The sequence below is a fragment of the Cupressus sempervirens genome, chromosome 5 (assembly GCF_028749045.1).
Source record: "Cupressus sempervirens isolate cs-2001-9-10 chromosome 5, ASM2874904v1, whole genome shotgun sequence".
Lineage (NCBI taxonomy): Eukaryota > Viridiplantae > Streptophyta > Pinopsida > Cupressales > Cupressaceae > Cupressus > Cupressus sempervirens.
The window spans coordinates 980,721,003-980,793,091 of NC_143122.1; the positions used below are offsets into that span (position 1 = coordinate 980,721,003).

Genomic DNA, 72,089 nt, shown 5'->3' on the forward strand with positions numbered 1-72,089 from the left:
GTTTTACAAAAAGTTGCGTTTTGGGGCCCAACCAATCGAAAAAAGTTCAAAAATATAACTCTAGGTGTCCGATATTGTCATCTGAATGGGGAGCATCATTCATTGAAAGGATAAACGCAAAAGGAAGATATCCAATGAAGACATTGCGACATATAGGGAAAGGGACAAAATGGAACACCGAAGAAAAAGATAAGGTATACTAAATATTAGTCAAGTTGATGATGAATTAGTCGAAGGTGAAATCATAGATTCAGATAATGAATATGTACAATTGGGAAATGAAAATGTACTTATTGAAAATGATAATGTTGAAATTGAAAAAGCAGAGAATGAAAATTTTGAAGACAAAATGCTACCAAGTCATAATCCAAATTGCATAATTGACCATGTCTAACATAACAATGCATAGGAACCTAACACACAAGAACCTTACATATCTCCTAATTATAATTGACATGAAGGTTTTAAAACACCAAAATGGATAATTGAAATTGATGAAATTATTATTACTAGTTTGGAAGGGAAAAAACGAGAAAGAACCATTCAGTTATGGGCTTCAAGACTATATAAGATGTTTTTTGGCAACAAGACAGTGGTAGAGCAATGTCAGCTTTTTATGTACTTATTCAAGATGCAAAAGATGAGACCTATGCTTTCCAAATTGAAGATTTGTGTCAATAAAAAGTTGGAAAGAAATACCATTATTGTAAAGAATATTTTTAGTGCTCTCAATAGCATTCGAAAAAATAGTAGGGAGAAGGATAACAGATCTTCTTGAAGGGTTATTACAACCTCTTTGGTAAGTCGTCATTTGAGAAAGGGTAGATATATGAGACAAACTTGTATTGATTTGAATTTAAATCATACTACTTTGAGAAGAGCACTTAGTCAACGAGAGAAAATTGATGATCCTCTTCAAAATGAAACATGGGCATTTGGTGGGAGAATTCCACGTTTTGATAAGAAGCTATCTGATGATGTGAATGAAGAAATCACACAATTTTGGCACTCTAACTCACAAGTATCACCCAATGCTAAAGATGTTTTATAGTTGAGAATTGGCATCAGAGATCGCATGCCACATCGTACACACTATTTGGAGGTAAGTCAAACTATGTTGTTTGAACAATTTAGAGAGAGTCATCCAAGTCTTCATATATCACAAAGGGCTTTTGAATCTTTGAAGCCATTTTATTGTGTGCCACTCAAAATTTGAAATACATGTTGTTGCAAATATCATGTTGAGTTTTCTATGCACTATGAACTATTACGCTTCATCCGTTCTACTTTGCATAGTAAATAAATGTTGGAGGATTGTGGTGCTAGTGGGCTTCCAAAATCATCAAGAGACTTGCTAGATCAACTTTTATGTCGTAGAGTTGATGGTTGTTTCTTTTATAGAAATGCTTGCTTAAATGAGAAGTGTTCAGAATGCGGTGGCTTATCCAAGTTTGACACATGTTCCCATGAGGGGTGCGAACAAGATCTTGGAAAGACAATAGTGAAAAAAAAGGTAAATGAAATGGTGAAATACACATTGAAGAGTGGAGGTGAGAGCTCTAGATGTGAATTGGTTAGAAAAGATATCAGTGTGGCTAGTTTTATTTCAGATTTCAAGGCAAATCTTTTTTACAAGTATGCAAGACATAGTCATAGGTCTCAGTGGCTGGATGGATAATTTAGAATGTGCAAGGAGACTTTTCCCATTGGCACTATTATATCAGTTGTTGATTTTGCTGAGAACTACACATTGCAACCTCAAAATGAGACACAATCTTAGTATTACAACTCTATTTAGATTGCTATTTTTGTTCACATAACATATAGACATGCCCCTAATAGTGCAGAAGATAATCGAAATATTATTAGAGAGTATCATTTTTATATGAGTGATGATAGATCTCACTCTCACGAGTTTGTGCAACATTGTTTCAAGAATTATTTTGATTTCTTACATGAGCATGCAATTGCTATGGATAGACATATCATTTGGTCAAATAACTGTACAAGTCAATTCAAGAATGACTACATGTTTTATTGGTTGTGTAGGATGCACGTAGAGAGAGGGGTGCCTCATATTTGGAGTTTTCTGAGTCCCGCCATGGAAAAGGGGAACATGATGGAGCAGGGGCATGTGTGAAGAGAGCTCTAGTTAAGGAGCAACTAAAGGTTTCAGCAGTAGAGCTTCTTGATGCTCATAGCATTGTTGATTGGTGTAGTTTAGCATTATCACAAAGGGGGACTCTTGATTTAGTGGTACGTAGGTTCTTTTGGTTGGTTGAGGAAGGGTCCGTAGTTGATAGATCAGATTGTGCTACAGTGAGAGACTCATAAAAAAATGCATTCATTCTGGAGCTCTAATTCTAGTACATGGACCATTTGGACACAACAACTAGCTTTCTTTTGTCCTAGTTGTTTTCAGTGTGATTGGGATCACTGTGAGTCAAGTGAGTGGGTGGACACATGGGCTCCACATTATCTTACTCTATTGTCTATCATACCCTCTATTAGAAATGATGACATGGAAAGTTCACTTGAGCATAACCATCTATCGGATCTACTTCAGCTAAGACATATCTTTGCATTGGTTGCACCATAGGGGAATGATGAGAAATCTTATTATTGGTTAGCACGTTGTGTAAGAGGTAAACAAAAACTTGCACAATCAATCACAGATGATGATGGATTCACGTATCGTATTGGTTCAGTGGTTGTCATTGGAACATGGCTATGGACATACATGCTTAGAAGGAATGAAATTCTTGCATTCGAAGACTATCAGAAGCACAAAATAATTCTCATATATTCGCATCTTATTATAGCAACAAATGTAAAGTTGTTGAAGCATCAAGGAAGACCAAAAGTAAAAGAAATTTTTACTATTGCTAATGCTGATCATGAAGCCCTGTTGGAGACCCTAAAATAGAGAGAGGACCCTATTGGAACACTCAACTAGGTATATTTACTTCTTATGTTATTTTCTTCATAATGATTCAATGAAATGATGATTATCTTGTTTAATACAATAAGTTACTAATTTTTTTATGATATTGGAATGTAGGTACATCATGAAGAGTTGGTGGGGGGGGGGGGGGGGGTGTGGGTGGGGGTGGTTGGTATTGGGGAGAATTCCTAAGATTTATGATGTATTATGATGTAAAATGTGAACTTTTTTTGTATATGATTTTTGTAATAATGAAAAAGATAGGTTAAATTAGTTGCACATTCTAATTTTTATTTTGGTAGGTTCTTTGTAAGGAATTATAAGAGGAAGATATTGAACAAGTTCTTGCAAATCATATTTGCATGTGATACAAGGCTATACAGACAATTTTAAGAGCATTTATAACTATAGGAAAGATAATTGCTTGCAGATATCTTATTACAAGTTTGGTTTTTTCCTTATTTGACATAAAGCTGACATTATGATTATTAAAACTATTTTTTATCAAACTAATCAAATAAGAAAAATCTAATATGGTGATTTAACATCATTCTATTATGTTGAACTCTTAGGCCCACCCCTTGAAACAAGAGTAAAATAGATAAGAATTTCTTTGCATGCAATCTCAAGCCTCCCCAAATGAACTAGTCATTACCAAGGTGGTTCAACATCACCCATTAGTGTTGAAACCTTAGGCCCACCCTTCCAACTGAGAGGAAAACTAGTTCTTAGTCCAATAACATTAATGAAATACAAGGAACACTAGTGCAAAGTACCTAATAATTTTTCTTTTCTTGATATAATAAGGTATAGGGATAGATTTAATGATCTCCCTGTGACCATCCACATTTGTAATGGACACAAGACCCCATGTTACAACTATAAGCCTTGGCCATCAATTGGTCCAATAAAGTGGATTTTTGGTAAATTTTGTGTTTTTTAGGTAAGTCTAGATGTTTAGAACATTATTAGGGTCCCTAGGAGTTTGTAGAGTCCATTTGCAATCAAATTTGCAATTAAACTCAAGTCTTAGCGCAAAAATTGCAAAAAGTTTCTTAGCAACTTTTACAATTTTCTTGACAACTTTTCAAAATCTAACTTCTAATGGCTAAAACTATTTGAATTTTCAGTGCCATTAGTTCTAGGTGGGTGAGTGAACCCTAGTGACACCCTTGTTCGGGCCATGCAGAGCATCCATCATCCGCGGCCACCTCATACCGAGGAGTCCCAAAAAATCTCTAAGTGCATTTTGAGGTTGATCTTTTGAGGGTCATAACTCAGAGCTCGTGAGGGCTATCAATGAACTATCAAATGTCACAAGACGATGATTTTGAGGCCTAAAATAGCCTATCTCATTTTTGAGAGAACAAATTCCATTTGGATTCGGCACAACGATCTCGCTCGATGCCAAAACTCGCAGTGTGCCTCAGTTCATAGGTGCACCATAGCATAACTTTGAAACCGCTAATCTTGGCATTGAATCATCAACACCATTAGCTCTGGATGGGTGGGTGAACCCTAGTCACACCCTTGTTCCAGCCATAGAGGCCATCCATCATTTGCGGCCACCCCATACCGAGGAGTCTCCAAGGTGCTCTAAGTGCATTTTGAGGTTGATCTTTCGAGGGTCATAACTCGAAGCTTGTGAGGGATATTGATGAAATGTCAAATTCTATAGGATAGTGATGCTAAGGCCTAGAATAACCTATCTCATTTTTGAGAGATCACATTTCATTTGGATTTGGTACAGCGATCTCGCTCGATGCCAAAACTTGCAGTGTGCCTCAGTTCATAGGTGCACCATAGCATAACTTTGAAACCATTGATCTTGGCATCGAATCATCAGTGCCATTAGCTCCAGATGGGCGGGTGAACTATAGTCACACCCTTGTTCCGGCCACAGAGACAATCCATCATTTGCGGCCACCCCGTACCCAGGAGTCTCCAAGGTGCTCTAAGTGCATTTCGAGGTTGATCTTTTGACGGTCATAACTCAGACCTCGTGAGGGCTATCGATGAACTATTGAATGCTACAGGATAGTGATGTTGAAACCTAAAATAACCTATCTCATTTTTGAGAGATCACATTCTGTTTGGATTTAGTACAACGATCTTGCTCGATGACAAAACTCGCAGTGTGCCTCAGTTCATAGGTGCACCACAACATAACTTTGAAACCGCTAATCTTGGCATCAAATTGTCAATACCATTAGCTTTGGGTGGGTAGGTGAACCCTAGTCACACCCTTGTTCCGATGATAGAGACCATCCATCATCCGTGGCCTTTCTGTACTGAGGAGTCTCCAAGGTGCTCTAAGTGCCTTTCGAGGTTGATATTCTTAAGGTCATAACTCGAAGCTCGTGATGGCTATTGATGAAATATTAAATGCTATAGGACGGTGATGCTGAGACCTAAAATAACCTATCTCATTTTTGAGAGATCACATTCCATTTGGATTCGGCACAACGATCTCTCTCGATGCCAAAAGTCGCAATGTGCCTCAGTTCATAGGTGCACCACAGCGTAACTTTGAAATCGCTGATCTTGGCATCAAATCATAAGTGCCATTAGCTCTGGGTGGGCGGGTGAACCCTAGTCACACCCTTGTTTCAGCCACAGAGACCATCCATTATCCATGTCCACCCCATACTGAGGAGTCTCCAAGGTGCTCTAAGTGCCTTTCGAGGTCAATATTCTGAGGGTCATAACTTGGAGCTTGTGACAGCTATCGATGAACTATTGAGTGCTACAGGATGGTGATACTGAGGCCTAAAATAATCTATCTCATTTTTGAGAGATCACATTCCATTTGCATTCGGCACAACGATCTCACTCAATGCCAAAACTCGCAGTGTGCCTTAGTTCATAGGTGCACCACAGCGTAACTTTGAAATTGCTAATCTTGGCTTTGAATTGTCAGCGCCATTAGCTCCAGATGGGTGGGTGAACCCTAGTCACACCCTTTTTCTAGCCACAGAGACCATCCATCATTTGCGGCCACCCCGTACCGAGGAGTCTCCAAGGTGCTCTAAGTGCATTTCGAGGTTGATCTTTCGATGGTCATAGCTCAGACCTTGTGAGGGCTATTGATCAATTGTCAAATGCTATAGGACAGTGATGCTGAGGCCTAAAATAACCTATCTCATTTTTAAAAGATCACATTCCATTTGGATTTGGCGCAACGATCTCGCTCGATGCCAAAACTCGCAATGTGCCTCAGTTCATAGGTGCACCACAGCGTAACTTTGAAACCACTGATCTTGGCATCAAATTTTCAGCACCATTAGCTCCAGATGGGTGGGTGAACCCTAGTCAAACCCTTGTTTTGGTCACGGAGAGCATCCATCATTTGCGGCCACCCCATACCAAGGAGTCTCCAAGGTTCTCTAAGTGCATTTCGAGGTCGATCTTTCAACGGTCATAACTCGAACCTCATGAGGGCTATCAATGAACTATCAAATGCTATAGGATGATGATACTGAGGCCTAAAATAACCTATCTCATTTTTGAGATATCACATTCCATTTGCATTCAACACAATGATCTCGCTCGATGCCAAAACTCGTAGTGTGCCTCAGTTCATAGGTGCACCACAGTGTAACTTTGAAACTGCTGATCTTGGCATTGAATCGTCAGCACCATTAGCTCCAAGTGGGTAAGTGAACCCTTGGCACACCCTTGTTCTAGCCACAGAGACCATCCATCCTCCACAGCCACTCCGTACCGAGGAGTCTCCAAGGTGCTCTAAGTGTCTTTCGAGGTCGATCTTTCGAGGGTCATAACTCGGACCTCGTGAGGGCTATCAATGAACTATAAAATGCTACAAGATAGTGATACTAAGGCCTAAAATAAACTATCTCATTTTTTAGAGATCACATTCCATTTTCATTCGGCACAACGATCTCACTTGATGCCAAAACTTGCAGTGTGCCTCAGTTCATAGGTGCACCACAACGTAACTTTGAAACCACTAATCTTGGCATCAAATTGTCAATGCCATCAGCTCTGGGTGGGCGGGTGAACCTTAGTGACATGCTTGTTCTGGCCACAGAGACCATCCATCATTTGCGACCACCCCATACCGAGGAGTCTCCAAGGTGCTCTAAGTGCATTTTGAGGTCAATATTTCGAGGGTCATAACTCAGAGCTCGTGAGGGCTATCAATGAACCGTTGAATGCTATAGGACGGTGATGCTGAGGCCTAAAATAACTCGAAGCTTATGAGGGCTATCGATGAACTATCCAATCAAGTCTCTTAAGTTGAGATATTTTGAAGTTATTTTGAAATTAAAAAGTTGTAGTATGAGGATGGTAACAAAGTGAAATGCTAGTTATCAAAGATTATGAATCTATCAATGACTTGGTGGTTGGGAATAGAATCCATGGTTGAGGAGTGGAGTCCTTAACTATGTTGAGATTATATTTGAAGCCAAGAGTTAGTTTCAAGGTTGAAGGTGGAGTTTAAAATCAGATTTGGGGTTATCTGAACCTTGTGTAGGAGATTAACAAGTGTGTTTATGTCATGATAGCACTTCAAATTATAAATTGCATCCAAATTTGATAATAAAGGTTGTTAAAATGTTATTCAAAAATTATTGCATTTGAATTGAATATAAATAACATAATCAAAATTAATGATATTCCATAAACATGAACAATACACATGATCCAAGATAAATTGAACAATACTAGATACTAAATTAATAGGTATATCATTGTGCACATAAATGACAAAAATATATATCAAAATACATGTATCCATAGACAAAATTTTACACAAATATATATCAAAGATCATGTATCCATAGACAAAGTACTCAAATATATATCAAAATACATAGATCCATATACAAAATGTGGTTGATCATGCCATCAGAATGTGTATAATATCAATGTTTTTGTATACAATATGGCATATGCCATCTCAAAATATCTCATGATGCATCCTATGAAAACTATACTATCCTAGGGTGTTGGTGGATGATCAAAATGCAGCCTCTTCACTACACTAGGTGGATCAGATGCCTCCTACATAAACAAAAAAGAAAAACCCAAAGTCAAACTACTAAATTTATATGATTCTACGTATCTAACATTGAATTACTCAAATGCATAATGATCTTTTTTCTAATGGAGATTCATACTATCAAAATTTCATAATAAATACCTCTCTCATCAACCTCCTGCACCAATCAGGAGTCCTCTCGTATGCCCTCGACAATGCTGGTACCTCTCTGATTGTGGGCTGTATATGTTCAAATACCTTTGTCAGATGAATCTAAAATTTAAACTATAAAATTATAATTAATAGCATGCTAAATTTATAACATATTTAATCATGAATTCAAGCTACAACTTACTATTGTAGGCTCCTCCTTAGGAGTGAGTGGTCGCATCATCAAATCTACATAACTCTCTCGTTGGACCTCATGTGCACTATGAGTCTCTAATGAGATACAAAATAGTAGTTGTTAATATCACGGAAAACAATTTTGAATTTATTTATGAAGATAAGGATAATAAAAAATAAATGATACTTATACATACAATGGGGCTCTCAGTGCAAATGGAAATCTTTGATGGTCTACGACGTGGAATCTGTACAGGCTCATTGCCAATAGCCACACCCTATATACAATAAAGAATGTAATTAAATGGGATTACCACAAACATTTTACAAGAATGCATTGATATTTAATCAAATAGAAAGTGCCTAATTGCCTTTCCTTTGTCAATGTGTGCTAGCTCACCCCCCGCACTTTGTCCCCCTAGGACAGGTGCTACCTGCAAGATAAAAGAAAGATTAGCAACCATGTATGCTATAATATCAAATAGAAAATAAAATGTGAACACAACATAATGTACTGTAGATGTCTCAAGGCCAAATGAAATGGCCGAGAGCATAACATCATCAATTTGTCTAAGCTCCTCCTCAGTCATCAACTAAACATGAATGAAGATCACATACATATAAAAGTCAATATGGCTTAAAAATTAAAATTACTCTATTATAAAAATTAACTTTAAATCATATATGTCATAAAAAAAAATATATACATGTACTGACACCGAAGGAGTCCATGCCTCTACATTCCCCTCCTCTCTCGCATCAGGGTCTGTAGCCTCTACATGCGTGTCTATTGTATCCTCGTCTAATACAAAATGGTACTTAGGAAGATCACCTATGGGACCCAGGAAAATATTCTTGCACATAATGCAAGTGTGAGGCACACAAACGTGTGATGAGCTAGCTAATGATGAACTAGCACTAGCATCATCAACACGAGGAGGTAGGACTAACCTAGCCTAAGATATCATTAGGCTACTCAGCCCATGAATGGCTCTGATGGTCTGAGAGCTATCCTCTCTCATAATATCTGGATGTTGCACTCAAGGAGGAGGGGAGATATCAGTGGGGGGGACAAAAGTGTCAGCTTTCTTCCGCTAGGAAGAGGGTCTATCCTAAGGAGCTCCTAGTTCTAAGCCCATGTTGAGCTTTATGCTCCAATAGTTCACTTTAAGTTTCAACACAAATTATGCATATAATTTTCTAAGGAAATAAAATGGTATGTCTAAATTTCCATGTGGAGGGATATCAAAGATCATCCACCAACGATCCCAAAAGTTTGCACGTATGACATCATTTGTGCACCATTTAATTGATAGTTTGGATTTTTTTGGGTCCACTAGTAAACCCATTTTCAGGTTCACAAAAAGGCTGGCCAAATCGTCTTTGCTTATGTTGAGGGCCGCAACCTCATCATAATCCAAACCATCATCAAACATCTCATGCATTTCATCACGCCAATGAAGAGCAACATTTTGTTGGTTTGTAAGGGTTTCAATGTGATCCACTATGGTGTTTAACATGGATAACATAGGAGCCAATGCAAGTACATTATTATATGTTCTATGCAAACCTCTCAACTCGGTGAGATTTTCATTTATCAAATCCTTGATTCGAGGAGGGTTTTGAGGGGGTAGAGGATCATTTGGTGGACGGTTTTGTGGGGGTACTGGATCGTTTGGTTGGGGGTTACGAGGAATATTATTCCCTACCTCAATGTCATCATTCTGATCAGCCATTTCTATTGAATTGTAAAACATAATATATATTTTTAAAAAAACCTTAATTTTAACCTTTTTTTGTCAAAAAAACCCCATATTCAACTAAAACAAACAAAATCATGCTAAAATCTATTGAATTTAGATTAAAAATGAGTTAAAAAAATAAAAAAACATACTTTAATATCCGACATCCGATCGTATATTTGATATCCGATTGCGTGCAAATACTGGGCCCCAAAATATGCGAAATAAGGGCCTGTGGGTCTGGTTTTTTTTTAATATGTAATGTCACAGATATCGGATATCCGATTCAATATTGGATATCCGATATGGCACATGTCTTATATTTTATATATAAGATATAACATATATAACATATCACATATATCTTATATTTTATATGATATTTTATATATAAGATATTACATTATATTATATTTTATATTATATTATATTTTATATATTTTTATATTATATTTTATATATACTATATTGCATTAATATATATTATAATATAAAATATTATACTATATTATTATAATGTATTATATTATATTATATTATTATAATTTATGATATATTATACTTTTTCATTATATATTACATTATAATATATTACTTTTTTATTATTATATTATATTATATATATATATATATACATAATATTACATTACTATATATTATAATATTAAATATTATATTATATTATTATAATATAGTACATTATAATATAATATTATTATATTATAGTATAATTGTTATTATTATTATAATATTATATTATATAATATTAAATAATATATTATACTTTTATAATATAATATTTTTATATTATTATAATATAATAATAATAATGTTATAAGATTATCGGATATCCGATAATATCAGATATTCGATATCAAATCGGATATCTGATAATATCGGATATTCAATATCAAATCGGATATCCAATGCCAAATCGGATATCCAATAAGGCTCGGCCTTTCCTTCCAGGTTTGGTACTTGGATAGGTGGAAAAAAGTCAGAGTGGATTTTGAAGCGCTTTTAGACGTGTTCAAACTCTATTTTTTTCACATCACCACTTTTTAGCACACCATGATCCTGCACATACCCCTAGGATTTTGGTCATGGTGGCATTTTACCCTAAAATTAATTACCTTGTTAATGAGTAAGTAAACCCACTTGACAAGGGGTAGGATGGGTCACAATCAAAGGAAATTCGAAATTGGACTTGGCTAGGGTTTTGAGGGGTCATTAGGTGGTCCCAAAGTGTCTTTTATGTGAAAATGATCTACCAATATGATAGTTTAACATGTTAGGGACCTAATTTTGACCATGTTAATGCCTAGATAGTCTAGGGGGCCTCTTTACCAATGCCTTCTTCCACCAATTTGAAAATGGAGTTGTCACATGTGTTCTCTTCCATGTTTCCACTAAATCAAAAATAACAAACTTAGGGGGAGACAAGTTTGTAAGAGGAAGTGGCTTGGTGTCTTTGCTAAAATAGTTAGTGGGAAAGCCTTTTTAAGGAGTCTTGGACAAACTAGTGGGTTGTTGAGAAGTCTTGGGTGAAGGGGTTAGTTGGGCTCAACATTGTAGTTGAGAAAAATTTACCTCATGATGAGGAGTTGTTCTTTCTTTCATGGAGCATGGGTTCCATTGGAGCCATATGCCTTTGTTATTTTGGGAGATACAAGGAGTTTTGTGTGTAAGGAGGAGATTTTTATGATAGCTTTGAGAGGAGAAAAGAAATTACAATATGATGTTTGTATTATGGATATGCCATCTCCTCTTTGAAGAGTCCACCTGTACCCAATGTTTTTGTGATTCCAATGGTGAATCAATGTTCAAGCCACGAGAGGGATTTTTTTGTGTTATGTGATGTGTTCCATGCATTGACAAGTGATGTGTGTGTGTGTGTGTGTGTATCCCATTTGGAATTTGTTTCCCTTGCTCGGTGGGTGGCTTCAAAGAAGCCTAGGATGGGAGGTGAGCCTCCATGGTTCCAAGTTTTGTGTTGGTTGTAAGTTTTGAGAAGATGGTTCCTGTGAAGAGATTAGGGTTTCCCTCTTGGAAATGTTGAAAAATAAAGCGTGTAGAGAGACAAATCTACCCATGTTATCTCAAAATGTGTTGTGATGTTAAGTCTCTATTTTTTTTTCAATGTGATGTGAAAAGGAAATTTTCTTATTATTGCATATTGTTGAAATTGTGAAGTTGAGAAATTGTACAAAGTGGCCTTCATAAGGAAACATTTATTGTGAGTTTCACATTATGTGATTTGATGTATTATGGAGAAGTTATGTAATGAGACCCTTCTTCTTATGTTTATTGTAAATGATTTGGTAGAAATATTTCATAGTTGTTGTGTGAAAGATTATTATGGATATAGCTGACTCAATTCAAAACATAGCTGATTGATTTGTAAAATCATGTGTTAAGAAATGGAAGAAAGTTATCATATTTTGATAGTTCATTTTATGTGTATAAAAATTAGTTCATTTGGGTCTCAAGTTCTAATAAATCCCTAGGTTAGATAACACCATCACATCATCAAACATGTTCACTAAAATTCCATGGGAGGATTAAAAGAAAATTAGCTTGAGAAAAATAAATAGTCTAAATCTATGAGGAAAAGCATGTTGTAGGTGTACATCTTACCCCTCTGGAAATTGTATGAGGATGAGAAAATAAGAGATTGTCTATTACAGATCAATAGTTTATTCAGAAAGAATATACTATGATTCTTGTGCTTAGAATGTTAATAAAATAATGCACGTGCTAAGAAAAAGACTCAAAACAATAATAAACACCTAGTTCCTAAATTATTGTAAGAAATGACTCTTATAAATCATGTGACCCTTGTGTCACTATTTTAGAAAAAAATACTATATGTATGTATGTATATATATATGTATGTATATATGTATGTATGTATATATGTATGTATATATATGTATATATATATATATATGTATAGATATATATATACATATATATACATACATATATACATACATACATATATACATATACATATATATACATACATACATACATACATATATATATATATACATATACATACATACATATATATATATATATATATATACACACATAAATACATATACATACATACATACATATATATATATATATATACATACATATATATATATACATACATATATATATACATACATACATATACATATATATACATACATATACATACATACATACATACATACATACATACATACATACATACATACATATAAAGACTATGTCAAATCAAGGACATCTATCCATTAGACCTAGGTAATACTCAAAGGAAATCACCATCAATTAATAATAAAATAATAAAATTCAAACAAAGAAAAATCTAAAATTAACAGAACTAAGCACATGGATTAAGACAACATTACATGGGGAAAGGGATAGTGGTCCCCACCCTCCTAAGCTCTTCCCCAAGTGGAAGTCATTAGGCACTGGACATGGGGAACTCCTAGCTGACATATGTTAGTTCACAACCATAGGCCACCTCACCTCAAACGGAATTCTCTTAAAACTTGTTGCCCAATTCCCTTTAGGTGCTAGAAAAAAGGATGATGGGAACAAGTCCATATCACCTTGGAAGGGGTGAAGGTGAGCACGTGACCCCTTTTTGTTCTGATAAGTCAGAACCTCCCCTCCCCACTACCTAGGCGGCCATCATTTGAAAATAAGGAAAAAACTTAGGCTCTAACACTCCACCAACCACCCCACGCCTTGGAAGAGTAGTCAAGCACATGTACCAAGACTTAGTTGCCTAGGGAAAGAGGAGATAGTGTAGACATTAAGGGAGTAAGGGTGTTAGGAAACCATGTTGGGAGATTATTGCATTTAATACTTTAGCATGGGTAAAAGTTGTTAGGGGAAGTGGGTGGAAAGTGAGGGAAGGATGGGTAGGTTAGGTTATAAAAAGTGTAGTTAGGTTTAGTTTGGGATAGATTAACATATATTGAATCATGTGTTAAGGGGGGGTTAGGGTGGTCAAATTAGATGTTAGCTTTTAACACCTAAGTATGTGTATTAGGTAGATTATTTTGAGAAGCACATTAGACTTGAATTTATTATTAAGATCCATGGAAGTCTTAAATTAGTAGGAATATAATTAAATTTTGGGTTTAGGGAATGTAATGCACATCATCCTTATGTTTTAATTATTTAAATTATTTTCTTTTATATAAATAGTATACTCAACTTTAAAAGACAATGAGAGCTTTTATACATCTATATGTTAAATATTGTATTATACTTAATCATTCCCACAAGTTATAACCAATGAACATAGTATACTCTGATTATATGAGAAAGTAAAATATGACACAAAAAAAAAAGGGTCAGCTAAGACATGTAAAAATATTAGCTAATATGTACATCACTTTGTGGATGTATATAATGGTATATACATATATAATTTGAGTATGGCTCTTAGATGAAACATGGGGATTGTTAGGGCATCTTTAGTTATCGATTATTCAGGAATTATCAAAATTTAGAAATTAAAAACAAAATGGGAATAACAATTATGGATAAATGGGTTATGAGAAGGTAGCACATTAAAGAAACCTGGAGAATGAATAATTAAATACCTAGGTGTAAGATGCCAACTTAGTTAGAAACTAATAAAGAATAAAATGTAAGTATTTCATTAAAATAGTAATAACCATACCCTATTAGTATTGAACATAGAACATATCGAGCAAGGTTTTATAACTTAAGGTCAAACATCTAGGACAATTATAAACAAAGTCACATTCTCAATGATATACAATTTGTACTTCATATCTATACATGAAATGTCTTATTTCGAGGATTGGATGTAGAATCAAAATGATAACCTAACCCACTTCTTATGTTATAACCTAGATCTTCAATAAATGTTAGGAAATAAACTGGCACCTCGGTGAAAACTTGAAGTACATGATTTCAAATGAAAAAAAATTCCTTTACACCAACTTTATCATCTCCAAACTCAATGATCGAATTAGTAATTTTCTAACATCCTCAAGGAAATATAAATTGTTATATGAACACCTCATAGTTCAATAGAACATTCATAACAAGTATAGTTCTATACACATTATCTTTAGTTCAGCTTTCAAAAAAATTGGTTGGTTGTGTTTTGCCTTGTTAAATTTAAGGCATGACACTTAGTTCAGATCCCTTCTATTTCCTTCACGAGCGATCATACAGAATACAGGTAATATAAGATTCACATGGAACGTCAGTTATCATAGGCAGATATTTTGATTAACAAGCATGATTTTTCCTCAGATTTGCTGGAGGTTTTTCGCTTCTCCAGGTTTCTTCCCTTGCTTCCCAATGTTGCCCCCCATTAATATCCCTCTCTTCCATTTCCCCCCTTCCGTAAATGCTTCATCAAAACCTTGAATTCCCTCCTCAATCTTCTCCCCTCTCCGCTTGTGATAATTCCATGTCCTTCAAAAATATATGAGAGTAATGGGTGAGATAATCATGATATAAACACGGAAAGTTAGAAAATTTACTACCAACAAGTATTAATTGATCATCCAATCAATTAAATAAGATGCATTTTATTTTTTAATACCTTTGCATAATTAACTATTGAACATTGTCTATTATAATTTTTTTCCATATTGTGAGTGGGAGTGTTACAAATAGGACGATGCTTTATATGGTCTGTATTTTCATTTCAAGAAGTATGTATTCACAGCATCATAGTTTTGGACACTAGTTTAAAGAAAACAAATGAGTAGTTGAACATAAGACTAGCAAGAATAAAGGACTAAAGCTTTTGGTTAAACTTGTAAACATCTAATATGTAGAGCTTTGACTGCCAGATGCCAATGCTTCTGTGGGGTTTGTATTGCGCAGGAGATCTGATATGGTACCTGTCAAATTGGAAGTAGCTGTATCTCCCATCAAAGACTTCTTCAGGCTCTCAAAGGCATTTGCCACATCTCTCATGGAAGGTCGCTCTCTTGCTGATTCAGCACTGCAAAGCAAACCAACTTGAATGAATGAAACAAGACATGTATTGTCATCCATCTTCTCACGCACATCTTTCAACAGCTCGCTATTAACAACATCTGCCATTCTCTCTGGAAAAGCCAACCTCACCCACTTATGCAGGTTCATGTCTCCCACAAACATCTCGTCACTTGGCCTCTTCCTTGTAACCATCTCCAGTATCAGAATCCCAAAGCTATAAACATGTCCCTTGGTAGAAACATTCCCACCCAATCCATACTCTGCAATCAATTTTATAAATTATATTATTAAAAGACTTTGATAAAACAAATATGACAATTTTAAACAAAGACAACTGAAAAATGTTACCTGGAGCAATATAGCCAATGGATCCTCTGAGCCCAAATGTTGTTGTACTCAACAAATCTGCAGTATTTGCCGTAGTTAAACGGGAGATGCCAAAATCAGTGACAAGGGCTGTCATGTCGCCATCCAAGAGCACGTTGTTTGGTTTCAAATCACAGTGCACAATTTGTAAAGGACAATCATGATGTAGATATTCCATACCATGCGCTACATCTACAGCAATGCTCAAACCCTCACTGAATCCCAACATACAACAGCCTTCACCATCTCTGGCTGGGTGCAAATGTTTTTCCAAGCTACCATTAGAGGCGAACTGAAGAACTAAACCTTTGATGTCAGGGTAGAAAAATGCACTAACGATCCTGATAAGATTACGATGCCGAATCCTCCCTAATAATTTGCACTCACTTTTGAAACTCTTGAGAGCTTCTTCAGTTTGAATAACAAGAGTCTTGATGGCAATGATTCTACCATCCGTCAATATGCCTCTGTAGACAGATCCAAAGTTACCCACACCAACCAAGTTTGAGTCGTCAAATCCAGATGTTGCAATGACTAGATCTTGATAAGAAAATTTTGGGTAACTGAGCCTTTGAAAAATGAAGCTGGAAGGACTGACTAACCTTCTTGAAAATTTATGCCACCACAGAATTCCTATAATGAAGAAAAATAAAAGAAATCCAATGGTTCCAACCACTGATGAGACTATTTTCTTAAGCAAGGAACGCTTTTAATGGGTGTGATTTGGGCATGGAGGCAAGGAATAATTTTTGGGGCCACATAGGCCAGGGTTTCCTCTTAACAATATTATAATGCTCCTATTTGGAAACAACCCAGCTTCTGGAATCTCACCTGAGAAATTATTGAAAGAAAGATCTATCTCTTGGAGATTTTGTAATTTCGACACTGAATTTGGTATTGGACCTACAAAGGCATTGTGCGACAGATTGAGATGCTCTAATGCTGTGCAGTCTTCCACAGAAATTGGAATGACCCCTGTAAGTCGATTTCCAGATATATCTATGGCTTGAGCCATCACAATTTTGCTCACCTCCATTGGCAACGACCCTTCCAGAAAATTCCATGAGAGATTGAGATAGAACTGCAGGTTTTTGAGGGTTGCAATGACCTCACCTGGTATCCTTCCGGCTAACCTATTGTGAGATAAGTCAAGGAGCTCTAACTTTTGACATCCCTCCAAATTAGCAGGGATCTTCCCTGATAAGTAGTTGTGATGAAGAAGAAGACGTCTTAGCTGGTGCGAGTTACACAGAGAGTCTGGAATTTTTCCAGATAGCTGGTTGTGACTAAGATTTAAAAGTCCTAGATGTTGCATTTGACCTATATCGCCAGGAATGCTTCCTTTTAAATCGTTCCCATTCAAATATAGTTCCTCCATCCTAGAGAAACTTTGAAGTCCGTAGGGAATAAGGCCACTGAAATGATTAATATCTAAAGCTAAAACAGTTAAATTTGTCAGATTGAAAATCTGTTGTGGTATGCTTCCGCTTATCATGTTGTCTTCTAAACCAAAGTAATAGAGATCGGGAGACAGTTGGCCTATGGATGTAGGCAACATACCCGTGAACTTGTTACCTCCAATATTTATTATTTGCAAGTGGGAGCAATTTGTGAGAGCGGTGAGAAAGGCCAATGTGTTGCTGGTGTCACTCACAAGGTGATTGCGGTGAAGGATAAGACGGGTAAGGAGGCTCAACTTACCCAGCTCTATTGGAACTGTTCCCCCGAGTTGATTTCTCTCTAAATAGAGTTCTTGAAGACGGGAGCAATTTACCAAGGAGTTTGGTATGCTTCCAGTAAACCGATTTCCCCATAAACTAAGGTGTTTCAAATTGGAGAGCCGGGTGCCAATTTCCGATGGAATTTGTCCAGTTAGCCGGTTTCTAGATAAACTTAATTCATACAATTTTCGAAGATTTGTTAAAGAGCTGGGAATGGTGCCTGATAAATGATTCTTAAAAAGGAAAAGACTCTGTAGGTTATTAAGCATTCCTAACTGAGGAGGAATTGTGCCATTTAATTGATTTTCGCTCAGATCCAATTCAACTAGGGTTGAGATATTGTTTGAAGAGGGCGGAATGGTACCCGTAAGATTGTTGACACCCAAGTAAAGGAAATTCGAACTTGTGAGAAGACTGAGCTCGGGCGGGATGCTGCCATGCAGGTGGTTGAAGGAGAGTGCCAGATAATACAAACTCCGACAAGCGGAGAGAGCGGGCGGAATGGTTCCTTGCAATTGATTGTTGTCCAGGCTGAGACTCCACAGATTTGGCAGTTGGCCGAGTTGAGGCGGAATAGCGCCGGTGAGGTAGTTGAGAGATAGATCAATGGAGCGAAGAGAGGAGAGGTTCCCCAGCACAGGAGAAATGGTGCCGCGCAAACTCATATTGAACAAATCGATAGATTTGACGGAGTGAGAAGAGTAGTGACAAGTAACACCAGTCCAGTTACACAAATGGTGAAGAGGAGTCCAGTCAGACAGAGAATCGCTGTTTCTGGTCACGGCAGATTTGAACTGCAGCAACAACTCCTGTTGTTGTTGACGGTGATGAGAGATATTATTCACAGAATGACCTGGAAAACCGGAGATCAGAAAAATGCGAAGTATTAAAACTAGTAACAAAAGAACAGCCATGGTAGACCGAGGCATGGCAGGGAAGACACACAAACCAAGCTATAGGGAAAAAAGGAGAAAGGAAATGAAAGGGCTTTAGTTTTTGGGATTGAATGTAAGAGATAAATAAACAAGTAGTGGTCTGTATTCGGTGGTATAGTTATAGAATATATATATATATATATAGTTTGGTCTTTGGATACGGCTACCACTGTTCATTCCAGATCTGTGTGACTTGGTAGGGCTTGTTTTCATCTTCATTTTCATCTTCATTAGCGTCACTCACTAGCAGATCTCAAAGATGGCTACATGCTCTCCTTCACCTGAATCAGTATTTGAAAGAACCTATCTGATTTTCTTTTCTCTTTTGTTTACTTTTCCGACCACTGTTTGGTGGTCGGTATAAAACTTAAACTAATCTAATTAGTAAATATAACTTTTGAGTTTTGAAGATTCATGAAATGTCAAATTATTTGTTTTTATATTAACTAACACAGCTGAGGAGGCATAGTTTTTCCAATTATTATATCATTAAATGTTAATACAAATAAAACTTGTCCATATTTAAAAACTGATTGGTTGTTCAAACTCATCTAAATTAACGGTATGACGGAGATGGCGCAATGACACCTAATATTTTTAAAGAATCCACGTGAACGTGGGCCATAGCAACTGAGTCACTACCCTAAGCTGCAATATTTTAACCGTTACTATTTTTTTAGTAAATAAGTTAAAAAAATTATCGTTGGAATGGGAGTGCTTCATTACTATAGTCAATATAGTATAATCTTCAGATACTCTTGTTACAATATTTTCATCAGCTACCTCAAAATTCAAACCCCTCTAATCATATAATGTGAGGGAGCCAACCTTTATCAAGAGTTCTTAAGTAAACAAACCACCTTCTTAACTTTTGAGTTCAGTTGATCCCTAGACCATGTCACTAGTATTTGAAACCGCAAAACTCTTGACCCTCCAGCTTGAAACTTGCAAGAAATGGAAATCATTCGCCCACTGGTCTATTTGATTCTTGAAGACATTATTAAATTTGAAGATGGCAAGTTCAAAATGAACAATCCAAAATTATGTCCCAAACAAATTATCCAATCTGAATAATCTTTGCAAAATAAGAAATACAGTTTAGTTTAGGTAACTTCTCATTCATTACTCTCAGAAATTACTATTTCATAAACATTGATTTAAAGTGAGGACATGCTTAATTATTTAACATCATGAGATTTCCAAAATCATTTGTTAATGCAAATTGTTTTATGAATTTGAATGTGTATGTTTTTTTAACATTAATATTTTGAAAGTTTTTATGTTGGATTAAAAAAATATTGTACATTTAATTATTGACTTTCTTATATATGTATTTTATCATTACAATCAATTGAAATAAATTTGAAATAAATTTTTTTTTTGAACCATATTTATTTGCATTTTTAAAAGCTTTTTATTTCTTTAAAACTGATTATATTGCATTTCAATTTTATTTCTAATGAATCTTAAGTTTTTTCAAATATTACTTTTAATTTTTCAAAGGATATGCCTTTCCTAATCCAATTTATTTTAGCAGTATTTAACAATTATTGAAAAAAGGGATGTAATTCATTTTCATTGCATGTCTGCTTAGTAATCGTAGATGAAAGTCCTTTGCGATTGTCAATTAATATCAATAGGAAAACTCCTGAACATATGATATTACTAATTTCTAATGCTTTGGTATCTTTTTCTCGGCTTTCAAACTCGAGAATAAGTCTGATGGACAACCGAAATGTTTCATCTTTACTGAATTTGTAAAGATATATAAAGCTTTTCTGTTTCATCCGCAAACCCCAAAGTTATATCACATCTTCTGAACCAGCTGCTGCATTATATCTGCCCCAGGCCACACATATTAGACGACAGCAGTTACAGTCCAGCTTTTGCTGATTTCGTATATTCTTAACAAGTGAAAGTAATGCATTAAAATTAGCTCATGTTGGACTCATGTTTAGTCCTTGGAGACTGCTCATTAGCGGATGCTGACCGTGATTAGATTTGAAGGACATATATATGCAGACAATATAGAGAGAGATTAGATTCCTATGGCATCTAATTAAAATTAAAATTGGAATGTCAAATATGCTTATCTCATATGGAATGACACACAGATATAAATATAAATTTAATTTAATAAAGGATACAAATCTATAAAAAAATTAATTGTCAATTATAATGCAAGATAGATATATATTCAATTTAGTTTAATAAGACAGTATAAATATCATTTTTATAGATATGATTTTTTAATATATGTTTAATTCATGTTCTTCTATATGTATTTTATTTTGAGGCATAAAATTATAGACAATCAATTTTTTTACTCATTATTCTATAAAAATTACATGGTTGGCTAAACTGTTTTAGTGTTATAGGAGTTCTTTTTTTGAAAGACTCTATATTCCAATTTTTTTTTGACTAAATTTATTTCTTATTTACAAGTTATATTATTTAAACACATTTCATAATATGATTATTTTAATATAATTATGTTTTAAATTTATTTAATTTAATTTTCAATTAATACACATCAAAGTTCTCTAAAAGTGAGACATATTATAGTTTTTACATTATAGCAAATTTTTTTTGTAAAACTCTTTTATTTATATAGTTATTATTATTATAGTTGACAACTACACATTCAAGTTTACAAAAAAAAAAACATAATTATTTATTAAGATAATATTTGAATCATATTATATTACATTTATTAAAAATACATAATTAACAATTATTTATATTCAATAAGGTCAATACAATTACAATTGCATGCCACAAAGTGGCATTTGTTAAATATTTCAGTTATAATCAACTCCAAATTAGAATTTTTTTATGCTTTAGAAATATTTATGTTAAGTAAATTATAAATGCAACATCAAAAAATTTAATTGATTGAATGAGAAATGGATAAATATATTGGATGAATATGGAAATTTTTTTTTTTTTTAATAATGTCACTTTATATTTATTTTTAGTTTCTATTTTTGTTTTAAGGCTTGTATTTTCAACAAACTAATATAAAAAATTTAAATTTAATGGAATTTTTTATTTTTTATTGAATCATTGATTGGTAAGTTAAATTTTTTTTTTTATTATTATTATTCTATATATTTATTTTTCTAAATAAAAAATGGATGGAGTCATTGAATAATTTATTTATATCTAACTAGTTCGATAACTCCATAGGGAAAGAACTAGAAAGAAAACCCTACTTCCTCATTGTTGTACAAATAAGGAAAAGGAGAAGAAAGAAGAGAAGGGGCATTAACCCATTTGTCAACAAGGTGACACTTGGTAGAACTACACATGTCTAGATACCAAACCATGAGATTCATGATGCATAAGGTCAATAATGGCCTTCATCATGTTAATAACATTGTCTACAAAAGAAACAATAGACTAAAAAACAAACCCCTCAAGATTTGAGTTCATGCTCTAAACAACAACAATAATGCTCTAGTAACTTACTGATCAAATATTGAGTCATTTTTTATGATGTTACTTAACTCCAAATGACTATTCAAAATAGGTGATAATGAATCAACCAAACCTCCGTCACACCTCAAATCTGCTAGCTAGTCTGCCACCCAATTACCTTCACAAAGAATATGTGATATACACACTTCTGAGGAAAGATCTAATAATTTCCAAGATTACTCCATAATATACTTTATATGCCAATTATGAATATGTCTATCAATGCATGCCCTGATAATAACAAAAGAGTCACCTTTCATATAAATATATTGATATCCATCTCTCTTGGCTAGAACAAAGCCATGAAGTAAAGCAATTGCTTCAACAATGTTAGCAGTGCCTGGCAAAATAGAGGAGGCTTTGAAATCACAAGGGTTACCCAAATGATCACGAATAACCACTCCAATAATAGATAAATCCAAATTTTCCCTCACAACAACATCAAAATTAATTTTAACAAAATTTAGCTCTAAAGGGAACCAATTAGCCTTTGACCTATCAACATGTTTAACAATGTTCCTCTAGGGTATTAAACCAATGGGAATAGAGATTCCCTTCCAAGCCTTGACCACCTTAGCATCCCATGTTGAAAAGGATAAATTACATTGACATGAAGTAACTTAGTATCAACGACTTTTGAAATAGACTTCTCAATACTTGATAGCACCCCAATAATATGGTTAGACTCCTTCCTAAAAATTTACTTCAAATAGCCCCACCACTAAGGTAGGAATACATTTCCAAATGCAGCCGAATAAAGAATCAGAGTAGAGAAGAGGCAAGGATTGAAATAAGTCCCACAAATTGGATGGTAAGGGCATATGGCACTTCAATTAAGACAAAACAAAGATCTAATATTCATATGCAAACTTACATTTTAAAAGGAGATGGTCAATCGATTCCAATTCTTTATTACAATAACACACAAAAATGGATCATCTAAAGCAAGTCTACTAAGTCTATCAGTAGCGAGAATTCTATTTTTCAAGGCCAACAAAGCAAAACAATCATCTTTGGGTGAACAACATGGTTCCAAAATGATTTTTAAATCTGTAGTTTTGTGTTATTATACCTCCATTTCAAATCTAATTGTCACTCATCCTTGTTTAAAAACTTTGTAACATAATCTAAACTTTACATGAGATTTGAAATTTGTTTGGAAAAACTAGTAATCTTATTGTAATATTGTGATCTAAAGATTTAACCATGTTGGTTTTTGAGTCAATTTCATTGACCCAAATTTCATAACACATGAACCCATATCTCATGAGAATGAATGGAAAAATTAACACTCATTAGATCTAGGTGATGCTCATAGAGGGGACCCATCAAGCTTTCCCAAAGGTCACCCATCATAGTACTACTCTAGCTCGAGCATGCTTGACTATGAAGTTTCCTCCATGGTTAAACCCATTCTACTTGCTACCTAGATTACAAAACCTTCACCAATTGAAATATCACAATTTGAATTTGTTGAAGTTGATGAAAGATTGACCCCATAGCTCCCAAGAATCACCTGTATACAAACATATATTACAGAAAGATAGTAGCAAAAGCTATGGAGGATAGAATTCATAGATCCATAGATGAGACATTTTTGATGAGCAAAAAGAGAAATTGTTATTAATCAAAAGTGAATGAGTTTAATTACAAAGAGAGTTAATCCTTATAAAGGAGATCAAAACCATAAAATGTCTAACCTAGTTTTGCATGATAATAATTACTAAAACAAATTTTAATTATTATAATCCTAAAGTGAAATAGAGTTAATTAGAAAATATCTAATTACTCTAACACCCCACCTAAAGATAAACTTAGGGAGTAGCTAAAAAACTAGAAAGTACTATTGAAAGTATATTTGGATCTCAACAAAAAATCCTGATGAGGTACCCAAGCATAACCAAATCTCTAAAAATAGGATAAATAGAAGAAAACCACATGGGAAAAAAACTCTACTCTAAGAAGAAATAGAAAAAAATGCTAAAAGAACTAGTGAAGGACTAAAGAAATCTCCAAACTAGAGAATGCTTTAGAAGATAGGAGAACAAGATGATTAATGAAGAGCACCACTAAAGCTTGTAGAAGTTGCAGAGATTTGTCAAAATGTAACTGCTGATCTTAAGAACCTCTACTATAATAAAACCAAAGTAAGTAGAGAAGAATATAATATGCATGAGCGCTCTTAGGAAAAAACTACTCAAATTAGGAGGCACACAAAGGGAAATAAATAAACTTGGAGATACATATTACATAAAACACCAAAGCTTGAAAGGTTGATCTATCGAACATGGAAGGCTACAAGCAAAGTAGGAATGGAAAGAAGAGTGTCTATATGGTAAATGATTCATCTCACCAAAATGCATAGGTATCCACCCACTGCATCCAACTTGTTCATAGGAATAAATACTGGATACATATGTTTATATGGTGATCAATATCAAACACATCATGAGGCTAATGTCATGGATGTAATACTCATTGACAAAGGGAGATGAAAAACAAAGGAAAACATCAATCCCCCATGATACTTTAATTAGAGTAGTACATGTACAATATGACACAAGATATGGTGAATCCCTAGAATACAATAATATGTATGAGTGTCCTTAGATGAAACTTCTCAAATTAGAAGGAAAAACAAGACAAAAAAACTAAAATAAAAATATCGATGCAATATGACACTTTATCTTAGTGCATTTGCAAAAATGCATACAATAAATGTTTACAAAGACCAAAAGAGACATAAGGATGATACAATAGATGATACAACTTGTGATGAATCATTTGAATAAACTAAATCAATCCCTAGACTTGAAATAGCCAAGATATCCATCAAAATGCAAAAATACAAAAAAATGAATAGAATATTTTCAAAGCAAAATTTAGAAAAACAACTAACATCACTAGAAATTTATTTGAAAGACCTTTCCAAATATATAAAGATTTCCCATATCGAACATCAAATGCTCAAGATATGTTTGCCGAAGTGCAAAATAGAACTCTTAAATTTGATAGAAAAAGCCATAAAAGATGCATCAAAACTAAAAATTGCCCATATCAATATGATAAGCTCAAAACCAGCTTTCTGACAATATCTTGTTAGCAAAAAACAAAGTTTGCATGCTAGAGATATGAGTAAAAATGTGAAGGTAGGTCCAAATTGTGCCAAAAAAGAAAACATGGTCACTGATACAGGTATCGACATGTTGTTGATGTTAGAAAATGGTGTGCATAACTTTTATGGACATTTGACCATTGTGGCAAAAAAATGCTTGAAAAATATCTAGTCGCCATAAATACTTGCCGAAAAAAATCCAATCTTCTAGAGAAACAAGCTAATGCCAAAAATAAAGTCTAGTGGCTAAAATAGCATGTGCAAAATACACGTGTTGGAAAAAGGAAGAGATGCTAGAATAAAGGAGGCTTGTGGCTGGAAAAATAAATTTTTGTGGCCAAATTCCATATGTGCCAAATAAAACACATGTTAGTAGCATCATGTAAATGAAGAATCAGGTGGTCAAAAATACAAACTATTTTTAAAAAAAATGAAAAACTACATCTGATGGCCCAAACAGGGTGCTACAAAAAAGTCTGGCATTGTACAGAGGTATAAGCTTGGACAAGTTTGTAGCTAGTGGGACTTGAGAAAAGGTAGGCTCTGACGTCAAAGGTTGACCCCATTGAACCACACCTCCAAATGGGGCCAGGATAAAATTATATACGGGGCCCAAGGATTTGACGTGATGCCAGATGGGACCTCTATAATGTTAGAAAAATGAGTCAAATAATTTGAGAAAAGTGCTCCTAGAAAACACTCAAAACTGAAATGTGTGGACCAAAACAAAGAGGGCCTACCTGTCCTACCCACTCTTGCACAGAGTCTAGAAAAAAAATGCTTCCAAAAGTGCTCCACCCAAAAACACATCAATAATGACCACTAAGAGGGTTGATAAAGATGCCAATGGCTATGTAACCACAAAAAAACATTTTTATTTCTATCACTTTTCTCAACTTCCTAAAAAAACCTAAGTGTCCCCCCTTTGTATGATGGATGTTTTTTCATGCCTTTATAGCCACTATTGTTAAAGATGGTGTGCATCATGAGAAAATGCATCAGTAGAAGAAGAGCTGACATGGGGGTATTGGAGATTCCAAAAAAGTTATCTGGGGCCCATAATCAGAGTTTGTCCCATCAAAAAATGATGTAGGAGCATCCTAGTTTGACGTGTTATCCTACTCATTTGTGTTCATTTTTCCAGTTGTTTCCAAGTTGTAGCAATTGTTGAGTGTGAGTAATCTTTTAGTATCAGCCGAGTTGTAGTTACCCCAAGTCATGTTAACATTTAGGTTAGCATGTTAACCCATTTCACTCTGCAATGTGTGCCAAGTTCTATAGGGTGTGCTGAGCTATCCAGTGTGTGCTAAGTTATCCAATATTGGCCAAGTGTTCCTTCATGTGCCGAGTGAGCCTACTATTTATTGATGCTTAGTTTCTTCTTTTTTCTAAGTTCTCTGTGTTTTGGGAGCCAACTTGCATGTTTAATTTTGATTATGAATTTATTGATACGATCTTATCTTGGAATATGTGTAGACTATTTTTAGGTCAACCTCTTTGTTATGTAATGTTCTAGAATCTTCTATAAGTCATTTTGACAAGTATAAATAGGGTGTTTAAGCTATGGTTAGAGGAAGAGAAACTATGGAGAAATCAGAGAGAAGTTCTGGAAGTATGAATTTGAAGCTGGATCATGGATCTTGAACTTATTTTGTATCTAGCCTTAACCGAGAAGGCCTTACAGCTAGGCATGTATGTTGATTACTTGAAGAATCAATAAAAGTGTTTCATTCTCTCTCTTTGGTATTGTTCTCTTTGCATGCTTTCTTCCATTATGTTAACTCTACAAGGTGGTTTGGATTGTTGGGTGTGCCTTTGGCCCTAGTTCTTCTTCCCTCCTTGTGTTAGGTGGTATCAAAGCTTGAGTTTCATCCTTGTGAAGATTAGATAATGTAGAAACCTAAGTGGATTTGGTTGTAGGGTTTTAGATCTACAAATTTGACCTATAACTTGCAGAGAGTTATGATCTTGTAGGAACCTAATTTGTAAATATGGCTCGAGCAGAGGAAATGTAGATAATGCAATATTGGATACATTGAGACAAATTGTAGCTAGATTAGATGCTATGGAGATAACCCATAGGAGAGGAGTGCATCTTGATGATGTGAGTGATGATGAAGTAGTAGCACCAAACCCTAATCTAGAACTTGAAGAAGATCAAAATGAGGAAAGATTATTGAGAGTATTGTTTAGAGCACATTCAAAGACTACTATAGAGATTATTCCTTATGATGGAAAGTTGGACACCAATGTTGTGTTGGATTGGATCTCCAATATGGAGAAGTTCTTTGAGTATGAAAAGACTCCTAATAATAGGAAGGTGAAACTTGCAGTTACTAGGTTGAAATGTCATGCTTCACTGTAGTGGAAGAAATTGCAAACTAATAAACAAAGGAGAGGAAAGGATAAGATCAAGACTTGGCCGAAGATGGTGAACAAGGTAAAGGAAAAATTCCTTCCTAGTAATTACCATGTTAGATTGTTGAGAAAGATGCAAAATTTGAGACAAAGAGACATGACTATGAAGGAGTATATTGAGGAATTCTATAGATTGGACATCAGATTTGGACATGTGGATGATGATGTTGAAAAAATTGTAAGATATCTAAATGGATTGAGATCTAGAATTCAAGATGAAATAAGTTTTGTGAAATTGGAAAGTGTGGAAGAAGCATACCAATAGCCTTGAAAGCTGAGGAGATCTTGACAAAGAAGCATGGACAAAGAAAAAGAGGTAGAGGAGGTAGATTCTAGAGATGTAGAGGTAGATCTTATGTGTTGGAAATATTGGATGGGCTAAGTTACTAAGAGGGGAGGGGTGAATTAGGAACCAATAAAACTTATTCTTATTTCACCAATTAATTATTCATATATATTCTAATCTAATTGCATGTATGAAAAATTGAAAGCATTAAAACATTCATAACACTTTGACACAAGATATGAGGACCTAGAAACCTTCCAAATAGAAAGTAAAACTAGGGTGGGGATGATACTCACAAGATTTAGTACTATAGTATAAAGTTGGTTAGTTAAGGCTTACAATTGATCACTTTTGATGATTTTCCCTATTAGGAGAAAAAAGGACTGCTAGGTCCACCTTGTTAAAGGATTTACAAAATATACAATGAAGTATGCACTCAGCAAAGATATTTGCAAAAGACTGTTAATTCTACCTTGTGAAAGGATTTAATTGTTCCACTTGTTAGGATGAACTAGTGGCTGATCTCTGATCTGCAACTCTAATTTTTTGGTTGAGATTCCTTTGAAGTGTAACTATCACCTTGTTGTGATAGATAAATCTTTTCTACTCCTTACACTGCTTGTAGCCTTCTCAATTCACACTTTTTCTCTTATTATATCTCATACATATTTTTATTCTTTTGGATGTGATACAATACATTTCATATATACCAATCCAAATTAAAATTCATCAAAGTCAGCTGCAATACAAGTATCACCAAAATACACAAAGTCGGCTCAATTATTGGCACTCGGGTTCTGAAGACAAACTTGGTGAGGTTTTGATACTCGAAAACCATTGTCAACACTTGGTATCGTCATGCACTTGGTAGACATAGAATCTTAGTTCATACTAATCACTTTCATGTAGTTTGAACTCAGTCAACACTAGTGACTCAATGAATATTGTGAAATTTAGCATATAAACTAAATCGCTTGGTTGACACTACATGGCTCAATCAACACTAACACTATGAGCTCAGTATAAAATGAATCACTTGGTTGACACTTCTTGGCTTAGTCAACACTCAATTCACATCATTGATACTATGAACTTAGTAAACACTAGAGACCATGGCTGACACTATACAATGTAGTTAATACTATGAAGCTCAATTTGCATTGTTACTTATCAACTCGATAGATACTACTCGGTGTGAACTAAATATTGATTTTGGAACTTGGTAGCACCTATAGAACTCGATAGAACCTAGATTACTTTGTTAACATTGTAAACTACAAGATAAGCTTGGTAGCTACTAACCATTTGACTAAGTTTGAGTCACTAATAAACAAACTTGAATATATGTCAAAAATATCCCCTTTTGGCATTAGTGACAAAAACACTTATCAATAAAAAAATGAATCAAAATTTCAAGTCCAAAACATTCTTTTGTCTCCATCCCGTGTCTTCAACTTGGTAACATACTCTGTTTTTGAGATTTTTCAAAATTGCTTTTGTAAGAGATGTTTTTTTGATTAACTGACATACATGTATTTGTATAATATTATGTTGCTCCCCCATTAATATGTTGTTATAAATATAAGAGAAGTAACTGAGAGGGGAGGGGTGAATTAGGTACAATTAAAATAAATCTCAAATCCCTTAGATGTCAGTACAAAACAAAGTCTAAAAATTGAATACTGGTGATGTTCAGTAAACACACATAAAATGCTATAACTTGATAGTCATTGACTATGCAAATCTTTAAGTGTTATCTATGATTATCCTTACTTTAACTTAGTTTAAAACACATAAAAGAAAATAGCATGAACACATTTGACATCAAGATTTAACATGGAAACCCAATTTGGAAAAAACCACCAATTGTAACTAGTTACTATTTTCACTCTTCTAAAGTGAGCCTTGCTAGAGCCAACCTTGTTAAAGGTTACAAAACACATTGTTAGGTGTGACCCTGGAAAAGGATTTAATCACCCTATTAGGAGTGGCCTTGTTAGAGGTCTTAATACAATTCAATAGAACTGCCACCTTGTTAGAGGATTTACAAATAGTTGTTAAGCGAACTTTGTCAAGAGATTTAGATCATTGCCACAATGGTTATAGAGTAACAATGAGATGACCTGATTTGGATGCAACTGAATTATTGATTATAGGTCTCTATTCTAGATTGTACTTGATCCTTCCTGATCCAATATGGCTTTTGTGCTTTACAAGGATATTCTGATTATCCTTCAAATTCTCTTCCTCTCTTCATCATTAAACATTCATCACAACTTTACAGTTGCACTTGTACACTTCCACTCTTTTGAATTTGCAACTTGACCTTATAATTATATTTTTCATATTGTCAACTAAGCTCATATACAATTTACAATAACTAATATTCATCACAAAATTCTGCTAAAACCAATAGATAAATCAACTAAGCTCAATATGTCAAAATAAGAAAATTCTTCATTAGCTAACCCAGATTGGTAGACACTAACTTAGAAATGATTTGCTATGTTAACCAATAGAAGCTTAGTTAACATTGCAAACTTGTAAAGATCCTTTGTCAATTGAGTGATCTTGGTTAACACTAGTTCCATTGAACTTTTCTTCATTTACCAAGTGAGCTCAATTAACACTCATCTTTTGTAGACTTACCTTCGACACCCAAGTGAACTTGGTAGACACTGTCATCTTAGCTTGGAAAACTCAAGAATGCTCGGTAGACACATAAAACTTTCTTTAATAACCGAGTGATCTCAACATACCTTGACTAATAATGATATGACATTTGTGTAACATCAAGGACAATACACAATTAGTCAATTGTATCCAACAATCTCCCTCTTTGGCATTGATGGCAACACAACATGTCATAACACAATGAAATTTTGGATTTATTATTGAGAACTCCCTCTATCAGTATGAGCTCTTTCTTGCACTGGATTCTCCCTCTATTTGCAACAACTTCTACAAAGTTCATTCACAAAACTTTCTCCCTCTTACAAAAAACTTCTTCTCTTTGAAATGATAAAAATTTCTTAGAGATATGATAGTAAACTTGTCCCTCTTTGACAAAAAATTCCAAATACAACAATTTTTCTCATATCAATGTACCTTAAGTACTGATTCATTTTCAATATGCCCTTGTCCATTCTACACCAACTGATTGATCTTCAACTTTCTCAGGTTGATTAATCACTAAACTTTATTTAGTGAGCTTCAGATAGGGAAATGACACCTAGGTTACCTCTTAGATATAAAAATGCATCCTTAGGTAATGGCTTGGTGAATATGTCTACAATCTATTCTTTTGTATTTACATATTCCAATCCGACTTCTTTATTTTGCACTAACTCTCTTAAGAAGTAATATGCTTTATTTTAGTATGCATCATTGGATTCTTTGATATATTGATTGTACTGATGTTATCACACTATATTACTATTGGACCATTGATCTCTATCTTCATTCATTCCATTAATTGTTTGAGAGATGTAATTTTGTTTCTTGCTTGTCCAAGACATTGGTCTTTTATTGAGACAGAATGCTCCACTACTAGTGCTTTTTCTATCATCAAGACCTCTTGCCCAATCAGTATTAGTAAACACCTTCAAGACCAAATTGCCTCCAAGTTTATACCATAAGACAATATTCAGTACCTTTTAGATATCTCATGATTTTCTTGATTGCCATCATGTGATTTTCTCTAGGATTTGTTGAGAATCTTGCCACCATACCAACTGCTCAAGCAATATCTGTATACGTGAAATGTTGGCCTCAAATCCTCACACGCACTTCAACATGGTCATTATAGGAAAAACCATCTCATAATGAACATTGAATTATTTATTTGAAATAGTTTGACAAATCAACCTATTGCCTTCTAACTAGAAGGATTATGCCTTTTCTCTCAGAATGAAAAGCAAACAATAGACCTCTAAAACGAAGGATTTTAAGCTATATGAGATATGCAAGATTAATCTAGATGAGAATGCATTGTTAAGCTAAGAAATAAAGAAGCATATTATGCTAAATGAATGCATTTTGAGCTAATATGAGATTGCAATGTAAGAATTTAAGCTAAGAATGCAAGAGTAAATTTAGTAGATATTTCAGCATAAGTTTGATGCAAATTCCAATTTTCTACCTCTGTAATGAGGAATGGAGAGCTTCTTTTATAGAATCCAAGAGGTGGTCGATGGTGGAGATGTTAATTTAAAGAATAATTTTGATAGCTGAGTGTCAATACACTTAACCATTTTTCACTATACATGCTGAGCAAAGAGTAGGTGCCGAGTGATAACAAGTGCTGAGCAACATAAGGTGCCGAGTGATAACAAATGTTGAGCAACATAAGGTGCCGAGTGCTAACAAGTGCTGAGTAGCATAAAGTGCTGAGTGATATAGTTTTTCTTAGGTGCCGAGCTATCCAGGAAACAACATGTGCTGAGTATCAATAATGCTTCAGGAGTCAAGTAACTCAGGATATCAGCATAAGAGTTTGTAATTGCACAAACCATGATGTAAACCATTTGTGTAGCCGACACAAGGTAAATCTCAAAAGATATTGAGATAAGAACGAATCTTTTACATTCCCTATGCAATCTGCATGCAACCAATTGGAAAATTGGAAAGGCATACAACCAATCAGAAAAAGGGAAGTATTGAGTAGGAAAATTGAGATTCAATATAGATCATAGATCCATATCTAACCCAAAGTCTTCGAAGTCTTTTTAAGGAAGATGAAAGTTTCACTGAAGATATAGATGATAGAAGCAGAGAAGAGTTAAAAAATAAATAATGAAATTTAGTGAAAGGAGACATAGAAAATAAGAGCAGCAATTCAATAATCAGTTGATCAGAACAAAGCAAAGAAGAAAAACAGAAATCAGATCTCAAAGGATCGAAATCAGAGAAAGAGCCAGAACAAGTACCTGCATTCAGCAAACAAGGATTGCAAAACTATCAGGTTTATAATACCTAATACTCTCTTACCATTGTATTAGAAAGGAAATCCTATGTAGATAGGTTGGCATAACAACTATCTATAGATCCTTATCAAAAGGTCAATAAATTTTTTAACAGGGTGACACTTCATGTTAAGTGTTTGAAATCCTTTAACCAGGTCACTATTGACATAGTGTAAAGTCTTTAACAGGATAGGCCTCTAACGGGGCAAACCATCAAAAGTGGTTGAACAATATTGCTGCAGTAATTTTTGTGGGTTTCATCCCCACCCCAGTTTTACCTTCTTATTCCTGGAGGGTTTCTGGGTTACCAAATTCCAGTGTTATGTGTTGTTGATGCATGTTTTAGTTTCATATTCTCTTGATGTATTTACATGCATGTAGTTTACTTTTAGTTAAAATAATTTATTGGTTAAAGTACAATACTTCTGATTCACCCCCCCCCCCCCTCTCATAAGTATTCTTTCCATATTTGAATATTCCAATAGGAGATTAATTAGAATGGACGATCAAGATTGAAGAGGAGAGCCAGTCATAAAGGAAACTTCCTTATGAAAAAGGAGTTAAATGGTTGCTTTTGAGTAATAAAAGGAGTTAACTGCCTACCTTTTGAGTGATAAAAGGAGTTAACTGATTCCTTTTGAGTGATAAAAGGAGTTAAGTGATTCCTTTTTGAATGATAAAAGGAGTTAACTGATTCCTTTTTGAGTGATAAAAGGAGTTAATCCCTTTTCGAGAATATTTAATTTAATAAAATAGAATATGACGTCATAAATGAATAACTTTAATTAATTGAATAATTAAATTCTATAATTAAAAAGAGGAGATACCTTATTAAATTAAATCTATTTAATTCCTTTGTATATTAGATAAATAGGTAATTTTAATTTAATTAAAGTAGAACACTTATAATTAAATTAAATTAATAGGTTTATATAGCTAATTTGAGTCGATACTTAAGAATTAAATAAACAACATGATTAATGCCAATTAGGGTTTTCTGCATTTGACACCTAGGTCAATTAGTGATTATCAGAATTAGAATTACATAGTATAATAAGACTTAGGAATCGTTGAATAAACCAATTTTGGTTAATATAGTAATGTGCCAATTGTGGAGCATTACATTTGCCCCTCTTTGAATGAATGTGCGAGTAGCATGTTCAGTTCAAAGAAATCAGAAGTATGATGCATAGATCAAGAAATGAGATTGGTCTAGAATTGATTATACAAAGACCAATTGATAAGATTTTTAAGATTATCTTTAGAAGAAAGCTTAACTTTAGGGGATCTGGATAGAACACCTAGATACCGAGATCAATAAGCTTTTAAAGGTTATCTCCAGAATGAAGCTTAACTTTAAGGGATCAAGATAGAACACCTACATACCAAGATATATAAGCTTTTAAAGGTTATCTCAAGAATGATGCTTAACCTTAAGGTATCTAGATAAAACACCTAGATATCAAAGTTGATAGCACAAAGATTGTTAGATTTCATTGAATTGTTCCCAGAATGAGACTCAATTCTTAGGAGTCAGGGTTAGACTGTCCCAATACCGTTCCATTAAAAGATGACAAGATTAAAGACTATTCATAGAATTATCCCTAGAATGAGGCTTAATCCTTAGCAAAAGTTAGATTATCTCTAGATCAAAGCTTAATCCTTAGTCAAAATTTGGAATTATCTCTAGAACAAAGCTTAATCCCCTAGAGTCTAGATAGAACACCTGAATACTGGTCCACAAAATATAGTAAGATTCAATCATGAGTCATAGACTCATCACTAGAATGAGGCTTGAATTTCAACATTCAGGGTTTAGATAGTCTTGATAACTGTTAATCAAAATTTGACAAAAAATGTTATAAGGTGTGATCAGTTGATCAAAAGATGACATAGATGCTAGATAGAAGAGAGCGAGATGCCCTGAGTATCAAGATGCCCCAAAGGACATGAGATTTAGATTTGAGCTGAAATGCAAATTCAATGATGTAATCATCCTACCCCCTTGGGAGCGAAATGGAAAGATGACACATTAGAAATGTGATGTGACATAGTATGTTAAGACATACTGAAGAAATCCAATGTTCAAAATAATATAGAAATGATCAAAATGATCAAAACAAATTTTGAAGTCAATATTGAAGTGATTTTGAGGTCTAAAAGACCAATTTTGACCAAAGTTTGACTAGAGTTGACTTTTTCTAAAATTTTATTAGAAAATTTGAAGAAAATGTGATTTGAAAAGATTCCAAGATTTAGAAAGTATCAAAAAAATAGACTGCACAAGCGTTCGATCGCATTGGTCCCAAAATTTTAAAATACAATTTTGAGTTGTTTAAGTGTGTCAAATTTTGGATTTGATCCTGAAAATGGATTTAGTGCAATCAAATTAGCCAGGGGGTAATTTTCATGCAAATTGAAGCACTTTACAAAATTAAGACAAAAACCTATATAAGGGCCCACAAGGTCATTTTCAAATCATTTACATTTTTGTCTTTAGTGAAGAAGAGAGCTTTGAGGCAAAATGGCGATCCTTGTATCTTCTCATCGATTTGAGCACTCCTGATGACACAGCCGGCTGATGGACTATGGGCATCTAATGAGTGGTCGATAACCTTGCCTTGCATTAACTTTTTCATACTTTATGATGCATTTTAACATGTTTTTAGGGCTTTTAAAGTTTTTCCATGTTAGTTCTTGCACTAGGATGTCTCTCCTCATGCAAAGCTGGTCACTTCTCACATGAAGAAGTACCAAGTGTATACTTCTTCACCCAACTTGGTTCGTGTTATTGCATGGGAGATGCCCATGGGTCATGCAAGAAGCCCTAGCTTTTAGGCATTTTTTGCTTAACATTTGATCATTCCTCATGTAGATAGTTGCTTCCTCATGTAGATAGTTGCTTCCTCATGCAAAGATGCATAATCTCACACGAGGACATGTTTTTTCGCATGAAATATTGGTGTTCTTTGCAAGTTTCTAAAGTTGAAATTTTGATTTTTTGTTGCAATTTTTATGCTTATTTTCATCGTATTCATTTGTCGAGTGAATATTGATCACTTGCATATTTTTTATTTGTTGATGTGTGTAGGTTACCTTTAATGATATTAGATTTTGATCCCATTACCTACCATATGGAGCTTTGTTGCGATAGCTCGATGACATAGATATGGCACATATTGATAGATTGGGGTTATCATATCTATGTCAAATTCCACCAGTGTTGGTGAATCATGATTTGTTGACTGCACTAGTGGAGTATTTCCATTCGAAGACCAACACCTTTCATCTTCTACAGGGGGAGATGACTACTACCTTGGAGGACATTTACTAGATATTGAGGATCTATTTCCATGGGCCAAGAGTGGTCTACAACATAGTTTCGCGAGTGGGTATAGAGCCACTGTAGGCCATTTTTTAGCAGGACTTGATTATAAGCAAAGTGATCACATGGGATGAGCTCGTGCATACATATGGTCCCACTCATAGATTAGTGTCACTTTTGGGGATTTTCATTAGCTATTTCTTGATGCCTAATAGAGGCCATCAAGATGTTCTAGAGGATGTTTGAGTCCCTGAATAGATATGGGTGGGGATAGTGTGTGTTTGCACACATGTATCATGAGATGCAAGAGATAGTGTATCATGAGTGGAAGAGCATGGCTGCTAGAGTCTATGTTCTCCAGACCTAGACATCGAAGCATCTACCCATTATGAGGCCCATTTTTGAGGATGAAAGGCAACTGATGGAGCCCTATATTTGTAGATATAGAGGCCAGCTTACCCATGCAACTTTGAGGAAGACTGAGTAGTGGAGGGTACATCTTAATGACTTGGTATTTGTTGTATGGTGGCCTTGGAGAGAGATTGAGGACTGGGATGATGCACCCTAGGAGTTGAGTTATATGTTTGTATCATGATCATTAATAGGTCATTCTGTATGAATAGTGGAGATATTTCCTCTTACTCATGTGTGGCATCAATATGGTCATTCTCAGGGCATCTCCTAGGAATACTGCTCATATGCATGAATGGCAAGAGATTTGGGCTGTCAGTGGTCATAGAGATTGGATCTAGGGAGATCCATGATAGATGTCATCAATTGTTTTTCGACAAAGTGGGACTACTTGCCAGTAGTGGCAGATGGAGGGATGATGTCAGCTTACCAAGCATATTTTATGACACATCCCTTCTCATGCTTTATAGATCTAATGGGATGGCAACTCCTAGACCACAATACCTACCACAACAGCCACCATAGGGACCATAGTAGGTGAGGCACTAGGTTTCAAAAGTGCAGATCCCACCTTGATAGATGGGGTAGATCTAGGTGTCGATGGTAGTGGGATAGGGCAGAGTTGATGATAGAGACCTCACATAGAGGAGCAACAACCAACCGAGCAGTAGGCTAAGCAGTTAGATGAGGAGATGCAGGACTAGCCTACTATAGGGACTCAAGAGGCCTTGAGGAGGGCCAGAGAGTGGATACAATAGGCCTTGCGATAGTTAGGAGAGCTACAAATCCATTTAGCTATGAGGAATACATAGATAGCTAAGTAGGATTGTGAGATCTATAGGCTGCGAGACCAGCTAGAGATAGCAAAGAGGAGATTAGAGCAGTAACAGGATGAGAGCTAGTTGTAGTCTATTTGAGCAACACATTATTTTGCAGCATATGTGGTAGTAGTGCCAGATGAGGTCGAGCAAGTGCCTTGATTTTCCTAGTATGCTTGAGAGTCAGGAGGTGCACAATTTGCAGCTAGACTAGATATGCCTCCTCTGCCACCTCCTCATCCTCCTCCTCCAGGAGGTGAGGGAGTAGGAGAGAGTTAGTTTTATTTTCTTTGATTTTGATTTGGCTCTATATCTATAGTTTTTTTTACATGAGATGTTTATGCTTATGATTATGAATGCAATTATGATGTGATGTATGAATACCAAGTTGATTTAATATATGAATGTAGTGTAGATGAGATGGATTATGAAATTATGTATTAAATGAAAAATGTGAATGTACTAATATCTCATGTAGTGTTCTATTTTTTTTGTAAGTGACAGGTATGCCATGAAGATCAACAAGACAAAACCAAAAGACTGAACGCTTGTGCAGCCGTGAAGAAACATGATACTTTTAAAGAAGCTAACAATTCCCCATCATGGAGGATGCACGTAAATTAATGATTGAACTTATGCAGGCAGAACATGCAATGCAACCCTATCCTAGATGCAACCTTTAACTAGATGCAACCCTAGGTCTGGTTGCCAAGCTTTGAAAATTTTCATCACTAAGCATATAGCATAACCCCATACCTCATACAATTTCCACTAACATTGCAATCATGGAAATATGAATAGGACATATGTTCTAGTTTTGTCAAGATTAAATGTAAGCATTCAAGGCACAAGAAGCTAGAATGACCACAACATTTGTCCCTTTTAATATAGGAAGCAAACATAAGCATCAAAGCATAAATACTAGGATGACTAGAATGTTTCTTGCATGCAGACACACTAGACAAATGAGAGATCCTTCTTATACTAAGTAATCAATAAGTATTCTGTCTACAAAAAACCTTACATTCATAACCTAAGACATAAGTGTGCTAAGTATACTCATAGTGACTTGTATGTTCACTTAGTAGGACAAGTATTACTATTTACTATATCATAGAGAATTCACTCAAACAAGCAGGGAGAAGAACCAACCTCACTGATTTATCCATATAAAAGGAGTCGAGCTACACACAACCATCCAATATGAGATGGAGGCTCTTATAGTGGACACCCCTCTTTATATGGCTGTTTTAGATCATTGGAACTAAACCAAAAATAGAAAATAAAGAAAATATCATGCCTCTAATCCTCGCTTCTCTAGTTGAAAGTGACATCATCGAGTTGCTCAAAGAGACACAATAAAGAAAAAGTGAAACAAACAAAGAAAAACTCAACATATCCCAAACAAATTCATCATTTTTGTGTTCAGTATTTTTTGTATTATAGGATTGATGTCATGTGTCAATGTTTAGAACATGTTTTGAAAGAAATCTTTGAACTAGGGTGACAATAATAGACACATACAATTAGAACAACTGGTGACCGAGGTCAAAGAGGAATCTCCAGTAAGAAGAACCTTGGTAGGAATTGAGTGATAGTAGACAGACGGAATTAGAACAACTAGTGACTGACATTAGAGAGATCTTCCATGAGAGGAATCTCAACAAGTGACACTAGTGATAATAGGAAGACACAATTAGAACAACTGGTGACTGATGCTTAACAGATTATCTATGAAAGGAATCTCAAAAAAGTGACACTAACGACAGTAGGTAGACTCAGTTAGAACAACTAGTGATTGACACAAGAGAGATCTTCCATGAGAGGAATCTCAAAAAGTAACACTAGTGATAGTAGGTAGACATAGTTAGAACAATTGGAGACTATTGTGAGAGATTCTTATGACATTGTAGGGTGTTTCTCCCAAGTTATGACAAGATTCAATCCATGGATACATGAGTGAAAGCAAAAAATGAAATCAAGAAATCAACTGTACATAAGCTTGAAGATGCATTATAAGATATAACATTGGGAACAAGAGGTGCCTGTTTACCAGGTTTTCACCTTCTTGGCAGAAATTCTATTTTTTCTATCATGATGTTTGTTTCCAAGTTTCCATTAATGGCACTTTTTTGTTTGTCAATTTTTTTTTGTATTTTTCTCTTTTTGATTTTTTTATATTTTTGAATATTCCATTTTTTTGGTATTACCAAGGCACCTTTTGCTAGGTTTTCACCAAGGTAACAATTTTTTTAGGACTTTTTTGCAATTTTTAAAAATTTTTCAGGATATTTAAGTATTTACAGAGAGCTTCTAAGATTAAATTAGCTGTAGAACCACTTTAGGTCGAGAGTGTTGATGGGCTCCTTGAGCACCTCTCCCTCGGCTGTAGAAAGTTGGTAAGCACCAGATCCAAACACTATAGTGACTATGTATAGACCAAGCAAGTTAGGTTTTAAATTCCCCTTTTGTACTCATTGTTGCTGATTCTTAGGGTTTCCTCTTAGAACAAAATCACCCAGTTGGCTTAACTTTCTTATTGTAACTTCTAGACATACGCTATTGATAAGCTTGGAGATGATCACATGCCACTTACCAAAATTCATCTAACAATTCTAGCTCTTGAAATTGAGATATTTTATAGTTGTCATTAGTAATGAGGCCCTTCATGGAGATTCTCAAAGTAGGAATCTCAACCTTAATGGGAAGCACAACATCCGCTCCATATACTAAAGCAAAGGGTGTTGTTCTCGTTGGAGTTCTAATACTTGTTCTAGAAGCCCATAAAGCCAGATTAATCTGAAGGTGCCAATTCCTTCTAGATTTACTAATTGTGCAATGCAAAATCTCAAGGATCACCTTATTGGATGCTTCTACTTGACCATTATGCTAGGGGTAATAAATAGAAGACCAATGTTGTGTGATTCTAAACTTTTTACACAACTACTTAAGATCATTATTTTAAAACTATCCTCCATTGTCAATAATAATAGAGTAAGGTACACCATACTTGCATATGATGAAATTCACGATGAAAAAAGCTATAGTTTTTCCATTTTCTATGGAAAGAGGGACCGCCTCTACCCACTTAGTGAAGTAGTTTGTAGTAGTAATGATAAACTTATGTCCATTTGAAGAGGATGGGTGAATTTGACCCACGATATCAAAGGCCCATTGTTGAAATGGCCATAGTGTAACAAATAGAATTAGATCTCTAGCTAGAGCATGAATTAGATTCCAATGGAGCTAACATTGCTTGAAGGACTTAGCATATTTGATTGCCTCTTGCTCCATATTTGGCCAATAATAACTAGCTATAATAATTTTAAGAGCTAGTGTCAAGCCATTTGAGTGAGATCTGCAAATGCCCTCATGTTCATCTATTACTATGCATTTGGACTCATCAGGTTCTAGATACCTAAGGAGTGTTCCATCAAGACCTCTCCTAAACAAGTCAAAAACAATAATAACATACTATGAAGCATTATAGAGAAGGTGACATTTTTCATTGGTCATGCAAGTATGAGTATATGTGGTAGTAGCAGGATGAATTGTGTCCTACAATAGAATAGATCATCTTAGATTCGAGAGAGTCATAGGTAAGGTAGAGTAACATTTCCACTAGGAACTCATGTCAAAGATCATTTTCTAGCATCTATAACAAGGAAGCTAGAGTGGCCATGGTATCAGCCACTTTGTTGTCTGCCCAAGGAATCTATTGGAAAGTGATATAAGAAAATTATTTCTTTAGGTTATCCACCATGTGTTCATAAGGGGTCAATTTCTCATCCTTTGTTTGATATACATCATTGACCTGGTTGATTATGAGCTAGAAGTCCCCAAAGATGTTCAACTAATTGACTCTCCATTCCATTGCAATCTTCATGCCATTAATGAGAGCTTCATATTTTACAATATGGTTTGTACAAGGAAACAAAATCTTGTATGCTTTAGGAAGTGAATATCTCTATGGTGTTATGAATAGTAACCCACCACCAAATCCCTATTGTGTGAAGGAACCATCAAAGAACATCACCCAAGTTTGATGTGTGAGTGTTAGAATTGATTCATCAGGAAAATCAATGTTCATTGGGAGAAGACTCTACATCAATGCTTCTAGTAGCTGATCAACAATTGCTTGTTCCTTGATGGTCTTTCATTCAACATACTAAATGCCAAACTCGCTTAGTATCATGACCCATTTAGCCAATATTTTAGTTAGAGATGCTTTGCTAAGTAAGTACTTCAAAGGATCAATTTTAGCAACTAGTCATGTAGTATGGGCAAGCATGTAGTATCTCAACTTTTGGGAAGAAAATAAAATTGCCAAGTAGGCCTTCTCAATGATAGTATAATTCATTTCATAAGAAATTAGCATGCAATTCAGATAGTAGCTAGCTCTTTCCTTGTTATCATTGTCTTCTTGTGCTAGTAAGATACCCAAAGATGATTCTGTTACTGAAATGTACAAGATGAGAGGCTTCTTGTGAATAGGAGGCATCAAGATTAGTGGATTAGCAAGGTATTGTTTTATCTATATTAAGCTCTACTCACAATCTTGATTCTAGTTGTATTTCACACCTTTATGTTGTGCCTTGGTAAAAGGTTGTGACCTATCTACTAACTTCGAGATGAATCTACAAATGGATTGAAGTATTCCTTGTAAGCCCCTCATTTCACTAATATTATGAGGTGGAGGCATATCCATGATTGCTTGCACTTTTTCTAGATCAATCCCGATTCCTTTTGCAGACACAATGTAGCCTAATAATTTCCCTAATGTTACATTAAATGTGCATCTCTTGGGATTAAGTCTCATATGAATTTTTCCACGTGATCTAGGATAGGTCCCAAATATTGAAGGTGAGCATTATATTTTATGCTCTTAACCAAGGTATCATCCATGTAATCCTCCATGGTCTTATGCATCATGTCATGAAAAATTATAGTGACTACTCTCTAATATGTAGCACCAACATTTTTCAAGCCAAATGGCATCATGTTCCAATAGAAATTTCCCCATGCACAAGTGAAAGTTGTCTTCTCCTGATCTTTTGGTACAATTTTGATCTGATTATAATTGAAAAAACCATCCATGAGTGAGTACATCTCGTATCCTGCCATCATATACACTATCATATCAATGTTAGGGAGTAGAAAATCATCCTTTGGACATGCTAAGTTCAGATCTCAAAAATCTATACAAACTCTGATAGATTTGTTGTGCTTGGAGATTGGAACAATGTTTGATATCCATTCAGTGTAATCAATAGTGCGAATGGAACTAGGTTTTAGAAGCTTCTCTAGTTCAGCTTTGACAAGAAATGCAACATGAGGATGCATTTTCCTAAGTTTCTGTTTGATTGGTTTAATTCCTAGTGAAATAGACAAGCTATGCATAATAAGATCATGATCTAATCCTAGCATGTTTGAGTATGTCCACACAAATTTTATCTTTTTCTCTTGGAAGAAAGCAATGAATTTCTCTTTTTCTTCTGGAGATAGTGACTATGCAAGATGTATCATGTGAGGATGTTCTTCTATTCCCAAGTTGACCAGTTGCATTGGCTCTATCAACACTGATGATATTTATTGGAAATGACTAGGAAGTGCATCAAATACCCCATTTGTAGGTGCCTCAGAGAAGTTTTCACCCTTGCACACATCTTTTATTTTTACTTTTTTAGGTTCTGGCATTGCTACAATGTGGTTTTCACCATCAAAATTTTTATTTTTTCTTTTTGATTGTATGATTGAGATATTTGATGTCATCTTCAGTCATGTTGACACTTCTTTTGCTGCTGGAAGACGTTACTAGTTCAACAACATTTAAGTAGCAGACAAGATCATAGTCATTCTAGAATGTAGGGACTTTTCTTGATGCATTAGGATTCCAATCTATGAGCTTGGGATAGGTGAGTGAAAGAGAAGTGACAAGTTCAATAGCATTCACAATATAATATTCAAATGCTTGGACAAGAAATTTGAGACCTAGAGTGACTTTGTCTGCAAGTGTGTTCAAACGTCTTTGAGTTCTAACATCATTAATCAAAGATTCGATGACACCAGTTGCATAAGGCTCTTCTAGCCTAACCATAGATGCTTCACCTACTTTGAGAAGGTTTTCATAGGCATGAACTTGATCTATATTTTTGTTTGTAGTTGCCTCTAAGAGAGATTTAAATTCATATTCCTTAGAATCTGTGCTACATGGTGACAAACTGTAGAATTCCCCAACAGTGATAGGGACAAACTCTCCTTCATCATTTGGATTTTTACAAAGATAATCAATGTGTAAAGCATGAATAGACTCTTCTTCTTCTTGTTGGGTATGATGTGAACCAATAGTATCATTAGAGGAAACACTGTCACCATCCATGGTGCTGACACATGGTACAAAATCATCAGGTTCAACAAAGAATTTAACAAGAACATCATGAATGGGATAAGGATAAGAATCCTCATTATCAACATTGTCTTTATGGCCATCTAACTCAACTTGTGACTCATTTTCAAATGAATTTTCAAGTTCTTGTACAAATTTGTTGATCCTTAGATGAAAGGAAATTTTATTTAAGCCTAGACCAGATGTATCTCAGCTGTTCCTCCTAGCTATCACTTTGAATAGATCAATTAGACCATTTTTATTGCATCTAATAGGACCAATTACCTTGTAGCCAAAGCATTTCAGGAGTCTAAGAGTTGGGCCATACTCCTCTTGAGTAATTTCACAAGACTACTGTGTGAGGTCAAATGTAGTTTCCTCTTTATAGATCCATGCAACAATAGCTCTATTTTCACTTTCCTCCTCGAAAGGGACTATAGATTTGACAAATGGACCATTATATTTGGTTTAAGGTGTCACCACAAAAGGTCTCTTCACTTTAGATGGTCTTCCATAGTGACAGGGTGACTCAAGAAGAGATGTCAGAGACAAAACTGGTTCTATGTGATATTCACCCATTCTAGTTTCTTTCAGCTTGAGTGACTACTCAATTTGCTTCAATTTGTTATTATGATAGTCCGTAGATTCCCTATTAGCAAGTACAAAGTTTTTAGTAGATTTCAACATGTTACAGGTATAGCTAGTACTTGTAGGTATGGTGACTTTAGATCCATGAAATAAGAATTTTATGCATTGTTGTTAAGTGGATGGCACAATGCACATTTCATGTATCCATGGTCTTCCTAGAAAAATATTGCAAGCCAAGGGAATGTCAAGAACCTAAAAAGTGACATCTCTTTCTGCAAGACCAACCCAGAGAGGCAACACCACAAGACCTAAGGACTTTCATTCAACTTCATCATATGCTTTGATAGTGATCTTGTGGTGGGGATCAATAGAATCTTTAGAATATTCTAATTGTCTGAGCAAAGTAGTAGAGACAATATTCAAACTAGCTCCATTATCGATAAAAACACGTCAAACACATTTCTGGTGTATCATGACCTCAATGTGTAAAGGTTGATTATGTGGATGACTTAGGGAATTGTCATCCTCTTTAGAAAAAGAAATATAGTAAGGTGAAGTCAGATGACCTACCATAGATTGGAACCTCTCAAGATCAAGATCTTGAGGGACACTTGCTTTAATGAGAGCTTTGTCAAGAATCTGCCTATGATCAGGGGAGATTTTGAGGAGTTCAAAGATCATGATTTGAGCATTTGTTCATTGTAACTATTGGTGTAAATAAGTATTTACTTATTACACTTACTTAAGTTTACTTAGGTTAATGCATTATTTTATTATTATTTTAGGTGAGATAGTTAGGAGTTTTTGTACTCTCATCGAGTTAAGTAACTCTAATTATGCACATGGTGTCTACAATACAGGAGTATGCATCATTCACTGAGTTGTCATGTTGACAACACAATTATCCACACTCCTCATTTAGCACATGTTGTTGACACCACTGATTTGTGTGCTACACCGTTGTAGGCTTATCCTCACATCATTGCACTTAATTCCATGGACAATGGAGGATAACCCATATAGGGATTTTTTTAGTGGCGATTATTCAACAATTGGTGAATATGCCCCGATTGGGCTATTGAAATTGGCAAAAAAAAACACTATATACTAGTTGACGGTTCACCCAGATTTTATAAAATACTTATATAGTAGTCGGAACGTTCACCACTATTATTATGTAATTTTAGTTTGGTAGTTGGGTTCTTCACCCATATTTATCTTTAATGTTTACTCTTATTTGCCATGGAATTAATTGAGTGTCTCTTTTGACGATCATCATTTTCCAAATTCCCATTTTCCTATGTGAAATTTTTATTTGTCCTAGGACCCAATTTTCCATGTATCACACACAATGGGGTCCCAAATTCCCACCCTATTTGCCTACTCAATTACTTGAAATTATGCGGGGTTCGCCAAATATTAGTTCTTATCATATGTAACGGTCGACCCATTCACCAAAATGAAAATGATTTATTTGTAGTTGTCTATTTAAGATGTATGAGTTTCATTATTGAAACATGCCAAAAGAAGGAGCCTTCTTCATAGTATTGTGATCAGTAGAGAATCAAAATGACTACGACTATGAGTCCATAGTATTTTATTGCAGCCTTAATTTGATGGAGATGTCACAGTCAAATTTAAATAGGAAGAGGAGTAGGACTAATGAAGGTGGAGATGTCCAAGAGAGGCCAACAAAATGTAGAAATATATCTTCATACTTTGGCGGGGGTAGACGCAATAGTGTTAGTCAAAGTAAGGAAGGTACATCATTAGAGGAGCCTAGACAATCTCAACCTACGTAGGAGTCCATTCAACAAATTGGGGAGCCTAATAAATCTGGTGACAGAGTTGCAGACCCTGATATCTCTAATGAAGATGACCTTGAAGAAGAATATCTAGTAAATAACCAGTACTAGGATGAATCAATTGACTTTGGTGATGATGATGGTGAAATTAATAGTAACACTAAAGGGAGACGAAAATTGAAAGACTTATTATATATAGTTATAGAAAAACTAAACTGCAATGGTATTGGTAACTCTTGATAAAAAACTATCAAAAATTGGCTGTACAATTTGGGAAGTGGTGTGTGGTTAGTGGTAGCATACTAGTGAGAGAATGTTGCTATCACTGACATGGTATTTAATTATTTCTAAATACACTATACTCTGCAGACAACTTACCTTGATATGTGTCAACATTCTGGTGACTACCTCAACAATTCTTCTTCCTTCAAGAAATGTTGGCCAAAATTAAACCTCAGCCATTGATCTTGGATCATCAGATGGTTTGAGTTCTTAAATAATACATTTAACATAATTATAGTGGTAGTGGAAAAGATTATGCTTCCATAATGTATGGTCAAACAACCACGTCTTTAAACCATCACTTGCCACTTGCCAATAATTTATGTAAGTTGGTATGTTAGGTTAGGCTACTTATTTCCCATCTTTTGAAAATAGCCATACCAACTATAACTTTCTGAAAACCATTCGCAATAACAAATAAATTAATTCAATTATTTGGAAAATAATTTTGCCATTTTTTTTATAAAAAAGGTATCAGTTATTAAAATATTCACCAACCAATATCCATATTTCAAAACATAATTCGCCATCAATATTAATAATTTTATTAAAAACAAAAATTATAATCGCCATTATTTTATAAAAATTGTCTAAACTATTAAAAAATTTGCCACCAAATATCCATCGATTGATGCATAATTCACCAACACTATTAATTTTTTTTTTCACCCAAATGACATGTGATTCGCCACAATTTTATAAATTTTAGGGAGGCGGGGGGGGGGGGGGGTGTTCCTTAAAGTTATCCCTAAACCCATATCTAGTGGACATGTGCTTGGTTGTATGACTTATCATGATGTTGACTTCTATACATTCTACAAGCTCTCCTGAGGCCTTTATATTCAGGCACTCCTAGTGTACTCTCAACTAGTTATTGAATGAATATTGTCATTCTAGTCATACTCTGTCTATTTTGGTTTATAATGTTTTTGTGTTGAGTTTTTTAGTTCTTGGGTGAATTCTAGCCTAAGCCAAATTCTTACATGGTATTAGAGCTGAGGGAGATTCTCATCGCATAGCTGTTTGAGACCATTTATGCTTCAGCAACTCGACACGAATCTGAAGGATCTGCAAAAATTAGGAGCATCTAGAGCCAGATTTGAGCTCATTGTTGCATCCAAAGTGTCGATTTGGTGAAGATCAACTATAAATTTGCCTATATTAGGTGAAAGTTGATCGTGGGGCAATTTTTTTTGCAAATCGGAACCTAGAGGCCCCAATTCGCAGTTCGGTATCATCATTCTATTGATCTGATTATTATTTTTTCAGATCTAAATTATTTCAATTCTCTGTTATTTTTGGATTAGCATAGCAGAGAAATTTTTTTTGGCATCAAATCTATGTTTAACAGAGCGGCCCACCCACCCTAGCCAACCCTTTATTTTTCATCATGCAAGACAAGCCCACGGCTAAGCCCTTCATTGCCGATGAGGCTTTGTTTGTTTAAAACTCGTGACAATTTTTTTAAAAAAAGTGCTTAATGCCTTTATCCCATGCATGTGGGACTAATACTCTAAAATTCTAGCACCACAAGTCAAAAACCCTTGGCATCGGTGGTTTATTAGATTCTGGCAACGAAAAATAGTTGGGTGGCCCGCGTCAGTCTGTAGACCCGGACACATGTCACTGCCTATTCTGCCCATGCGCATAGCAGACTGTCCAATGTAGGTCCTAGCCTCTCATCACATGGAAACTTAAAATGCCTCCCTGTAGCACATAGGCTGCACATGTGGCCATTTCTACTCTGCTCTCGTCAACGGACAATGTATAGACACACGACACTTATAGACTCATTTTCGCTGACACGAACACCCTATCAACGTACCTGCAAACAACTGGCAGTATAGTTAGTAGGAATGCCATGTCAGTGCCAACATGTAATAGCCTAGTCAGCAGACAGTTGGACACTGCAGTACCCTCCACGTAAATTTTTTTCGTACAATCCATATAGTACAACATTCCACATCAGTTGCCACATCATCCAAGGGCCCAAATTTTCACTGACGTCATCATTTAGTGAGCTTAAATTTGATGCCCTTCTAGACGTCATTTTAAATTGCTACGATGGTCATATGACTATGAAATTTAAACCTCTCTTTTGCTAGTGCAACCCCTCTTCAGATTGATTTTGGTTTTTGCAGTCCGACTTCGGGAGGTCATAACTTAAACATTCATATCCAAATCAGGTGCAACTTTTTTTGAAATTGGGTAGAATTTTCTAAAAAATTTAGTGGTGCAGCTATTTTCTAGTTTTGGTGCATAGGTTGTTTAGAAATTGCATTTTTTGGTGACTGTACCTAGATAATCTTGTATTTTGCAACTTCAAATGCTCCGTCTAGGCACATATAGAGTCGAAAATAGGTTCTATTTTTTTTGAAAGTGCGTTATTTTTTGTCTACTTTCTAGAACTAGCATTAGAATGTAGTGTTGTGTGGACAAAATTTTCACTTGCAGCAATAGGGCCTTTCTTTGCTTTATAATGCTTTAGAATTGTAGCACATTGTAAAGTTTCAGATTTGTACTACATTAAGAGGTTGTAACAAGGAAAATCATAAGACCACAAAGGCCAAAATTGGCAAGTGGCCCATTGTAATCACACTACTGATAAAGTGCCCAAAGCATTTATTTTGGGGGGGTTTCTTGATTTAGTAAAAAGGGGGGGTGTTCTCGACGTTATGTTCTCTCTTTTCTGCACTTTTCTTTCATTTTTTGCGTTATGGGAAACTTCAAGTTTCCTAAATTAACTCCTCATAACTATGCTACCCGGTCAATCAAAATGTGGTATCACTTAATGCATAATGGAGTTTCACAATATGTAGATGGTACTCTTTCTAAACCAACAGGTGATAAGACATCAAATAGTGAAATTTCAGCTTGGGTAGCAATGGATAGGAAAGCCCTAGGTGATATATGTTTGGGGGTAGATGATAAGATCATGTATCAAATCAAGAAATGTACTACATCCAAGGAAGCTTGGGATACCCTCGAAAGCCTTTATGGTAAAGTGTCTGAAGAGGATGTGTTCAAAATTGAAGATGAGCTTGTATCCTTGGATCCTAAGTCATATGACTCAATACAAGATTTCATCATCAAGGTGAATGAACTAAGGATGAAGCTTACTAATTGTGGGAGTTCTATCAAAGATGACAGACTAATCTATCTCATACATAATAAGCTGCCATTGGAATATTCCACATTTGTATCTTCTTTTAACACCTCAAAGACTACCTTAGGGTCTTCCTACAAGAAAGTCACTTTGATGAATATGCTAAACTATTGGATGATGAAGAAAAGAAGTTGAAATAAATGGGGATTCTCAAATCACCTTAGTCCAAAGCATTGGTGGCCAACAATGAGGGTTCTCAACATTCAGCTGGACAATCTTCAAATAAAGGAAAGGGTAAGAAGAAGTGGAAGAAGGAATAATTAGAGGATGCAGAAAAGATAACACCACAATCTAATCAACAAGGCAAGTCCTTAAATTCCAACAACAAGAAAGGGGACAATAACAATAAGGAGAAGAAGAAGTGTGCTTATTGCAAGAAATTGGGTCATGAAGAGCATGAGTGTTATATCAAAAAGATTGATGAGTTGACTCACATCATGAAGAGACATAATGTTCCATTGCCTAATGCTTACAAGGATAAAGGGCCATCTTTAGATTCAAAGGGAAAAGGGAAATCACTCATGGCTAATTCCAACTCTTCAAAGGAATGGATATTTGACTTAGGTGTCTCATATCACATGGGTTCTTCAAAGGAGGATTTTTCTTCAATGAAGCAGTTTAAGGTACCATACATCTTCATGGGGAATGATAGTAAAATGGAAGTTGAAGGGAAAGGAAAAATGGAGATGGAAAATGGATAGTTTCAATATGTTCTCTATGTTCCAAACCTAAGTTCAAATCTCCTATCAATCTACCAAATCACTCACATTGGAGATGGACATAGAGTTGAGTTCCTTCCAGACTCAGTCAAAGTGCATAGTCTTAAAGATGATTCCTTGGTTGGGGGGGGAAAGTAAATCATAACAAGAGGTTTTACCCTTTCTCCCATTTTGTGCCCAAGTCTCCTTCAAAGGCCTTGTTATCACAATCCAATTCAAACATGCAATTATGACATGAGTGGTATGGTCATCTTGACTACCACTATCTTCAACAACTTTGCACATACCGAATGGTGAAAGGTCTACCTCAAATCAACTTTTCTAAAGGTGAATGTTCAACAAATTTAGTGGAAATACATCTAGAGGGGAAGTTACAAAGAGGGAAGTCTTCAAGAGCAATAGGTGTTCTACAGATGGTTCACATGGTATTAGTAGGTCCTTTTGCATTCATCCAGGGTCAGTACATACTTACCTTTGTTTATGACTTTTCAAGGTTCACTTGGGTCTACTTTTTGCATAATAAGAATGAAGTGTTGGACACATTTCTAGCCTTCAAGACTCATGTAGAATGCAAATCCAAGAAAGCCATCAAAGTACTCCGCATGGACAATGGAAGCATGTATGTGAACAAAGACTTAGGGAATTTTGTAGACACGAGGGAATTGATCTTTAGACTCCACCAACATTCAGTCTGCATAAGATAGATGTTGCAACATTGAGGATCTGAACTCTTAAGTCTATGGAAAGTTTCATGGTACATGCCAAGTCTCTAGATCCATCATTAGAAGTCAAATCAATATCATGTTCCACTCATATTCTTAATCATTCTCCTCATCTAGCCTTAACTAGAAAAAATCCTTTTGAGGCATGGTGTGGCATAAAACCTATTGTGACACACTTTAGAATATTTGGTTGTCTTGCATGGGAAAATAGATCTTCCAGGGGATGCAAGGAACATTCACCTTAGCCTTGTACTTTCATTGGTTATGAAGATAGCGTTAAGGTATACAAACTTCTAGATCCTAAGACACATCAGATATTTGTGGAGAAGGATGTATACTTTGAGGAAAGTTCACCAAGCTTGTCCTCTACTCCTCTTCGCACATCATATAGTGTGGACACTAATATTGATTTTAGTGATAGTACTTCAATAGATTTAGAAACATGGAGTTCTATCAATAGTTGCAGAAAGAGGTCACTTTATTAGTTTAGTCCACATGCATACATAGCCATAGTGATAGGTCTAGAACAATAGAGTACATTCAATCTTCTAGATATAGATTCAGTGATAGATTTGGGGGATAGTATTGATGATCTATCTCTTCTTCTTGATGAAAATTTACCTTCTTTAGTTGTCACAAGGGTTCCATCAAATCCTCTTGTTCATTCTCTACATGATCGATCCTCAAAGTTTGAAGTGATTGTGGATACTTATGATCAGCAGTTGTAGTAGGGTTCTTCATCAGTTGCAGAGACAAATAGTTCTTTGGGACAGGTTCTTCAGCCAGTTGAGCAGGTTTCAGAGACATCACTTATCCATGGGATTCTTTCCACACATAGTGGAAGCATCTCATTTGTACCCTTGGCATTGTTTCTTCCTAAGGGGAGGAACACCAATCTATAGTCTTGGATCATCTTCTTCATCAGAGCAATCACTATTCGACATTCTTCTTTGGGGGGGCGGAGGGGGGGGGGGGGGGGGGGGAGCCCATACTATCTCTCTTCCTCTTCTCATCATTCTCTTATGTATATACTGGATGTATGTTGTAATGGGGGGGTCTTGATTACTCCATCCAACCATGCATCCCTATTTATCTCTCTTTTTGGGGGAGGATTTTTCCCATGAGGTTTTCCCTCTTTCCCCACTTTATGAGAGATTTCATATCATTATGTACATGGGTACCTAACATGGCCTAGTAGCTGGGACCCATATTGCATTTCATCCTAGATTTCATAAGCTTAAGGGCATTCCCCTAAGTTGCACTTAAAGGGGGGTGTTAGTGTAAATAATTATTTACTTATTACACTTACTTAATTTTACTTAGGTTAATGCATTATTTTATTATTATTTTAGGTGAGACACTTAGGAGTTTGTGTACTCTCATTGAGTTACGCAACTCTAATTATGCACATGGTGTCTACAAAACAGGAGTATGCATCATTCAATGAGTTGTCGTGTTGACAACACAATTATCCACACTCCTCATTTAGCACATGTTGTCTACACCACTGATTTGCATGCTACACCATTGTAGGCTTATCCTCACATCATTGCACTTAACCCATGCTCAATGAAGGATAACCCATATATGGTGGACATGTGCCTGGTTATATGACTTATCATGATGCTGACCTGTATGCATTCTAGAAGCTCTCTTGAGGCCTTTATATTTAGGCACTCCTAGTGTACTCTCAACCAGTTATAGAATGAATATCATCATTCTGATCATACTCTATCTATTTTGGTCTACTATGTGCTTGTGTTGAGTTCTTTAGTTCTTGGGTGAATTCTAGCCTAAGCCAAATTCTTATAGTAACTAATTGAGTATACTATAACTAGCAATTTTTTTTCCTTCGCCAAATGGATCAGAAAGAGATTTTTCTTTGTGTTATTCTATCTTAGGAGTAGAAGGCACAGGACCTTTGAGCACTAACTTGGTATGAGAATGCATAACAACATTGGCACAAGTTTATGATGACTCATTGTCAGATGTGTTGGAATAGGACCTCTTAAGACAAATGGTGTCTTAGGTTTAGTTTTGTCTTGTTTACCCCTGATGGTGATAACATCACAGTACTCAACACTAACTGGCTCAACCATATGGACTATCTCATCATCATTGTTAGAGTATGCATAGTTGAACTTGTTGTTAGGTTTTGGTTTCTAGTTTTCTCCTTTTCATATTGAGGGAATGGCTCCTTGAAAGCCTTATGATTTGAGTTCTTATTAAGTCCATCCACAACAATGTCACCATCATCAATTAGGTCTTGTATTTTGTGACGCAAGTTGATGTAGTTTCTATTTTTATGACCTTTTTTTTGGTGGTATTCGCAAAATGAAGTTTCATTCCACCATGGTGGCTAGGGTTGCAGATCATAGGGATGAGAATTGTCCAATGGAGAAATGAGTTTGTTTTGTGACAAGGTCTTGTAAACCACATCCAAAGGTTCACCAAGAGGTGTAAAATCTCATTTAGGGTGTGTAGCCTATTAATTCCTTGGTTTGTTCTCAGATGTCTTATTTTTAGGAGGAAGTTTATCAACATTCTTGGATGCTCTAAGATTATCTGTATTATTGAATGCTACCTTAGTAGGTTTAGGAGTAATGTTGTCAACAACTTTGTCATGAACAACCTTTGAGTTTTTGTTCACATATTTGGACTTGTCTTTAGTAGAGGTTGACCCTTGTTTAGTGTCCTTTTGAAGGGTTATTTCACCCTTTTTGACCATGAATTCCTCTATCTAGATAGCTTGTGTGATCATGTCTTTGAAGGCCTTGAAGTTGAACTCTATACCCAAAATCAGGTAGGAGGTTATCCATAAAGATGTCAAGCTTTTTTGTTTCTAGGATTTTACATGATTATTTGGTGTACAATTGTCTCCATCTCTAAAGGAATGTGAGGAAAGGTTCCCAAACTCTCTATTTAAGGTTGCACAAATCTCGAATGTTAACCAAGTGTTGTATGTTGTGAGAGTAATGTTAGTCAAACAAGTTAGCAATCTCATCTTGATATACGATATCAGGAATTGAGAGGAAGAAATTAATATGGCTTTGTAGTCTTTTGCTCAACAAAGCTTCTTTATTAGAGTGAGGTGGAATCTTCGGTGAAAGGAGTGTGTTCACTTGGGTTATTCTTAGAGGTTGGATTACTCCAGTAGGCCCTTTAAAGGATGACTTGGACTAGTGGTTTGGATCTAAGGGTCCAAGTTTCTGATTTCCCTCAAGGCGAAAGAGCATACTCCTCTACCTCATTTCCTTGCCCAAACATGCAAGACATGTTAATAACTGAGTTGGCTTATCGATCCCATCTTGGCCTATTCCAAGGCTTTGATCCCCTAAAAATAGATGATCATCTCTTCATTAAAGGCTTCATTTGGGAGAACCACTAACTTGCTTACCTCCCTTAGATGCTGTCTTTTAGAGGCTTCTAGGTTTTTGTTTTACCCTTGGTCATGACCTACAAGTGGTAAAGAGCATACTCCCCTATTCAACTATCTTGCACCCTACGAAGTTCACAAGCCCTATTTATATTATGTGTGAAAATAAATAAAAGAAGACACACCATTTAAGTGGGTTTGAAATAAGTCTTCATCATGTGTATCTTTGACAAGCATCCTGCATTCACATAGTCAGTATATGTATGAAATGTTTAGATAAAAGGTGTCTTTATCAAGCATCCTAAAACCACAATTACGTTGGAAAAAAATAGAAATACAAACGATATTCTCTAGAGGAAAACTTTTAGTCAAACATCATTAAAAACTGTAATCTAAAAAATTGTGCTATTGTAGAATTTTGTGCGAAATCTTGCACAGACCCGCGTGAGGAAATGGAGTGCATCCTGTGAGAAAATATGCCTTTATGCATTTCTTCATGTGAGAAAGTGTAGAGGAAGACACAAAATCTTCAAATCTTCATGCGAAAATAAGATGTCTCATAAAAAATCTGGAAACTTGTATGGACAAATGCAACATAATAATAATAAATGTAGAAAAAATAGAAAATGAGGCCAAAAAAATTGATTTTTGGGGCCCCACATCTCTTTTAGCATAAATAATAGTTTGGTTTGTGTTTAATAATATTAAGATAGAAGAGTGAAGGGAGGAGAACCGGTGAGAAGTGTTGGTTGTAGGCTGGGCTAGGGCTCTTTCCCTAGCTTTCAATTATTGTTTGATCTTTACTGTTTTTTTTCCTATTCTATTTGGATTGCTGGCTACTGGACATAGTTTGCGTGGGTGTTTTTGGAAATCTTCTACAGTAAATTTTGAATTAGGGTTTTTATTGTTTGCATGGTAGGGCCTAAGATTTCTTTTACATTGGTGAGAGTAGATGTTTCTTCTCCAACTGTGCATGCAATGAGATCTGAATCATTTTATTCATGGGAGAGCTCCTAGTTGAAAAAAGTGAATGGTTGTTTTTCACATAGCCATGATTGCCCTGTTTTGGTTATTCCTCCAGCAGCTATAATGGAGGACATTGAATATTAGATCAAGCATGCTTTGATATGCAAATTTCTTGGAATGTAGATTTCCCTATCCACTCTTGAGGCATGGATCCGCTGCTCATGGCAGGTGGAAGGTGATATGGAGATTATGTTGGCAGGGAATAGTTTTTTTTTTTTTGTATTCTCTTATATGTCTAATCATGATCATGTTTTTGAAGGAGGTCCTTATTTCTACAACCATGTGGGGTTATTTTTCAAATCCTGGCATTTAGGATTTAATTCTACTGAGGATCTCCCTTCAACAGTGCTAGTTTGGGTTCACTTGCCTCGCCTTCCCTTGGAATTTTAGCATGAAGACATCCTCTGGAAAATTTTTGCTTTGTTGGGAAAGCCAACTGTGATCGCACATCAATCCCTCAATAAAAAATTTATTTCTTATGCTAGAATTTGTGTTGAAATTAATTTGAATAACCCATTACCAGATTCTTTGGAAATTTGTCTTGGGGCTTCTTCTTGGGTGCAAAAGTTAGATTATGAATCCCTCCCTTTCCATTGTCAGATTTTTCATGAGTATAGTCATTTACAGTGTTAGTTCCCTCATAACTTGAATTCCAAAGGAGTGGATGGTTCTACAAATGGAAATGCTGGTGGTTTGGTAGATACTAGAGGGAAAGGACAATCTTAGATGGCTAATACTACCAAGGGGATGAATCTACAAGATGTTATAGGTAAGGGTAAGGCTCAAATGTAGGATAAGGATGGATTTACCTTGGCTCACCCAAGAGGTAAGGGCATGGTTAGAAGAGGCCTTTGAAAGAAAGATTATCTAATTTGGGTTTTAATCACTTTGAGGTGCTGGATAGTATGGTTCTAGAGGAGGGTATTCCTCCTCCTATTTCTTCTGATCCAATTTTCCTAGATGAGGGATTTTTTCCTAATGACACTTGTGGGGCATCCCAAGTTGTGGTATATTAGAACTGTGAGGCCTCTACAGCTCCCGTGTCAGAGGCTCTGGTGACACCTGCGGTGTTGGAGAACAATGATGTTGTTCTGGCTGACTTGGTTAAGGATGTGCTACCATCAGGTAAGGGCAAGGGATCTCCTCTCCCCTTGGGGTTGATGCCTAGACCCTTTAAGCGAGTTTCTTTTACTCCCCCTCTAAGGAGTGGATGCAAAACAGACCAAGAGAAGATTAAACACATAGGAGATATATTGATTGAGTCTGGGTTAGTGAAATCTTTGGATGCTCATTTTCCCAATTCTACCCAATGATGATTATTCTCTCATGGAATGTTAGGGGGTTGAATAGCATCCCTAGACAAAAGGCTATTCAGAACTTGGTGGTTGACCATAGTCCTGGTTTTTTTCATAACCAAGAGACTAAGCTCTCTATGGAATCTGTGGTCCAACATGCCTCTACTATTTGGTCTCGTGGCCAATGCCAGTGTGTTGGGGCAATAGGTAGTGCTAGTGGTTTAGCTATAATTTGGGATCCACAAAAAAATTCTCCCCTTGGCTGGGTGTCTTCTCGCTCAGCTCTCTCTATGGTAGCTTTTGCTTTAGATTCAGGAGAGGTAATCATGGTTACTATTGTGTATGCACCTATTGATCTTGTGGAAATGGAGAAACTTTGAAGCCATATTCAATATGTTAGAAATTGTCACCCTTGTCATCCTTGGGTGTTAGTGGGGGACTTAAATTTAGTTTTAAGTCTAGAGGAGAAGTAAGGTGGTTTGGCTAGACTAGGGCCTTCTTCTGCTCTTCTTCAGCAACACATATCTCTTTTGCATCTCTCTGATGTTAAGCCTTCTAATGGTCTCTATACTTGGAATAATTGAAGGACTAGAGTTGATGCTATCTCAGAACGTCTAGACAGATTTCTTGTTTCTTGCTTCTGGGTTAGTTGAACCCTTACTCTTTCTTCAGAAATCCTTGATTGGAGGGGTTCTAATCATTGGCCAATCAAATTTTTTGCTATTGGGGCTTGTGTTCCAAAGCATCCTCATTTTAAGTTCCAGTTGATGTGGCTTAATGACTCCTCTCTTCGTGATTTTTTTTTATGTTGGTGGAAAGGTGGTGCTCCTGCATATGGTACTGCAATGTTCTCATTTTCTAAAAGGCTTCAATATGTTAAAAGGAAGCTCATGATATGGAATAGAAAATGTTTTGGGAACCTTCGCTCTATGAAGAGGCTTTCTCAAGAAGATCTTGATGTCATCACAAGGGAGATTAGAGATCGAGGTTTCTTAGAGGATCTTGGAAGGGCTGAATGCCTTGCTTCTAGAGCTCTAGAAGAATGGGCACTTCACGAGGAAATTTTTTGGAAGCAAAAGGCTAGAGTTGATTGGCTCTAGGAAGGTGATCAGAACACTTCCTTTTTCCATAAAATAATGCAATCTCGCTGGAATCAAAGCGATATCTCTTCTTTGGTTAATTATCAAGGTATCCAATTGAATTCCTTGATAGCTTTGTTATAGGAGGCTACTCGGTAGTTTTCTACCCTCTTCTCTAAGGACTCTCCTCCTGCTGATAATGAAGAAAATATTATTTTGTCTTGTATTCCTTCCCTTATCACTTAGGAAATGAATGATTATCTCATGCGTCCAATATCTTTGGAAGAGTTGGAGGAGGTGGTCTTTGGCATGCCTAAGGGGAAGGCTCCTAGTCCTGATGGCTTTCCAGTTGAGTTCTTTCAATAATTTTGGGACATAATTAATTATGATTTTTTGGAGGTGGTTAAGGAATCCTATTCTAGCAAGTAGATGCTTCGGGCTTTGAATTCTACATTCTTGACTCTTATTGCTAAGAGAGAGGGTGCTAATAAATTGGAGTTTTTTAGACCAATTGCCTTATGTAATGTGGTTTACAAAGTTATTACTAAGTTTATTACTTCAAGAGAATTAAAAAGTGTATTCCCATTATTATCACAGAAGAACAAGGTGGTTTTGTTGCTGGAAGACAAATTTTGGATGGGGTGGTTATTGTTACTGAGGCTATTCACTCTATGGCTACTTCAAGGAAGAGAGCAATGTTTGTTAAGATAGATATGGCTAAGGCCTATGATAGACTTAAATGGAGTTTCCTAAGGAGTATTCTTCTTTCTTTTGGATTTAGCTCTGACTGGGTGAGTTGGACTATGAGTTGTGTTACTTTTGCCTCTTTTTCTGTTCTTATTAATGGTCAACCTTCTTAGCTATTTGGTGCCTCTAGAGGCCTCTACTAGGGTGACCCTCTCTCCCCATATCTATTCATCATCATGACTAAAGGCTTGGGTAGATTCATTAAGTATCAGGTTTTCTAATTTTGAATATTGTTATGCTACAATTTTTCTAATAGGTTTCTTTGGAGCTTTGTGGATAACTTCTATTTCTTGTCTACATTCTCTCATACCATAGCATTTTAGCTTAGATTCATGTTGCACGTTAGTTTAGCTTCTATTTTGCAATAATCTATCTCACATAGCTTAATATTTGGATTGTAACACTCTCATACATATTTTAGCATAGCCGCACTTTACATTTCATTCTAGCTTAATCTTCATTTGCATTGCATCCTTGAGGAACTCCTTGGGTCATTTGCATTCTTGCATCTTGTCTTTGGAACCTCCCATTGCATGGTTTATTAGCAAGAAGAGTATCTCTAAGGCTCATATGAGAGCTTTCTTATTCTTGAAATATACTCTCTTGCACTCTGTGGATAGGGAGCTCTAAGCCGGCATTCAAACATTCCAAACTCATGGAATCATTTGGATAGAAGGGTTTAGAGTGGGACACTTTTGAGTGTACATTTTTGGCCCCCACCGTGGGGCTTGAATCAAGTTTCTAGCTCCATTTGCTTTCGTTTCTTATCTTTGGTTTTTTACAGTAGCATATTGGATCTAATTAAGTTCTTTTGTAGGATTATCACTTTGATTTTAAGGCCAACCCATAAGTAGATTGGTTTGAAGGCCAAAAATCTAGTTGGTTTAAAGATTTGATCATATCTTTTAAACCGCTTGGAGTTTGGTTCTAAATTTTTTTTTGCAAGTCGGGTATGTATTAAAAATATTTCACTCTGGTTTTTAGAGTATTTTAACGTGATTTGTGAGAGTTATGATTTTTTCTTTATTTTTCATAAAAAGCCATTTTTGATCACAAATTAGTGAATTTTTCATAAAAACTTACATTTTCAGAAAGATTTTTGAATTCTAAGAGGGGTACTCTCTTTTTGTTTTGACTTTTGAGGTAGTATTAGGGATCAAAAATCCAATTTGATAAATTTGGATTGTTTTGACACAATTAGTCTCTAGGGAGCAAATGAAGAGATTTTTTTGAATTTCTTGCATTTTTGGAAAGCTCTCTAATTTTTAGTAGGGGTCTCTTCTTTTCATTTTTTTTTTTGGATCCAAAATTATAGAAAAAAAGTATAATCTTGTTGACTAGATCAAAAGCAAAGAGTAAAAATGAGAGCATTTGTGATTAGTTTGCTCTTTCTTTGTATACACTTGATTGGAAGATAACTTGGATATTTGAGGCAACTAACCACTTTTTATTTTAGTTTTTTATGTTATTTCACACTAACTTGTGGTGCTAACAAGTTGTGATTGCAGGTTGCCATCCTTGTGAAAAAAATTAAAACATTGCATAAAAAGAATGCATGTCAAAGCTTCAAATGCACAAGGGCTACTAATGATTGTTTGCAGGGCTGCCCAAAACATAAAAACTCAATTTTTATTTTTCATTACTTTTACATGTGTGGCATATACTAGTTGTTTATTTTTAGGTACATTAAAACTTATAATTGGGATCTTTTGGTGATAGGAGAGTATGCTCTTCACCCTTGTGGTGAATCAAAAATATTGACTTACCATTTGATTTCAACAGTAAGAGGCAACTGAATCTTTTTGGAATTTTTGGGAGAAAATGATTGGAATAGGAGAGTATGCGTGGTGAATAAAAAATCTTGACTTCCAACAGTTGATCCACTCTTTGTGTAGTTTAGAATCCTTTAAAGGGCTTGCTCTCGGACAACCTGAGAGGAATGACCCAAGTGGGGACAAGTAGATTACCTGGCTCTTCCAAACCACTATAAACTCAAGGCTATCAAGGACACAAAACCTTGGTAGACATAATGATTGTCTTCACCTAGTGTGATCGCTTATGAGATTTCAACCATAGGGAGATCACTAGGCAAGAATGCTTAAGGTACTCTTGTGGTCACGAGATCGATTACTCATTGCAAGGTGAGGTGTCCCATAATTGGAAGAAAGAGGAACACTATGAACGGAAGCCCTATCTAAACACCCTAAGTTAGTAACTACCCTTTTTTAGCCACTCAACTTCTTGGTGCAAGGATCGATCCTAGTGGACTACCCGGATCACCCCAAGATTTTACACTCACCATATGTGTTCCCTTGGTTGTGCTTATGGAACTTCTATGACAAAGCCAATATCTCTTGTGGGAAACCACTTGGTGTGAGGCAAAGGAGCATCAAGTGTGGGCCAAGTTGTTGAGTAATGAACCATGACTTCTAGGTAGATATTTCTTGATGTGTTCTTGAATGTGCTAGACCTGTGAAAATCTTTTGAACATACACATGATGATAGTTATACGACTTTCTTTTAAGACCTCACATATGCTTGTATCATGCAAGGTTGATTTGTCCCTTGCTTGATTGTTTGAAGACTACTCCATGTGTCACTATCTTGCTTGGAAAGAAATTGCTTTTGAACATCAAACTTGCTATGCTATCAACTATTGTCAAACTTTGTCAACCCAGTCAAAACATCAAATGCAAAAATTTTCTTGTGTTGCTTGCTAAGGGGAGTCTCATCATTTGATTTTTATTTTCTATGTCTCTAGTTCTTGAACATGCTTAAAGTGGCTCTTTGGTCTTAGTGCTCTTGGTCTTTTTGTCTTCATGATCTATGTCCACTTGCTAGTTATCCTTTTTCTGAAATGGTTACCTTGATTTCTTGACTACACTCTTGGGTTGGAGATTTGTTCACTTGTCACCCTGCTTGCTCTATCTATTTGGCTATTTGGGCATCTTTCCTAGCTATTGACTTGAGTCATTCATCTCATAAGTTTCTTGGACATATTGTTTGACAAGTCACTTTAATCTCTCTCTACTATCTTGGCAAGTGAACGCTCTACCTCCTATAGTTTCAACATCAAGTTATCTTCTAGGCTCTTTTATGCTTGGCTTTGCATCTAAAACTATGGGATCTAAACCTTGTGCTACCAAACTTCAACCGAATCTAGATGATCATGATATCCTCCATGTCACTAAAGAGTTTCAAGATCTATATGCACAATACAAAGAACTAGAAGAGACAAATGATCTTTCTTACCTTCATCTCTCCAAGCGCATGATGGAAATGAAGTCTAAACTTGAGAAAAGGTTGGAGGAGAAGATTACATTGTTACATGAATCTTCCTTAAGGTATTTATATGCATGTGAGTCACCTTCTTTGAGGTCATCCTCTTATTCTAGGTCTACATGCTTTACTTCAAGACATCAAATGTCTTCATCTTCTAGATCTAAAGACCTCTTTAGAGAACAAGCAAGTGATACCTTCTTTGAGCCTATGCCAAAATTTCATGATGGACCTATCTTTGAAAAAGATAATGATAAATACATGAATGCATTCTATTCACTTGAGAAACAACCAAAGGACTCTAGACATACTTTTGAGAGAAATTTTACTCCCTTGGGGAATTCTTATGATGACATTTTGAGAACACTTCTTGGCACCAAGCTCATCATGTTGCCTAAGTCTAGCTCCTATGGAAATCCATTCTTGGATACCTATTGTGCTTATCATCGATCTAATAACCATGCTACTTCAGATTGCATTGAGCTAAAACATAAAATCCAAGATCTTATTGATAATGGAATTATTGATACCTCTAATGATTCGTGTGATGAGGATACTTTTCATGAGCAAGATTACATTAATGAACCTATGTCTAGTAGCAACTCTATTACATCTTCCACTTCTTCCAACACTCGTGCATCTCCCAACACTTCAAATCTTTCCAACATGCCTCCATCAAATAAAAACCTAATGCTTTCCACATAGACTACGTATATCCTCAAGGGCTACCTCTAAAAGAAACTCAAGCTAACCTTCACTTGGCTGCAAACCTTTTCCATGCTACTAATCCTAAACATCCTCAACCTTCATGCACTACTATGCCTAATCCAAGCACTAATTCATTCACTCTTCATTCTCCCTTGTCCTTAGAAGTGGCTTCATGTCAAGAGGACTCTCAAAATGAAAAACTATAAATGTCAAGAAAGATCAAGATCAAGTACCCTTTCATCTCTTTCAAGATTTTTTCCCTCCATATCCAATATCTTTTCCACCTCCTAAGTATGATGAAGATACCATTTCCATTATCTCCCTTGAGCTTACTAAAAATTATGAGAAAATTTCTCTTCATATGCTATCCAAAGCTACTTGTCAAGATCAAAGTGTCCCCTCATGTTCTACTTCTCCATATCCACTTCAAAATTGTGCTCAAGCTTCCATTACTTCTATTAAAAACATTTTTCCTATCAAAGCTACTCATGAGTCTATTGATGGCTTTGACCATGTTGCTCATTCTAAAGATGTTGATATCCCTTCCCACTATCCATTTTCATCTTCTAAATCTATCCTTGGTCCTCATCCATCAAAGCTAAAGCCTTCAAACCTTCCATCCATATTGGGGCCGTATGTTCCTACATCTCCTACATTCACTCCTAGCTCATTCCCTAGCTCTCCTATAATACCTCAAGATCAAGAAGGACACTCATCCTTGATGACTTTTCACACATCAATCCATCTAAACCAGTCATATCAGCCTTATTCATCCACAAATCCCAAGTCGTTTGGAAGTGAGAATAAACATAAGAATCCATTGAAAAATGAAGATCACTATGTCCCATCTAACCAACATGTGAATGCTAATAAGGAGAAAGCACAAAAGAGACTGCAAAGGTCCACTATTAAGAGAGCTAAATCAAAGAAAATGTGGATTCCTAAATCCATCATTGAAGAAATGCACTCTCAAGCACCCAAAGAACGAGGAAAATCTAAAGCTATGTGGATTCCCAAGTCTCTTTTAAAAGACTTGAATATTGAAAATATTTCAAAGTTGACATTCAAGCTTCCAAAGGCTTCCATTCCAGCTTCTTCCAAAAATATTTCTAAAAATATTCCAAAGCCTTCCACTCCACTTTTTTCCAAATCTCTTCTACCACCTCATACATCTAAACCTCAAGCTACTTCATCCATGATTCCTCCATCATTCCAATACCCTTCAAGGTTTGTGTCAATGTTGATCTTGTCCAATATTTCAACTACCCTCATGAAATCCTCTAAAGCTTACACTTACTTTCTATACATGAACTCTTATCCTCAATATATTCTTCCTACTACCATTTCTCTTTCATCACCCTATCAACATCTTTGAGCATACCTTTCTATGGTCTTGGCTTATCATGGCTTATCTTTCCTATAAGAGCACTATCTAAATTCAAAAAGCTTGAGCTCTTTCTAAAAATTCAAAAAATGAAAAAAATTGAAAATGTGCCTTGGTAAAAACCACTTCTTGTGGCACCTTGGTAGCAAAAGTAAAGAGGAATAAATCCATCCTATGGTGAAAACTACTTCTTGTGACACCTTGGATAAGTACCATGATGAAAACCTGGCAAATAGGCATCATGCGTAATTCTTCCATCATCCATCTATCCCCTCATCTCTCTTTGATCTTGACAATGTTGAGCTATCTTATCCATGAGATTTTCTATTGTGCTCTCCCATTCACTCATAGCCTCTATCTTGAGCTTTATTCTTATTGCTCTATCCCATTGCTATCCTGTCTAGTTGACCCCTTGGTCTTGATCACAATAAATAAAAAATGGTTCCTAGGTCTCTTGAAATGTCTACTTTTTTGGACTACATGCTTCATGCTATCTCACTTGTTGGCTTCATTGCTTATCCTACATGCTATCTTGCTCATTTCTTCCATTGCTTATCCAAAACCTACTTTATATGGCTATCTTTCCCTAGCTTGGGTATTCTTAAGGAGTGCATCCTTGAGGATCACTTTCACTTGCTTCATACTCCTTTCTTATCCCTCTTTGTCTATCCACCAACTTTCTGCTCCATCATGTCCTACACCTTGCTAGACATTGGGAGAAAATGATGTGATCTTGCTTGAGAACTAGTAATCTCTAAATTATTCTAAAAAATCCAAAAAAAATCATATATGATTCTGAAAAAAAATCCTAAAAATTAGAAAATGCCCTGAAAAAATGATCATCTTAGTGAAAACCTAGCAATAGGCACTTTGATGTATCACCAAAAAAAAATCAAAAATAAAAAATACAAAAAAAATTGAAAAAAAATCCTAACAAAAATATGTCAAGTGGTGAAAACCTAGAAACAGGTGCTACTTGAGACCCTTGCACCTCTGTCTATCAGTCTCAATCACCTACTTCGCTTCACATTTCTTGGCTTGGAATTATTTCTTGTCCTTGTCTCGGGGGCATAGCTACTTAGCCTATTGAGGTATTCTTGTGCATTAGGGTTTCTTTGACAACTCACAAAATAGTGTTTCTCAACACTTTCCCCCACCTTGACATCAAGTGTTTTTCAACACTTTTCAGATAGTTTACCTACAGTCTTCGATGTCGCAATATTTCTCACTATCAGAATCAAGTCTTGAAGAAATGGCCAAGTGACTTACACACAAGCACTTTAACACTTAAACAACTAAGCTATGCTGATCTTTATCTGCTTTGTGTGCTGTCTATGATGATTTATTTACTATATGTTCCATCCCTAATAGTCTTTCAAGGATGTCATTGACTAGAAGACTGGGGGCATGGGGCATGTTTTCTTGATTTCTGCTTGTGGGTATACTTTGTTTGTCTATAGTGTTGTAAGCATTTGTGCTTGTCCTATTCAACACTTTGACTTATAAATGTATCATCCTTAACTGTTTCGCAAGACCGCACTTGGGGTTTATCCTAGCGCTTATGCCTTGATACAGGTGTAATCTTGCTAAATTAAACTTAGGAAATCTAATCACGTAGTTATCTTGACTTACATGTCTCTGATGCTTAGATTGGATTTCCACATACCTATCTGATATCGATCATATTCATATCCTCATAGTTATACTAGTGATGGTTGTATGATCTCATGATGTCCCTAATAAATGCTCAATAATGAAATAAAGAGTCTAAATGTTATACACTTCTTGTTGGTAAAACACTTTGCATATTAGCTTGCATTTTAGGTTCATTTTCTAGCTTAGTCTTGCATTCTTGCATATGAGGAGAGCTCTCTCTTCATCTTTTCGCAGACATATCGGCTAACTCCTTTCATATATTTCTTTACTTTCTTCTTGTTCATGTCTTTTCACCTTCTTAATCTATTGCTTCATCTCTTTTCTATCTTATCATCACATTATATGAAGTTTTGACCTCTTAAATAATTTTGACATCCTGGATTCATTTTCGGGATCGAAATCCAAATTCGAGATCATCTTGATGGTCAAAATTATCTTTTCAAATTCTACTTTCTTTTGAGCAATTAGCTGACCTTTTGAGGTCTAATCTTTGAATCATCATTGGGGCATCTTCATTTCTTCATGTCTTCATCATTTCCATACTTCATATCTACTACAATTCACTGTTTCATGTCTAAAATCACCTTTCTACTCATTTTGACCTAATTTTTATGTTATATCCTTCATGGTCAACTCTAGTCAAACTAGGGCATTTTATCACTTTCTTATAGTCATTCTTGGGTTCTAATCATTTATCTGTCATATCAGACATTGCTATATTCTAATTTTCTCATGTCTAGCCAATTTTTTCATTCCCTTACCTCATTTTTCAATTTTGATCCTGAGGGGGCAGAAATACTCTATTGCTGATTGTTCCAGCTATCTATTTCTTAGGAGCATTTTTTTGACCTGATCACTTTCTCTCGATCTATTCGCTTTGCTAGGTGTTAGAATTCTTTTCAGATCCTAACATCATCTTCCTAGTGTTCAGTACTACCGCTATTAGGCTGTGCATTCAGGACTTGCCATCTATTTTTGCATTTTATTCTTTGAAATCAGATATCTATATCTATCACCACCTACTTGGCTTTCTACTTTCTTTGACATAAGGTGTTCCTAGATCAATCACACATTAGTCAAAGAGGGGCAAATGTAATCACCTAAAAATGGTCATCTAGACTATTAGCCCCCTTTTCAACATTTTGGCTAAATTAATTTAATCACTTACCTAAGCCAAATTGTTAATAATCAATTTATTTGATTATAACTTATAGTTTGACTATGCTATCCTAAGTTCATTATTTGATTAAAAGAACATGTCCCCTTTTAATTAAATAAAACACCCCATTCTTCTAACCCACTTAAAGTGCACACATAAAGTCCTTTTTCTATTTTATAATTAAAAGAAAAGGCTTTGTGATTTTTGTCTTATATGAAAAGTGAACTTATATTCTATTGGTTGACTTGTGTGTGCACATGGATCACTCCTCTTTTCAAATTCCACCGTTGATCATCCACCATCTTCATCTTGATCTCTACTGTCTGTGTGACTTTAAAAGGGAGAGAGCTTTCCCCCTCAATGGATCCATCCTCATTTTGAATATTGTTATGCTGCAAGTTTTCTAACAAGTTTCTTTGGAGCTTTGTGGAGAACTTCTATTTCTTGTCTACATTCTCTCATACCATAGCATTTTAGCTTAGATTCATGTTGCATGTTAGTTTAGCTTCTATTTTGCAATAATCTATCTCACATAGCTTAATATTTGGATTGTAACACTCTCATACATGTTTTAGCATAGCTACACTTTACATTTCATTCTAGCTTAATCTTCATTTTCATTGCATCCTTGAGGAACTCCTTGGGTCATTTGCATTCTTGCATCTTGTCTTTGGAACCTCCCATTGCATGGTTTACTAGCAAGAAGAGTATCTCTAAGGCTCATATGAGAGCTTTCTTATTCTTGAAATATACTCTCTTGCACTCCGTGGATAGGGAGCTCTAAGCTAGCATTCGAACATTCCAAACTCATGGAATCATTTGGATAGAAGGGTTTAGAGTGGGACACTTTCGAGTGTACATTATGGAATAGTGTTTCTTGTGAGGATGGAGTAAGATTATCTATGAGTCTGATTTCCAAGTGGTCGTGAAATTGCTTTCCTCGTCGAAGCTCGGGGATGTTAGTTGGTGGTTGGCCACTGTTAATTAGATTATTCTCTTCTCTACCTCTTTTTAGTTCATTAGGTTCACTTATATTCCTCGTGAATGGAACAGAGCTGCTGATTGTTTAGCCAAATGGGCTTCTAGTCATGATTCGGGTTGGAATATTATGGATAGGGGGAAAATTTCCTTTGAGATGGTGCAAGAATTTGATGATCTTGTTGCTCAGGATCGAGCTCCTTGTTGAGCTCTCCTTGTTGTATTCCTTTCTGTCTTAATAAATTTTTACCCCTCTTTTTCTTTTTTTAGCATAATATGGGCTCTCCATTTTCCTCAAGATTGCAAGGACATTTTAGTAATGAAGAAATTGAATTTTGAATAGTTTGACTCTTTGATCATTTTCCTTCACCGAATTGATCTGGCGTGTACCCTATAATTTTTATTAAAACTTACAAAATTTCATGCAACTCGACACCATCTTCTACTTACATCAGAATAAAGGCAATATCTATGCATTTTGCACTTTGGTGCCAAAAATGTGTATGTGAAATCTAGGTCTCAGATCCTCACACATACTTGAACACAATCATTATATGTGAAACCATCCCAGAATGAACATTGAATTGTTTATCTAAAATAGTTTGACAAATCAACCTGTTGTCTTCTAACGAGAAGGATTATGCCTTTGCTCTTAGAATGAGAAGTGGGCAACTAGACCTCTAGAACAAAGGATTTTAAGCTATATGTGATATGCAAGATCAATCTAGATGAGAATGCATTGTTAAGTTAAGAAATAAAGAAACATATTATGCTAAATGAATGCATTTTAAGTTAATATGAGATTGTAATGTAAGAATTTAAGCTAAGAATGCAAGAGAAAATTGAGTAGATATTTCAGCATAAGTTCGATGCAAATTCCAATTTTCTAGCTCTAAAATGAGGAATGGAGAGCTTCTTTTATAGAATCCAAGAGGTGATCGATGGTGGAGATTAATTAGAATGGACAATTGAGATTGAAGAGAGAGCCAGTCATAAAGGAAATTTCCTTATGAAAAGGGAGTTAATTGGTTACTTTTGAGTGATAAAAGGAGTTAACTGCCTACCTTTTGAGTAATAAAAGGAGTTAACTGATTCCTTTTGAGTGATAAAAGGAGTTAACTAATTCCTTTTTGAGTGATGAAAGGAGTTAATTGATTCCTTCTTGAGTGATAAAAAGAGTTAACTGATTCCTTTTGAGTGATAAAAGGAGTTGATTGATTCACTTTTGAGTGATAAAAGGAGTTAATCCCTTTTCGAGAATATTTAATTGAATAAAATAGAATATGACTTCATAAATGAATAACTTTAATTAATTGAATAATTCAACTCAATTATTAAAAAGAGGAGATATCTTATTAAATTAAATATATTTAATTCCTTCGTATATTAGCTAAAGAGGTTATTTTAATTTAATTAAAGTAGAACACTTATAATTAAATTAATAGGCTTATATAGCTAATTTGAGTCAATACTTAAGAATTAAATAAATAGTGTGATTAATGTAAATTAGAGTTTTCTGCATTTGCCACCTAGGTCGAGTAGCGATTATAAAAATTAGAATTGCCTAGTAAAATAGGACTTAGGAATAGTTGAATAAACCAATGTTGGTTAATCTGGCAATGTGCCAATTTTGGGGTATTACAATATTAGGCCTTGTATGTACTACATACTACAATTTTTCAATCATTGATCTATATGTGGTCTAATCTACTTCTTTGGAATCATCATTCTTGGAAAGCTTATGTCTAGTAGAAATAGGGGTTCCAATTGGTTTTGAATCTTCCATTCCAAATTTCTTCAGTATCTACTTGATATACTTAGATTGAGTGATGTAGATACCATTTTTTTCTACTGCATCTGTAACCCAACAAAGAATTTTATCTCACCAAACATGGACATCTCAAATTCTTTACTCATTTCTTCTGAAATTGCTTTGCACAAGTCATCATTTCCTATGAATAATGTATCATCAACAATTATTTCTGCCGACACAATCTTCTTGTCTAGTCCTTCTTTGATATACAAACTACTGTTATCATTTGTTCTTTGAAAGGCAATCTATACCAGGTAATTATGAAGTCTTTCATACCAAGCTCTGGGAGCTTGCTTGAGACCATATAATTCTTTGTGTAACTTGCAAACCATATTTCTTTTGCTAGGATCTATAAAACCTTCTAGTTGTTCAATGTAAACTTCTTCATCAAGAATTCCATTCAAGAATACAGATTTAACATCCATTTGATATACTTTAAATCTTTTGTGTGTTGCATATGCTAGTAAAGCTCTAACACCTTCTAATCTTGCTACAGGAGAAATTTTTTTTCCATAATCAATACCTTCTTCTTGAGAATAACCTTTGCATACTAGTCTTGCCTTGTTTCTTGAAACTTTTCCATCTTCATTCAACTTATTTCTGAACACCCACTTTCTGCCAATTACATTTTTATCCTTGGGTCTTGGAACAATAATCCAAGTTTTGTTCTTTTCTATCTATTCTATCTCTTCATTCATTACTTTAATCCAACTTTCATTATCTATAGCCTCTTTAACATTTCTAAATTCAAATTTAGCAAGTAAACATGTACCTTTTAATTTGCTTCTTGACATTGTTCCATCAGATTTGTCTCCAATGATCTGATCAGGTACATGATGCCTTCTGACATATCTTGCTAAAATAGGTTCTTTGGGTTTTGAATGAGTTCCACTATCTTTATCATGAACTTTAGTATCAAGCTTGGGTCCTTTTGTGTATGACTTAGGTCCATTAGAATCGGTCTGAACTAGCTTGACAACCTCTGATTGTGACTCGGGTCCTTCAAACTGTGACTCGAGTTGCACTATTTGCAACTCGATAACCATTGGAGATTTTGGGGACTCAGGAGATGAAGCCTCCTTTCTTTCAGATAGATTTGGTAGGGTACCAAGTTCATAGTAAACAAATCTTCTATAATCCTCTGGCTGCTTGTTGCTTTCTTCTTTACTCTTTTCTACAAACTCATCAATTTTAACATGTGCACTTTCTATAATTTCATGAGTAGACAAATCAAAAAATTTGTATGCTTTACTTCTATAGGAGTATCCTATAAATATGCCTTCATCACCTTGTACATAAAATTTTTCTTTTGTAGATTCTTTAAAGATATAATATTTGTTGCCAAATACTTTTAAGTAACTTACATTAGGTTTGTAGCCATACCATAGTTGAGAAGGAGTTTTGTTTGAGTTTTTCTTCAATTGTACTCTATTCAAAGTGTGAACTATAGTGTTGATAATTTCCTTCCAATATTTGAGAGCAACATTCTTTTCAATCAATAAGGTTCTTGCATAATCTATGATGGATCTGTTTCTTCTTTTAGCTATACCATTCTACTATGGTGTACTAGGGGTTGATACATGTCTTTTAATTCCTCTTTCAATGTAGAAATTATTGAATTCATTGGAGATGAATTCACCACACTGTCTAATCTTAAACATTTCAACCTCTTTCCAATTTTATTTTCTACTCTTGCTAGATACCACTTGGACTTGTTGAAAGGCTACTGATTTTTCTTTTAGATACATTACAATCATCATTCTAGAATAGTCATCAACAAAAAGAATGAAAAACTTTTCTCCACTGCAACTCTCTATACCAATAGTTCTACATAAGTCTGTATGAATAATTTCTAAGACTTCTTTTGAATAATAGTTTTTACTTTTGAAACTAGTCTTTCCCATCTTACCAATTTGGCAATTCTTGCATAAGCTCATATCAAGTTTCTTCAAACTAGGAATACCTCTTACTCTTTTATGCTTGCTTATCTTAAAAAAATCTAGTTTTTAATTTAGATGGATTAAGCAATCATCTCATATTTTAAATA

General features: G+C 35.3%; 1 pseudogene across 1 annotated transcript; it reads right to left on the bottom strand.

The window, feature by feature from the left end:
• Positions 1-15,616: 15,616 nt before the first annotated feature.
• On the bottom strand, positions 15,617-19,165 carry LOC149559217 (uncharacterized; annotated as a pseudogene). Its single transcript, XR_016365123.1, has 2 exons — positions 16,385-19,165; positions 15,617-16,296 (listed from the first exon to the last, which is right to left on the bottom strand). The product of XR_016365123.1 is annotated as an uncharacterized LOC149559217 (transcript).
• Between the last annotated feature and the right edge of the window lie 52,924 nt (positions 19,166-72,089).